The following is a 71,719-nucleotide window of genomic DNA, read 5'->3' on the forward strand; positions in this document are numbered from 1 at the left end:
CCAACAAATAGTTTGACTCAACCATTACAAGGCCAGTGCATTTTGTCTTTCTTCATATACACACACATATCGCTTTCGATTAGGTTCTAGTATTATGATCAGTAGCACCAATCAACCAGCGGGCTCGTACTAGCACTTAAGCTATTATAAGTTTATACATAACGTGCTACTCTTGCATTGGTAGTAAGCCATTAGTCGTCTTCGTCTTGTGCTTATTCATTTCTCTTGGTTGCTCTAGTGATAGCACAACAAGAGAAATAAATGACGGACTTAGAAATTGCATATCATTGTTGGCTGAGAGATTGTTGACCAAATCGATCGTTCCGCGCGCTAGTATATAAGACAGCTAGTGAACACTTACAACGTTCATCACACATCAGCTGGCCATCCAAGCAATGTCGGCCTCATTATTCTTGCTTCCCGCTCTGCTACTGGCGGCAGCAGCAGCCACCAGCAAGACGGTTGTGGAGAGCCTCGCCGTGGCTCCTGGCTGCCAGGCGAGCTGCGGCGGCGTGGACATCCCCTACCCTTTCGGCATCGGCAGCGGCTGCTTCCGCAAGGGCTTCGAGATCGACTGCATCAACAACGGCCCAGTGCTAGCCGGCACCACCCTTCAGGTGGTGTACCTTTCAGTGGATCCCGCGGAGTCGCTGGTGATGCTCCCCGTCGCGTGGCAGTGCTACAACGCCTCCAGCCCAGGCGAAGCCGAGGACTACAGCAATGGCGAGACTGCAGGTATGAAGAAGGACGGCGTGTACCGCATCTCCAGCACGCACAACATGCTCGTCGTCCTCGGCTGTAACACCTTCGGGTTCACAGCGAGCGCGGGGAACTTCAAAGGGTGCATGTCCTACTGCAACAGCTCGGGGAGCGCCGAGGACGGGATGTGTGCCGGCGTCGGGTGCTGCCATGTCGACATCCCGCCGGGGCTCACCGACAGCTACTTCAGGTTCTGGGCGTACGACCACTCGGCCATGATGGACTACAGCCCCTGCGACTACGTATTCCTCGTCGACAGGACCAACTACACCTTCAGGCGCTCTGACCTGCTCATGGACAGGAACCGGACCTCGCCGGTGCGGCTAGACTGGGCCATCCGCAACAATGATGCTATGTCAGGCGCCGTATTGTCGTGCTCCGACGCGGCCAAGAGCACCACCGATCCGGAGTACGCCTGCATCAGCGATCACAGTGAGTGCGTTGACTCCATCAATGGGCCTGGGTACAGCTGCAGCTGCTCCGATGGCTACGAGGGTAACCCCTACCTTGTCAACGGGTGCACCAGGTTTTGGCCCAGCTCCACTATGCCGCCGAGTACAGTACGGCGACGATGGACGACGAAGACGATCTGACGAGACGCATGCACATACAACTGTACTTGCGCCGCCGAGGAACACGTACGAGAGAAACCAAGATAGCCAATCGATTAATCCAGCTAGCACTCAATGTACCCAACGCAAAAGGCAAAACAGATTGATTGCCCGAGGCTCTTGTCGAGACTTGCTTTTTTTTTTTTTAAACAGAGACTTGGTTTGTTTATTCCTCGTGGACATGGTGCTCTACAAGTTCTGGTTATTACCTTCCATCATAAGGCTCAAGGCTGTTGGCAAGGGATCTTAAATCTCAATCTAATGAATATCTCTTTATTGGCAAAATGGTTTTGGAACCTTTTTAATGAGGATGGAGTTTGGCAGCGAATTTTTAGGTTGAAATACCTGTCTTCAAAAACATTTGGGCATGTGGAATCCAAACCTAGATACTCCCATTTCTGGCAAGGGTTGGTGGAGGCAAAAAAAATGTTTTGGCCGTTCTGCAGAATCATGGTAGGAAATGAGATGAATACGAGATTCTGGGAGGATCATTGGATTAATGATCAACCTCTATCTCTTGTTTTCCCTAAAGTTTTCTCTATCTCTCTAAATCATGAGATTACTGTGAGCAAAGCTTTTGCCATGGGGATCAGGAATCTCAAGTTTAGGCGAGTGATCGTTGGTAAAAAAAAAGATCAATGGATCCAAATGTGTGATGTTTGCGATATTGTGACATTTTCAAATGACCCGGATAAACTTTGGTGGAAGTTATCTAAATCTGGGGCGTTCACTGTTAAATCGCTTTACATGGCACTTCAGAATTATGGTGTAGTCCCATACAATTTCATTTGGAAGATTAAAATCCCTGCACGAGTTAAAACGTTCCTTTGGGTAATGCTTAAAGGTAGCATTTTGACTAGGGACGTTTTATTGCTGGGGGGGGGTCTATTCTATGGAGGCAATGAATCAATAGACCACCTTTTCATTGCTTGCCCTTTAGCCTGTTATATTTGTAATGTGGTAAGTATAGCTTTCGGCTTTAACCGACCCTTTTCAAGTGTGCTAATGTGTGGCTCAAAAGTTTGAAAGGTTGGAATAGAAAACTGATGACTGTGGTGATTGCAGCTGTTATCTGGGGGATCTGGAAGTCAAGGAACCTAGCATGCTTTCGGAAGAAATGGCATGTTGAACGAATCTATGTGACCTTTAAATTTTTTACTGCATTAATTTTTGGAGCTCTTTGCAGGTGAAGGAACACGCAAATGATCAACTACGGTGGTTCGCAAAGCTGGTGGAGCGGGTCGCAGTTGAAGTGTTCGGCACGAGGGGGAGCTGGACGACATGTATTCCAAGAATATCGATGTAGCGAGAAGTTTTGTTAATGGAAGCTTTGATAGTGAAGTGGTGAAAGTCAGTTTGCTCTAGGAGCGAGAGAAGGATTGTGGAAATCTGAACTACACCTGAAGCAGCCGTGGAAAAATGAGTGTAGCTCTCACTTCGAGGAAAGAGGCGTCTTCATGTAGCTGTAGGCTTACCTTTTTCCGTTTCTACCCGTTCATCTTTTATGTAGTAGTATTAAAAAAAACCATGGTGGTATACTATACTGTGTTGCTGGGGTTTGTAGCAAAACATCTATGGTTTCTATTAATGAAAATCAGGGAAAATCCTGTTAATCAAAAAAATAAGGCTTAAGTCTTATTTTTCTTAGAAAAGTCAAAGCAAGTAAAGTTTGATCAAAACTTCAGAATAATCTATCAATAAATATGATATTTTATAGATAGCATATGAAAATATATTTTATTATCTATCTAATAATATTAATTTTGTATTTTCATGTTAATGATTTTTTAAAAAAATTAGTCAAACTTAATATAGTTTGACTTTCTAGTAGGCCTTAAGCCTTGGGATGGAGGTAGTACATCACTACACGAAACATGAAAGATGTTGATGGATTTTTATCGGGACCGTCAGCGTAGGGCACGAGCCAGACAACCCATCAGAAGGGCGTCAAACCAGGTAAGCTGTCGGCGTAGGAACATGCTAGGCCACAATTGGCGTAGGAATTGCTGGTGTAGGGCACAACCTACCATCGGCATAGATAAGCCTAGTCTAGGACACGTGGCCCATAAAAGCTTCACTATTGTTAGGTTGGTCATAGTGGGGAGTAACTTAGACTAGTAACATATGTCATGTTACTAGTCTAGGTTATTACCTTCATAGTTGGTAGTAACTTATATGTGGTGTCATGTATTGTATCATTTATTATGTTGTAGACTCATTTTGCCTTGGGGTGTGTGATGTTATGATAACATAGCTAGTTACCACCTCACTCTCTTTATTCATTTAGACTAGTCATAGTGGGGAGTAACACCATGTTACTACTCTATGTTACTACTCCCTCCTTCACAGTTTATTAGGCGCGCGCGTACCCCTAGGTCATCAATTTAACCTATATAATTTAAATTATATAATACAAAAATTATATCATTAGAAAATAGAACATCTAAACTTTCTAATGATATAATTTTTATAACATATAACTAATGCTAACTTGATCAAATTTGCAACCTAGGGGTACGCGCGTGCCTTATAAACTGTAAGAGAGGGAGTACCTTCATAGTGGGTAGTTATATATATGTGGTATCATTCATGTTATATTTATTAGATTGTAGACTCATCTTGTCTTGAGAAGTGTGATGTTATGGTAACATAGCTAGTTACCATCCCACTCTCTTTCTTCATTTATTGTCATGCCATATCACCAAAATGTTTTGGGTGTGTGATGTTACTACCTATGTTACTCTCACTATGAACAGTCTTATTGGCATGTCATATCACCAAAATGTCTTGAGATGTATGATGTTACTAGTTATGTTACTCCCACTATGAGCAGTCTTAGAAAAAAAAAGAGCTTAGCACGACATCTATTAAACCGCAATACGACCCGTACGTCGTACGTCTGCCCTCTCGATCCCATGACATGAAAGAAAGAGAGCTCATCAGTGGGCACAAGAAGGCGTGAGCTGGTCCGCTAACAAAAGCCTGGTGGTTCAAATCCAATTAAACCATCTTCGTACGTATGGCCGTTTCTGATCTTATTTTTAGGCATTGGCTTCGGTCTGCACATTCTTTAAAATGTTATCTCACTACTAAAAAAAGGGGCTTTAGTCCCGGTTCGCAAGGGCCATTAATCCTGGTTGCGCAACCGGGACTAATTATGCGCGACTAAAGCCCCCCCCTCTAGTCCCGGTTGCTTACGAACCGGGACTAAAGGCCCCGCCACGTGGGCGGCTGGCATGCGCCGGGACGAAGGACCTTTAGTCCCGGTTTGTAACACGAACCGAGACTAAAGGCTATTTTGAGTTAATTTTTTTAATTCATTTGGGTTTCTAATTATTTTTCACTCCCTCTATTTTTTCTATTTTTTCGGAATTTCTACTATTTCAATTATTTGCATAGTTTAGTCTCTATCTCTAACTACACTTATCTCTAGTCAAATTACATACTCGTGGTCAAACTTCCCGCTCGGTCACCCATCCTCCCACTACTCTAGCACTAGCACGCTTAATTTCTGAGTTCCATCCCGTTCCGCATCCAAGTGCTTCGCGCGCATGCATGTGATAGTAGTATCATATCAATCCTATTAACATGTTGATCGATATCACATTTCTTTATTGTTTGAATTTCAAATAATTCTTTTAATAAACAAAAGTAATGATGTAATAATAATCTTGAATAAATAAATAAACATTAACTTTTTAATTTGTATTATTTTTAATTTTATTAATTAACTAAATATTTTTTTGCCAAATCTAAAACCTAAATTTGAAAATCTAAAAATTGGGTAAAAATGATAGTAATCTTTATGCAGGATGCAATTATTAATTTTAGGTTTTAAAAAAATAAAAAATATATAAAATCCGTAATTTATAGCAAAAACTAAAATCTTCCTGCTTACACAGAGATGCATTTCTTATTTGCGATGAAGAAGTACACATCTATTCTATTCCTTTTGACAGCGGTACACCTCAATTAGGGACTAGAGATAGAAATTCCAAAACACTGAATTTGACTTTACATTTTGCAGACACTACTGAATTTGAGCTGAGGCACTGGACTGACCTTGAGAGTTTTTTTTGACCTTGAGAGTTGAGGCAGTGGCACGATCCAGCGGGCGAGGGGGGCGGTGGCTGCCTACTCCGAACCCGCCTGAGGAGAGCGGCGGCGTTGCAGCGGACTAGCCACGGAGGAGAACGTCTTAGGGTTCCCGCAGATGCCGACGGGGCGGCGGCCATGATCCCGTAGATGAGGAGGTGGCGGCGAACGATCCCTCGGCCCCGCTCTGGCTTGCCTGCTCCCGACCCCGTACATGAGGACGACAGCTCCGGCTTCCGAGGAAGAGACGGATACCCCGTGCAAGGCGAGGCAAACGTGACGGCGGATGACTACTTCGGCGGGCAGGCCAAGGCGGCCGACTTCGACTCTCAAGCTCGGCCCGCGAGATCCCGTTTCCGATCATGGACGGCATGGTCGGCAGGGGAGACGAAGATCCGTTTTACAGTACTTTTGAGAGTTCAGGAGATCCCGTTTTTGATTGGCGCAAGTTCTCGTTCTTGATTGCTAGGGCCAGGTTAGATCGACCGCTGGATGTACGTTTTCTAATTGTGAATCATTATACCAATTTGATAAAAGCTATCATTGTTTTAATCAACCGTCACGAAAAATCGGATTAGATGGAACCCGCACGGAACCTAAGTTCCGTGTTAATCACCGTAAAAGAGCTCAAATTTTAATCCATAGCTTTGCAAAGCTATTTGCAAAAATGACTGTGAACCAGCTAAGGGCAAGGATGGGAGAGCTCCTTAGTATGAACCGGCCGGTCCGCATTCATCAAAGGCTGCAACCTGCATTATAACTTCACTAGGACAAAACCCGTGCGTTGCTACGGCGTCACATTAAATAAAATGAAAGATCTTTTATATATTTATAAATTAATAGAAAATATGCTCGCGCGTTGCAACGGGAGAGAAACATATGTGTTGCAACGGTTGACGGCGTTTGTCGTGTGGAGGTTATAATGCCACCATGATGGCGAGCTCTTACTCCGTGTGGCTAACTCCATCTACTTCCCGTTGATCAAGTGAATGTAGCGCTTTCTACCTTGTCAACCCTCGCCTCATTCTCCTTGGCAAGCGTGGCTGGCCTCTCAAGCAACCAATGTTTGACAATGTCCAAAACCCAAAAAATATATTCTATTCATCCCAGCGAGAACCAACCAACTCATGGAACCAAAACTGAAGGAGACGACAACAATACGATTACCTTACCTGCTGAAGCTCGGCCAGACGTAGTGCACCTTAGGCCATGGCGCTCGCTCTCCTTCCCGGCCTCCGGTCCCCTCCCCTCGCTAGTGCATCTTCGGCCATGGCGCTTGCTCTCCTCCCCGGCCTCCCGTCCCCTACCCTCGCCAGTGCATCTTTGTCCATGGCGCTCGCTCTCCTCCCTGGACGGCCATGGCGCTCGCTCTCCTCCCTCCCTCCCCTCGCCAATGTCCAAAGTCACAAGTCACACACGATACCGCACGCGGAAGCTCACGGCTGGCTTCTACTTATAGAAGAGCTACCCAAGTTCGAATTTTCACGAGGAAAAGTTAGGAGAGCGGCAAGGAAAAGAGATTTCGGTTTCCCTCCTATATTCCTCTTTGTTGACTGCTTAATCAAAAGATGATGGACGGACGAGATAGTTGGTGCCCCAGATTGCTGACTTGGCTGGGTTGCCTTCTCGTCAAACGAAAACACAGCGAAATCCAGAATCTTGTAATTAATAGGCAACAATCAATCTAATTAACTGTAGACGGAAGGCTGTGTTCGTGTTACTACTAGTATGCCAGATACCTAGACGACCCCCTCAAATCCCTCCCACAGTTAACGCCTCACGAAAATCCCTCCCACAATTAATGCCTCACTAATGCATTGTTGGAAACTTGGAATACGAGTTGTGCCCTTGTGCATGTATTACTTCATTACTAGAATAATAATATTTGATATGCATGCCCTTACAAAGTTACAAGATGCATAGCTAGAATACGAGCTAAGCTCAACTTGGGTAGGAACAAGAACTGGATACATTTCTTTGTTCTCCAGTGAGTCCGGTAAGAATTTCAACTACCTAGATTAAGAAGTGTATTCCCGCAAGAGTTTCCAAGTCCGGCACCACCGCTGTGCGTGTTCAAGGCGTCTGGTACACATAAACTCGGGGTGCATGTTCGAGACGTACGCTACCTATAAACTAGATGGGGCATTTGTAGCCTTGTCAAGAAATCCAGATAAAATTCGGTTTCAAAATCGAAACAAAATGAAGCAGTCATGTAATATACACTTCATACACCAGTTGGGCTAGAATGCGGCACCACAGCAATTCAAATCAGCTAGTAAATCATAAACTACGCAGAAGCTAATTATTTCATTCTAGTTTTCGGCTTGACCTTTATTAAAATACATCAGATGCATGATCAACCATGCAAGTCAAGACATACACAATTAAGTGCGATGCAACTCCCAGCAGACCATTACTACTGCACCCCTATTACAGTTAACTCTCGCCATCTGGAACATTACTTACAACAATATGATACAAATTCAGATTGTTATTACTACTGAACATTGCAGGAAAATCCCAATCCCAAACAGTCCTACTGCATACATATTAGGCCACCGCAGCCAACATGGCAGGAGCCACACCGCCAGAGCCAGGCGACAGCGAGGGAGTGCATGACATTTGTTGTCTCTGCCTGTAGCTGCACCGACACAAACAAACATCAGCGAGCAAATTGAGATAGAAAATGCATGTTCGAGGCGTATGCTAAAAAATAAAGCAACACACGCAGCTCGCCATAGATCTCCTCTGCATGGTTTACTTTGTCTAAGCATCAGCAAAAGCAACCAGCAAACGGCTGCTTCCTTCCTTTGATACGAGAGCCTAACCCACATGCAAACCACAATACTGATGCAGATGAAGCAGAACAGAATAACGAACGTGCTATACAAACCCAAAAATGACAGGAAGGAGATGGCACGGAATGGAAGAAAGCATTGCTACATCTGCAATCTGAAGTTACCTAGCTGAGGGGGAGACCTGGTTCATCCCAGCACTTCCCCTGACCTGACCTTAGCAGTCAGACCGACATCATGAGGTCCAGACAAAATGCTAAATGTATTCCCAGGTTAAGACAAAATAAAATGGTAGCTCCCAGCCTGGACCTCAATTCATTCCAATTATGAAGCCAGGGTGTTTAGTTTGGGTAAACTCTATTATGATGATATATCATATAACATATTAGCAAAACAAGAGAGACCATATGCCCTTTTCATCACCCTGCCTATATTTTGCAAATAAAGGCAACTACTATTCGATATCACCACAGCGGTGTTGTATAAAGCTCCATAACCAAATCTTAGAAATCATAATGCCACCAACACTAAATCTTAACCGGCAGGTCATCATCGAGCCATGGTATCACAGAGCATGCACAGATGGGAAGGGGGAGCCAAAAAGTCACCTAAAATGCCATACAAGGGGATCAAGTGTATTACACAAGGAACTCTGCCATGCAGAGACTTGAACTTCCATCTAGGACGTAGCATAATAATACCCAGGCTGGCTGCCAAGTCTAAAAATGGAGGAAAAAAAACATCAGAAGATTAAATTAATAAGAGAATATCACTATTACAACCAAATGATGCAGAACTAACAAGACGACTGTAACTAAACACTTTATTTCGCAGCGACGGTTTGTTGTCTGCATCTTCACTCCATTGAAACAATACAACCATTGGGAGACATGGCACAACAGCAGTCTGGCAAATTCTAATTACTGTATATAGGCAACTCTTAGAAACTATAATACAAATAGATGAGATGTCAAGTTAAGATGCAAAGATCCAGGTCCTCTTAAAGCAACTCTAGCTGACCCCAAAAACTCAAGTTCACAACAGAAAATAATTTCTTATCAGCATACTAAATGGCAAGAATGGCTTGGACATCTTGCCCTGGCGGCAATGGACACCGCTCTATACAATGTGATGTCACCCTGTCTTTGAGGTTACAACATTGCATTAGTTCCGTACATTCAGCTAATGGAAGGGCCTCTTACATATACAACAATAGTAGAGACAAATGATGCACAAAATGTATGCCAATTACTAATATATGATAAGCTGGCGCATTTAACAGGACAAATAGCACATCATTGTTACCAGAGACAAATTCATGAAACTAAGACTCACTTGCACATCAACTAGATCAATATGGTTTCTACCAAATGTACACATGACGGAAAGACCAGCGGGTGTTAAATTCAAACAAAGGCAGGACACAGTAGAAAGAAAATTCCAACCTGAGAGTCTCAGTACAAGCAAGAGAGTTCACAAACTTGAGTGTTGTTGTTGACACTCAGCATGAGCACAGATAAAGGCCCGTGCTGAACTCATCCTCCTTGTTTACCTATTGTCACAAACGATAAACCAAGAACAAGAGGAGAAACGTGTTAGTTACCACTGTTAAGCATGCATGCATAAAACTAGCTGAGACAACAAGGCCTAAAAGCCAAACAAAAAGACAGGAATTCTTTGCTGGTTCTAGATTGTTCTATCTAATTATCTACGCCAACCATAACACAGTTCCAGCAAGATCATAACAAAAGAAATTCGATCTAAGACAACAAATATACTTATAGCCAGCTAAACACATGAGTAAGGGTAACAAGTACACACGAATTCCATGCCCCAGGACTATCCATTGTTATTGCACCTAAGTCTAAAATAACATATTTCTGACCAGCAACAACCAGTCCTAGACATTTGATAGGAGGACACTTCTAAAATAACTGGCACAGCCCATGATTGATATATACACAGGTACTGACCACACAATCAATTGAGCATAAAAAAGACAAACCCATTAGGCTATCAGTATCGAGGCAATCTACAGGTACAACATGGCCAATATCATCCACGCAAAGTGAGCATACACAAGCACCTTCGATTAACCACAATTACAAGAGTTCAACCATCACAGAGCAAACCAAGAGATATGGAGAGACCTGGATGGACAACCTGGTCACACCATGCATGGAGAAGCCCAAGTCAAATGCCCTGAGTGGGTGTCTTGCTTGTTGCCGATGAAAAGCTACTGCTTGAGGGTATGTCGTGCCGCTGCTGCACGACATATATATGGCTCGCCTCCTGCATTCGGTTGAACAGAAAGACGAATCAGTTGAACAGAACCATGCATGAATTGATATGGTACTTGTGTGTTGGGCAACAACTAGCAGTTTGTCAAGTGACCAAACAACTTTCAGTGGCTAGTAACACTTCAAACTTTATAAATAAAAGATATAATTCATAAGATATATTATATACACATTTTACAGTCAAAACGCAAGGATAAAAGTTATATTAACAATGTTCATATTTAAGGTATACTAAATTACTTGGCAGAAAATTATCCAACACTTGAAATTACATGACGGTGTTATACATGAATATGTGGAACATGTTCAAAATTGAAGAAGCTCCATAACAAAGGGCAAGGCATATATCCATGACAGGCATGGACAAAAAAATACTATGTAGTTATAAACTACAGGACATATAACTACAAAATTAGAGCCACAAAAGCAAACCAGAAATGGCCTAATGGGATATCATTGAATTCATGCCACACGGAAAGCAATATTCAGTTGTTATCATCTTATTCTTAAGCCAAAATCTAGTAAGGAAATAGTCGACCTCATAAACTATAGATTGCTTAGCATTTCTGCCGTTATTTAAAGCGAGCACCAGCACAGAACCCTCAATATAAAGGGAAAATAGTATATGAAATTATAAGTTTATCTGATCTTCGTACAAATTTCACAAGCTTGTAAACAAATCAAATGACATTGAGAACTCTGATCCCATAGGAAGAGATGGCTGGAATATTTTATCTCTCCGTTAATCTGAAAAGATTCATTATAAGGTTGTTGTTGTTCAGTAAGATGTTGTATGCTTCGCAGTAGTAGGACTTAAATCTTACTACGGGCTGAAATGTGCAGATTAAAAGCAGTGAGCAACTGATTCTAAGAAATAGTTCAAGTGTTATCAGAACTGGTCAATGAACTACCTTTCTGTGCCACACATGGCCTCGACCATTTCATGCATAGTTTCACTGGAGGTGGAAATGTCTTTGGATCTTGACCCAAAATACAAGCAAAATCCTGATGGAAAAGGAGCCAGTCATCTCTTAGAAGAAGCATGATCTTAGGCAGACGACAACCAGAAGTAGCTGAAGGCATTAGTCTTCAGCAGCAGGGTTGTGGGCACCGTGAAGAAGACGGTGTTGACAAAGGATGGCCTCCAGAACATCAACATGAGCTATGCAAATTTCAGTTAACACACATCCAAGGCAAGCAGGTTAGGGAGGAGGGAAAAGGGGAAAAAGGTGCTTACTTTACCGTCCATTCTGTCACCATAGCTGCTGTTCCGAGGGTCTAGCCAAAAACATTCACCACACTTGCCTGATGGGCAATACCTACCTCCCTTCCCACTGGGTGCATCACCTCATGACACCAACTGCCTAGTGCAGCTACCCCGAGTCGACCAAGCCCCAAAGCCCCAGGTCAACCCAGCTCGGCTCTGAACGAGGACAGGTACTCATGCGCGCCCACCCCACCAGGTTCTTCTTGTCCTGGATCGCTCTACGCTCAGTGACCATATCCAGTAGCAGCATGCCGTAGTTGTATATGTCGCTCTTCTCCACTCCACCGGGATCTTCTTGTCATGGATCACTCTTTGCTCGGTGACCAGATCCAGTAGTAGCATGCCATAGCTGGATATGTCACTCTTCTCTGTCCACTCCTAGGTTACCAACAGGATCCATGAACCCTGCAGTTCATCCATTATATGAGAGGTGAACACAAATGGTATGTAATAATTGACTGAATATTAACTTAGCCTTCTAAGTAGTTTGGTTATTATCCGATTCATATCGTGACACTCACCTGGAGTTCCTTGTATGTCCGTGTTCACGACTTTAAACTTGATAGCACCAGTTCTGGGTGCATGTGCAAGGCCAAAATCAACAACCTATATAGAAGGCAGAAGAAAGTTTTTCAGCATGATACAAGTTATCAGATATATCAGAAGATCAATCCGGACGGAACAATGACGACCGTAATCCAAGACAAGGGTTCACAACAGCAGAACAGCTCAAAACAAATGCTATAACTAGTGCCCAGTTCATTGGGTTTTTAGATGCTCAGATTTGCAGCAGTTCGCTGCAGACAAGTTTGTAATCAGTGACCTTACCACAGACAAAAAACATATAAATTTCAGATATTCTTAGATAAGTGCTTAGGATCAGAAAGCTACAAAAGGATAGGGTACCTGCTTTTAAGTAAGTAAGAAATAATGGATGAAAATACTCATGTTTTTAAACCTTAACCTAGTTTCAAAAGTCATACATCATTTCATTTTTTCAAGTGTTTTGCTGAAAGTAAATAACTCTGTCCACTTTTGTCAGTATAAAACATCCCAGGATTGTCTAGAGGAAACTTAACTTCACCAAGCTACAAAATGACATCTATCACACAAATGGCTTGCATCACACGATAGTTCAGTAGAAAGCATATGTATTTCACATGTGTCAACATTTCTTCCTAACTAGAGTGAGATGGACTGAAAATTTTAGAGAATATGGATGGACATATTCATCATCATTCAGGATCGCACCATACTAGACCATATATTGTTACTTAATCTAGTAATGATGTGGTTTTAATCAAGTGAAGTAGTAGACAACTAAATATTAGAAATGTAATTCATCAAAAATGATTCCTCTACAAAATTCTGAAGCCACAAAGTAGAAGGAAACGCAATAGATGCTTGGGTTGGATTCAAAGTAGGACCTTGATGACGGCGGGACTGGCCGGAGCAGAAGAAGGTGCTCGAACCTTGTGGGTGTAGTGCTCCGAGATGTTGTCCACGGACGGACAAGTCCTACTTCGGCTTCTAAAAAAAAGAAGCGGTTTTTGAGTCTAGGTTGCTCCGAGACCAACGAGGCTTCAGGGCGTATCATGGACCTAAAAACACACAAAAGAAAGCAGATGAGGCTGCTTCTGCTCCCCATGACTTGGCATCCACGACACAAAAGAAAAGATAAAATAAAAGAAGGAAAGAAAAGACAACACGAAACACCGATCGGGTAAAATAAATAGCATCCACAGATTGAAGAGGCTATGTGACTAACAGCCAGTTTGATCAAATATACACTGTAGATGTAGCTAAGGATACAGTTGTCTTAGATGAAACTACATTAATGATACTTTAAAAAATTTAACTAGGAAAAAATGAATATAAGATATGGGACTCCATTTAGAATTCTGACAGAACTAGCAAAGTAGAATGCAAACATTTCAGTATGAATTCTCAAGTGTGAGAAGAATACTCACCATTCACCAAGCTGTTTTGAGATCCTGTAACCTCTGAAATTCCTCTTATCCACAAATTGATAGGCCAACTGCATATCAGAGATAACAATTATTATTAAAGAAAAATGAAGAGTTTGAGCGATGAAAATCATCTAAACGTTCCATAACCTGGCACACCAAAATTTAGGAAAAATAAGTCATTAAAGATGATCAGTTACAGATGACAAACCACACATCCAAATATCCACTTGCAAATAAATGTTATATATTGAACTGATGGGTCAATACACCAAGCCTTTTTATTTTCAGAAAAGAAGCAGCAGGTGCAAATGTTCTACTTGTAACAGATGCAAAGCATTTGAACTCAAAATGGAATCCAACTGGCCAACTGCGAGAGCAGTGAGAAATCCTACCAAAATTTTACTTGTTTGTAACACTTAAAATGTAACCAATGCTACTGCCATTGTGTACAAATGTAACCAAATCTCGAGGGAAATAACCTCACCTACCAAAAGGAGGAAAAAACATAGTTAGTGATCAACTAATTATGTTGCTGCGTTACATGTAGTTGCAAAAACAAGATAAATGTGTACCCAAGACTGCCTTCTCCAGCTCCCGTCTTTGAACTTGCAATCAGGTCACTGCCATTAAGAGCAGGAACCAATACATCCCTCTGGAGGAGACAAGACAAATCAGCAAGCGACCAAGCAAATAAAAACCTTTTAAAACAAAACAAACACAGTGGAGTAAGAATTTAGACTTTTTATAATTTGCAGAAGTGTGAGATTGCATCAGGCAGGCTAATTGCTCAAAAGTAAAGAAGCAACTGCACATGTTCTACTACTTGCTACAAGCTAAATAAAACGTAGAAGTCAATTGAATTTGAACTTGAGTTATTAACGCTCTAACAGAACCATTCTCCCAACAGGCCAGTTATCAAGTTCTTTGAGTTATTAAAGGCTAAAATAATGTTCCTGCATTGTTACGCGTGCATATTTTTTTCTTGGAACCCCCAACAATCAAAGCAATCAGAGAATATTCGATCTTTGTCCCATAACAAGCCACCCAAAATAGGATTGCAAGAAATGTGCATGTACGACGGTCACCTGCGTGTCTGTATGGTGTTGCAGACATGGAGGGAGCCGTCCCTGACGAGGTAGCTATGGTCAGTTCATAGACTGCTGCGAGTGGACGACATCGGAGAGCAGTAGTTCTAACCGCTCGGAGTGCTGCCACGCCCCCGCTGGATTTCGTGGCCACCGGCGAGAGGAACATGGCGGTGGTGAAGGATGCGGACACCAGAAGCCTGCGCCTGCCGGTGGGTTCTCCCCTAGGTGACTTGTGTCGCCGGCGTCGCATCCTAATGTCTGACACCCCACGTTGGCCAGGGAAATCATGCAGGGACATAGCTGAGGCGGTGACGACCGAATCGGGAGGCTTGGTGAGTATTCTTCTGAAATTCTTCTGTATCCCAAAATCACATGGCAACTGCATATAGAGAAAAAAGTCATTAGAGATGATCAGTTACAGATGACAAAGCACATCCAAATATCCAATTGCAAATAAGAGTCATATTGAACTTCTGTGTCAATAAGGCAAGCCTTTTTTTATTTTCAGAAAAGAAGCAGCAAGTGTAAACTTTCTACGTGTAACAGATGCAGAGCATTTGAACTCAAAATGCAATCCAACTAGCCAACAACGAGAGTAGTATGAAATCATGTTAAATGTAACTTGTTTGTAACACTTAAAATGTAACCAATGCTACTGGCATTGTGTTCAAATGCTCCTTAGTCTTTTTACTAATTATTCGAATTCAGAAAACTGCAATAGTAAGTTGTACGCAAAAATCCCTGTCTATCCATGGTAGAAAGCAAAAGGCACTCAGTATAGCTAAAATATTAGCCAATTCAGATAAATTCATCATTTACTTTAGAATTTGACGTTACAATATAACATAAGCACCTGCTGCACCACAACAGAAGTAAATGTAGTGTAGTACAGTCAAAATGCTGACGCCTAAACTTTGGAATATCTATTCATAAGATAAACTGGGTAGAGTGTGGAATCTTCACGTACAAATTTTCAGGACTCCAGGCTTTTGTAGATGATGAGTGTGTCTCCTGCCTCGAGACTATGGGACTTCACAAATTCTCCTGAGATTAAGACAATGCAATTTATCAAGCACCAGTACGAACATACAAAAAAGAATTAAGTGCTCACTTCGATGTTAAAACACACCAGTACTTTCAATGATATACATTCTGCTCTTGTTGTTAGGCCAGAACCTGGTAAGTATATTGTATCAGTATGGTACAGTTGAACTAATGAACAAGGGGCAGATATAAACGCTCCAACACTATGAAGCTATCGCGGAAAAAATATATAAACCTGAACTAGTGATCACCTGTACTTAAAGTTCCATGTAGCGGGAAGCTTGAAGTCATCCATCTTTAGTATCAGGCCATCCCGTTCAAGCAAAGCTGGAAGGTTAGCCTCCGCATCCCTCTGCAAAATTTAGAATAGTGAAATACAAGGCATAATCACATGTAACAGATAACTTTCGTTTTGATTAATCGATAGAGTAATGCTGGGATCTACCTTTGGCAGCACAATTCTTCCGATATTTCCAACATCAGTGTTTGTCAAATCCTTGCGCAAGACAATGTGGTATTCTCTACAATTGAACCTCTATAAACAATTTTGCGAAAAATATTCGGAGTTAGTCCAGTGGGAAGACACTGCAAACTGCAGCAGCTGATGATTATCTGGTTGAGCTTTGAACTTAGGCAAATTAGTTTGACATAAGAAAGCATGTGTTTTCTTCATTTTAATGGTTAAAATTAAGACATGCTTTACTACTCATCAAAAATACCATCAGGTCTGAATTGTCTGCACAACAAAAATCTGAAAGTAGCTGGTAGTACCTACTAACAGATTCAGAGCAAACAAATTGTGAGACAATATACTTTTTTGTTGTTTCGGTGACCGCAACAAACGAACCAGCCTATCAAGGGCAACCAACTGCTCTGAAATCGGATGAAATCGCATTATATGAACTACATCAGGATCAAACAAACACAGTTTTTATAAAGAATCACATACATACACTCGGCCACCCGCACTTTTACAGACCAGAGCAAACTATACCAGGTGAAGAATTTTCCTTCTTTTTGTTTAGTCAAGAAAAACAGTGTTCAAAGATTAATTATGCCTGGGAAGTCAAGTAAAGACAAAACATATTTTGGTAGAACCAGAGAAAATTCTTACCAAGAATTCTCCACAACACAAAAAGAATAGTAAGAAGTGAAGCAGAGGCTCGCCATTGTTTAAAAAAATATAGAGCAAAACATGTACCCAAATAAAGGGACTTAACCCTCTACCCAAAACAACATGAACGAAGGTACAATTATAAGACGATCACATCACAATGAAATATGAAGGGGCGCAGGTGACAACACAAAGGTCACTAGTTGTCTACACGGCTTCTGCAAATTAGAGAAAACATGTGTATAATTTGAACATTGTGCAAGCATGTACATACATCCAGTCTGGCCTCAAGACACCGAATTTCCCTAGAAAGATTTCTTACGGAAATCCTAATCTCTCCTAGCATATTCCTTGCATTTGGCAAGAACACGCATGAGATCACCATCTGCAGCAACTATGCATAGGAAACCAGTAGGATTCAAGAGACTGGGATTACCTCATCGCCATAGTTGATGACAAGCAGCAGGACGCGAGGACGACATTGCTCTCTCTGGCCACACCAGCAGCGCCCCTCATCCGCTGCCAAGAGAGATCACCACCGGTCTATTTCGGCGCGAGAGACAAGTGGAAGCCTGGCTCCAGGGGTGCATCCACCGGCGATGTCGATGCCGAGCCATAAACCGCAGCCACGGGTATCTGCAATAAGAAATTAAGGAAACCTTATAGAAAACAGAAATGTCTAGTAAGTAGTTCCTTAAAGTAAGAATGATAGTTTCTTTACCACCTACGAATGATAATCAAAGAACTATGAAAGAAAAAGAAAAACGAGTTTTATACATGAAAAAGCCAACAAGTTTCTAATCAAGTGAAAACAGATTTCCCCGCTTCCCCACATGGCATGCTTCTCTCTACCGCCAAGCCATTCATCCATGAACAGGAAATAAAAGTAACAAAAATCAATAAAGGATGTATGTGATGACCAGGACAAGCTTAAAAATCTGGAGGCCAACCTTCCTCGGGAACCAGAGCAGCTTCACACCACTAGACGCTATGTTCTAATAGCATCAATTAAAAGGCAGCAGCAAAAGCTTTCTTTTATTCTTCAGGAGGGAGTAAAGCGGCATGGGCAACCCACCCACCACCCAGTGTCTTTATTTCCTTGAGAAAATTGGTGGGCTAACAATCAGAGTAATGTCCCGCATACATTGGGACCGAACCGTAACGCTAGAACACCGTGGCAGAGAGGGATTCATGTGTGGTTTTTCCCCACTGATGTTACACATTCATTCAACATGATAGATACGAAAAGTATTTTGGAATGATAATATTGCGCCAGCTCTGACACTTGCTCCATCAACAACCGATGATCAGGATCGCCGACAAACCAATTCCAATTTTTTTTGAGGGAAAACCAATTCCAAACTTGAAGCAAGCAGTGGTAGAAGATTGGCACCTTATGAGACAGACAGGGGCACTGTGCCATAAGGTCAGTCCCACTCCATGTACTGGAAATTCAGGCTTCGATGACAAGTCAACACTTGTATGCTGGCCCTACAAACCTCTCGCTGCCAACGCTGCTCCAGGAATCCGTTTCGCTCCCCGTGCACCTCCTTGCACATGAGTTTGCAGGCAAGGATCAACAAACCAGTGGTCGATTCTGAATCAAATTCTGAAGTTTGCGGTAAGAAAATGTTCAGTACTAGAACCATTTGATTACCTGCAGATGGTGAGGCTAGTTGCTATGTATAGCTGGATGGCGGAGAGGTAGGACGTGGCCGAGGAGGCGGACGAGCATGGCGAGGCCGTAGGCGCTGCTCTCAGCAAAGTTCAGCCAAACACCAAATAGTCCACCGCGGCTTTGCTCTTATCTTTGTCAGGCCCGTCCAAGCGTTCCTGGTAACCAAAAGCAAAGATTGAAAATTTCAGAGTAGAGCAGAGCCATTGAATTTTCTGGAAAAAACAGAGAACTCGCTGCCCATGGTTAAAACGTTGGGGTAACACAAGTAACCCATTCAAGCAGGAACAAAATGAGGACAGGGATCTACTACTAGTGTACGTAAGCAAAACAGAGTGCATACAATTTCACTTCAAAAAGGCTATTGCTTCTTCAAACACGGATCTGAACATGTTATTTTACATAAGGCCTTGCCCTTGCATAACCAGCATCCATAAACTACTCTGGGCGGCATGCACGTGCAGGTATGATAACTTGATGAAGATACAAGATTACCAATTCGAAACTAGAGTTGTCAGGTACATATAAAGATTCAGTAGAATATACTATCATTTCTGGGGAGCAGCATTTGCACACTTGGCTAATTAATATGAGCAGTCTACTACTGAGAATAGCCGTGTCCTGCAGAAAAATGCATGATCAAACCCGCTGTCTTCTAATCATATCCCAAGTCCAAGCAAACAATTATGCAGGGTCTGTCCCTAAATCAATTGTTGAGGGAGCATAAAAGTTGAGATCAATAGCTAGCCGGTGTGGGGTGAGGGATATCTGAACATAGATCCACGGAAAGAATACTTGTAACCCACCCACAAATTAAGAGAATTTCACTCAACGTGATTTATAGAGCAACGGGATATGGAAGGATGCTCACCTGGACTGGAGGCTGCAGCGGGACGGAGAGGTGGATGGCGTCTGGAGCAGCAGGTCCAGGGATGTTGCCGGCGCGCGTGTGGGGAGAAGGTCGCCGGCTGCAGCATCCTGGTCAGGCCACCACCAGGCCATCCTCCATCGATCCCCCTGCCGGCGTCCGGCGCGCGGCGGCGAGAGCCACGGTCTGGCCGCCCTTGTTGTCGCCGCTGCTCGGGCGGCCACCACCAGGAGCCACGCGGATCCTCTTCCGTTGTGTATTCATCCAGGAGGCGGGTCGGCGCTGCGGTGAGGAATTAGAGGAGCGGTGGATGATGTCCGGCGAGGGAGGGAGGGGGAGGCGGCGGAGGGACTGTGCCGGCGGCAAGATCGATCAGGGAGAGGAGAGCAGTGGGGAATCGTTTGGAGTCTGCTGGCTGCCTCTCGAGGTTTGTTGGCTTCAACAACGCAATTGGTGTGCAATTAGTGTGAGTCTGCTGGCGCCTCGGGAGCTGAGATGAGGCTCTCTCTGGCCGTTGGATTCAGCCCAGATGGACGACTCCAATCAAGTTTAACAGGACGATCCACAGGGATGCGATTAGTGTGATCTAATTGGTTCGAGGTGTTCGGGGCGGCTCGCCTCCGAGACGGCCATGTCTCATAAGGAGTTTTCTCGGATATGTCTTACGAACGAGAATTTTGTGGAGGTGTGACGAGTCGGTGGATGACACACGGGTTCTAGTAAAGGCCTAGACACCTCGAGTGAAGAGATGGTGGGTTTGCGGTGGCAGAGGACCTACATCGAAGTTGAGACCACGACACATGCATTGGCGTGATGTCCATGTCGCCCACGGGTAGGCTATATATGCGGAGTCGAACGCGCAAACCGAGACAGTGCCAAGAAAATTAACATCGATATGAAATGAAAGACCCTAGCTCTAGCTAGCCAGTTGCATGCATGCTTCGTTGAGACACCTCATGACGGCAAGGGTGTGAAGGACGCCAAATGAATCGACCGAGTATACATACACCAAACACATAATAACACCGAGTTTTTTAGATCAACCCCATGAGAAATAATTAATGATGACAAAAGAGAGTTTATTGGCGCATGACGGCAGCACAAATAGTACGCGCGCACACGGAATGGATCGAGCTGGCGCTCCAGCTCCGTGTATCGAGAAATGACGGCGCCCACCACCGTCAGAGATGCGGCGCGCCACCGGCGGCTTTCTGGTCTTCGTCATCTTCATCGGGGTTCAGGGGTTCGTGGTCCTGGGGACCTGCGTGTAATCTCAATCTTGTACTGGATCTTTCTGTAAGATCGAAGCTATAATATCATCTCCTTTTTTACCTCAAAAAAAAAGATGCTTAATTAATTTGATGCATCAACTTGCTACGGAATCGAAACGTGATTGTTCACTAATTCATCGCCTCGTTTCCTACTCCGTACGAAAAGAAAACGGAACGCGCCACTATGTACATTTTGAACTTGTGTCTAAATAATTCTTGAGATAAGGATGTACTAGATTGTTGAAGCAAACAAATTGGAGTAGTACTTGTGCATGCGCGTAATTAAGAGTGGTTAATCAGTAGGTGCAAATTAATTAAAAGTGGTTAGTCAGTTGTGGTACGGTGTAGAGCAACCGAATGATTGTTCGCATGCATCAGAATCGAAGCGCCTGCACACGTCCTTCATGCCATTCTCAATAGTTTCATTTTATATGTATGTACTCTTTCATCTATAATCACTTAAAAAGGTGACCCCATTCTATATAGTTCCATTTGACATCTCCCCCCTCCCCTCCCTTGTTTTTGTCTCGACGTCGAGGTCGATCCTCTTTCTGTGGTGTGTGTCGATGATCCCTCCATGACAACCGGCTTTTGGAAATAATAGATGTGTTAGGGAAAGAAGGAGCTCACCCGGGCATAACATGGTTTGGTATATATGTCGCCTGCCCTGGCATGATGTGGGGGGTGTCGCTACTGGCAGCATCTCGGGTAAGTGGTTTGGGAAGTCGCAGGCATGTGATCCCCATGAACGACGGACGCAAAAGGTCTTGCGCCGCTGCGAGCTTCAGCCAACCCCGTTCTTGCCCAACACCGATGTCGTCGCCGAGCTACACCATCGCGTTGTCATGCTTGCTCCCACAAGAGAAGGGGATTGGGATGAGGGGTACCAGGGCGGCGTCCCTACGAACGTTGGGGAGCCATCCGGTCTGTGTCGCAGCAGGCTGCATCGGGAGTTGGGTAGCCAAAATCGGGTGCCCGGGCTAAGGTGGGTCGGATGGGATGCAGATCGATGGCTCTACACCATTTTTTCGGTGGAGAAGGAGGGGGTGGTGTCGGTGAGGGGTTGAACAACTCGAGTCCTCGCCGGATCTGTCCGGAATCAGGCAGCGACTGTGGCGGCGCTAGGAAGAGATTTGTTGTGCTGGTGCGAGTGAGGAGTGAGGACGCGGGCGAGGATAGAGTCGAACTCGTGCGTGCGTTTTGTGTGGTCCCCGTTTTTGCTAGCATTGTCCATTTGATGGGGCGTTGGATCATGTTGGGATGTGTCTTGCACCAGCATGATGTCAGGGACGTCACTGCTAGCAGTATCCCAATGAGCTGGTCGAGGAAGTCACCGAAAATGAGCTCCCCCCTCCCCATGAATGGCGGCAGTAGAAGGCCGGGGAGGTGACCAGTTGCTCGTCCTTCCCCTTCGCATGTCTTGCACCATAGCAAGCTTCTGTCAGCCCCGTTCCTCCTGTCGGTCATGGTTGTCGGCATCGAGCTCCACTGTCACGCTGCCATGCTTGTTTTCTCCGGACAAGAGGATTCTGACGAGGGGTAGCAGGGCGACGTCCCTACCATCGTTGGGAGCCCAACTGGTGCGCTTGGCAGCGGGCTCTATCGGGAGTTGGGTAGCCGAAATCGAGCGCCCGGGCTAGGGTTCGTCGGGCGGGCTACAGATCGACAGTTCTACGCCTTGTAGTCGATGGTGTCGGTAAGGAGGCTCAGCAGCGTGAGGCCTCGTCGAAGCTGGCCGAAATCAGACAACGACATTGGGGCGGTAGGAAGGGATTGGGGGTGCTGGTACACGTGAGGAGTGAGAACGTGGGGCGGGCAGAGTCGAACTCGTGCGTTTTGTGTTTTCCCGTAGCGTTGTTCCTTTGATTGGACGTTGGATTATTATGTCAATTTAGCCATGTCGTAGCAGAAGAATAGAAGCGTTCCATTTGAAAGTAAAAAAGAAAAAGGAAGTTAACCGTTCAGATCGGGCGGGATTAATATGCACGAATAGGATTAATTGGATGGATCGATCAGTTGTGGTGGTGGAGCACGTATACACAAGGCACGCACGCACGGTCGAACCAGAAGTGCCAAGCAAATTCCGAATGATTCATCGGAGAAGAAACAGAGAAAAACCCTTGTTTTGGTGGAGCCTCGCACCGTACTTTACGTGCCAAATATTGTTGGGTGGCATTGCACCAATCCGCGTGCATGCCAAGTGCCAAGTGCGCGCAGGGCGAATTAATGGAGAAAGAGTCGAGCGAGTCGTTTTGTTTTCCTATCTTTCATTTTCTTTTCCTTTTTCTATTGGAGATAAAAGAAACCGGCATGCATGCAAGTAGCAGCAAGCTGTGCTCGAATCAATCGATGGCGTCGCTTCGGACGCTGCCACCTCGGCCGTGCTCGTGGTTGGACGTTTATTATTGCTTTGGGCAGAGAAAACGGGAGCCAGTTTTAGCGAGCGACCGAGCGAATTAATTGGTTGGCTTAATTTCCTGCGCGAGATAAAAAGAGAAAGAGAGAGGAGAAACATGTGCGCGAGATTGACTTCTCCGCTGCCTCAGCAATTTCATGTCGATCCATCGACACGTGGCACAGGTTCTCCATCCTCATTCGGGTATAGCAGCAGTGGTCGAGGGTTTCTTCTCCCTTGCGCCGTCGCAAGCCTCTCAACCACGCGCGATCCTACGAATCCCGGCGACTCCCTCCACTATCCGAGGCAAGTTTTGCTCGATTCACGCCGCCGGAACGGCCAATTCCGGAGAGCCTCGGTCGATTCGTCGCTGATTTCGCCGGAATTGTGCCTGCTTTCGTGCAATTCGTGACGCCACTTTCTGGGATTGGCCAGATGGGAGAAGGAGATTCTTTTTTTTTGCGAAACACAGTACAATCAAAGACGCTCATACATACGCGTACACACTCACCCCTATGAACGCACACACGCACACCCTACCCCTATGAGCACCTCCAAGAGACTGCGATGAAGAACTGATTCGGCGGGTCTTGAGATTGACGAAGTCACCACAGCGCCATTGCCGACGGAACGTCGCCTCCCACTAAAGAATATTCCGCTTTATGAGACACCAAAGTGTCAAATCCGATTTGAACTCGGTGGTCAAAAGCATCGCCTTCCTAACCATCCAACCACAGGTTGGTTCTCTGGGAGAAGGAGATTCGGACGGACGAATTGTTAATAACAAAGCTATAAACACTTCCAGCTAGGAGCACTAGGCAATGGTTCCATCTTTCGATGTGAATCAACAACAAGGCACCACAAACAGAATCTTAGGAGGCAAACAACAAAAGCTGCGTGTGTTGCTCTCGACCACAAAACACCATGCATATATTGTTTCTCAAAGTTTTGACGAGCAATAACAGCTTGAAACTTCCAGCTATCTTACAACTGATATCATCTGCTCCTCCTCAATGCATGGTCACGATATCACTGTGCAGAATATTATAGACCAAAGCAAGAAAGCATCAGCAACAGAAAAACACACTTGTCAAACGCTTCTTATTTTCTCCATTTCCAGGTGTTTTTTGACATGGGAGATCAGCGGGTTATTTAAAGAAACTAAAGTACAAGATAAGCCAACTTATCAGTTAATATAGGCTAATTAGCAAACGTGTTTGAAAAATTGACATGACCATTAGTGTTTTCGGACTTTCACATCACAGAGAGCATACTTGACTAAGCAGAATAATAAACCATAGCACCAGATCAACTACACCAACTGCACATTACGGTACCAGCAAAGTACCACCGGGCATCAACTTGATGACCAACCATTCAAGATAGAAGCGGAAACTCACCCAAGCACATGGAGTCGAAGAAGGACAGTGCTGTCATTCAGTGCTCTTTCTTCTCAAAGAAGAAGAACAAACATAATGGTCAGCAAAAGCAAAACACTACTAAAAAAAATCATGTCAATCAACTGCAAGAGAGTGCTACCAGATAACAATAACAAGAGCAACAAAGTTTTTTCAACTAACAAATCAGCTACTGTCCAAAGTAAAATGCTTTCACATGTGATGGTCAAGCTTTGATGCTTAATTGATCAAGCCAATGGTCAAATCATTCAGGAAACGGAGATCAACTACATGAATAATCTCTGCTTCCAAACAAAAATATGATGAGATTTGCTACCTTTCCAAATTAGCAAACGGACCAGGCTAGTCAGCAAACAGCAAACAGATGGACGGGAGAGCTACCCAAATCGATCGTAACAAACAGTAACGTTCAGAAACAATTCTGGCCAGACCGATGCGTGTCCAACCCTTGAGATACGGAATTTTAATCCAACAGAAAGCTAGAATCAGATGGATTATTAAATCTAGAATAAGAATCGTGAACCAATTCATGGTTTATAAAGATGGATTTTTTGACACTAACTAGTGCAGAGTGTCATGTCTCGGTCTACGGGTTCGGGGAGACGGAGGTGTGTGACCGGTCGTCGATGGCGTGGGAGGAGCCCGCGAGGCGATGAAGGAGCCGGGGCGGTGCCACGGAGGAGCGCGCCACCGGATCACGCGCGACCCGCGCCATGTACCTGCTGATGTAGGGCGACCCGCGCCATGTACCTGCTGCCTCTGGTACGTGAGCGACGCGGTCGGGGAAGGTCGACGGAGCGCCGCGCGTGGTGCTGAGGATGCAGGCGCGCGCGCGCCGGCGAGCAAGCCCGCGGCGCCGAGATTGTTGGTGGGATTGTGGGGCGGCGGCGTCGATGTTACGCGGGAGGGGTGGAGGTGGGCGGCGTAGGGGAGGAGGAGGAGGAGGAGACTCGGACATCAGCCCTTGGTCTCCTCAAAAGGCGACTCCTTTATTGTTTGGGCTGAGCTGTGGTGCGAGCGAATTAATTGGTTGGCCCGATCGAGCTGGGAGAAGGAGACTCGGACATCAGCCGGTATTTTCACCCTGTGTGTGCTGCTGCTGCTGCAGGATGATTTCGATGAGTGTGGCGCGAGGTTCAAGAAGCCGGCGCATCTCAAGCAGCATGAAATGTATTCCATTCCATACATGAAAAATCTGATGTGTCAGTACAATTAATAATGACAAAATTCATAGTAATATCATGTGCACCATGTATGCTATTATGTGCACCATGTATGGTATTATGTGGATTATATGATATTTATGTGAATTATGGCGAATTTGGTCGATTTTGGATGAATTGGACCTGCTGAATTGAATTGCAATTGAATTGGAACAGGATTATGTGAATTGCATTGCAATTGAATTGGAACAGAAAAAAAAAAAAATGGCAGGCATATGCCGAGGGGGTTGCCGTCGGCATAGACCCTGGCGTAGGGCCATATGGTCAGGTCTATGCCGAGGGGGTTGCCCTCGGCGTAGACCGACGCTCCGAGGTGGCGCCGCGTGTCCATGCATGGATCATGCATACGCCGAGGGGGTTGCCCTCGGCATAGCCTCTGGCTACGGTGCGCCTCCGTGCGCCACGCCGCCTCTCCCGTCTCTCTACGCCGAGGGGTTGGGCCGTCGGCGTCTCCGGCCGCTCCGTTAATGTCGACGGCGCGCCGCCACGCTACGCCGACGGCGTCAACGCCGAGGGTCTTCTCCACCGTCGGCATAGAGCGAGGACGCCGACGGCTACTGCTACGCCGAGGGCAAGCCAGCCGTCGGCGTAGAGCTCCATTCCTGTAGTGCTATCATTTACTCCGCACTATGACTAGCCTCATTGCTGCCGGCCCTACTGTTGTTGGGTCTTTTGAGGAAAAGGGTGTGAATACTAATCGATTGGGTTTGGACTCAGTGTTGTGAAGACCAATGGGCTCGTGTCATGTATGTTACTAACCTAGTAGTTCGTCTGTTTTCATCTTGACCGAGCCGGCACAGCTAGATGAATATGTATTCGTTATTATTAATCCATATGACTTGTGTAGGTCTTAGAAATTACGTTTTTAAGTTTTAAATGACCAACAAATAGTTTGACCCAGCAACCACTACTAGGGCAATGCATTTTTGTCTTTCTTCGTATACACACATATCGCTTTCGATTAGGCTCTAGTATTATCAGTAGCACCAATCAACCAGCGGGCTCGTACTAACAGTTATGCTATTATAAGTTTATACATAACGTGCTACTCTTGCATTGGTAGTAAGGCACTAGTCGTCTTCGTCTTGTGCTTATTCATCTCTCTTGGTTGCTCTAGTGATAGCGCAACAAGAGAAATAAATGACGGACTTAGAAATTGCATATCATTGTTGGCTGAGAGATTGTTGACCAAATTGATCGTTCCACGCGCTAGTATATAAGACAGCTAGTGATCACTTAGAACGTTCATCAGACATCAGCTGGCCATTTTCAAGCAATGTCGACCTCATTATTCGTGCTTCCCGTTCTGCTATTGGCGGCGACAGCAACCACCACCAAGAGGGTGGAGAGCCTCGCCATGGCTCCTAGCTGCCAGACGAGCTGCGGCGGCGTGGACATCCCCTACCCTTTCGGCATCGGCAGCGGCTGCTTCCGCAAGGGCTTCGAGATCGACTGCATCAACAACGGCCCAGTGCTAGCCGGCACCACCCTTCAGGTGGTGTACCTTTCAGTGGATCCCGCGGAGTCGCTGGTGATGCTCCCCGTCGCGTGGCAGTGCTACAACGCCTCCAGCCCAGGCGAAGCCGAGGACTACAGCAATGGCGAGACTGCAGGTATGAAGAAGGACGGCGTGTACCGCATCTCCAGCACGCACAACATGCTCGTCGTCCTCGGCTGTAAGAGCATGTCTAACAGGCCCCGTATTTCGCTGCCCCGTATAAGTCTCTTATTTCGCCCCGTATCGAAAAACTGCTCCATTTCGAGCCATGCCGTCTAGCAGACCCCGTATTTCGCCCCGTATTTTCAAAAATTAAAACCCCGGGAAGTTCATCTTCATTGATCATACTAGGGATCATACATACATTTTGATCATACTACGGATCATACTACATCTAACTAAGCATCAACCTACCTCTAGTCGTCCAGGATGACGTAGGGGATGAAGGCGATCCTCGCCGCCTCCTCCCGCGCCTCCCGCGCCTCCCGCGCCTGCCGCGCCTGCCGCGCCTCGAACTCCCGGACGGCGGCGATGGCCGCCGCCTCCTCCTCTCGCCTCCGCCGCCGCTTTCTGCGGCATCCGCCTCGGACAAGGCGATCGCACGGCGGTAGGCCGCCTCCTCTTCCTCCTCTTCCGCCGCCGCTTCCTCCTCGCCGCCTCCGCTTCCTCCGCCGCCGCTGCTGCCGCCGATGGTCGCCCTCCATGCCGCCAACGCCGCGCGTCGCGCACGCCATCGCGCGCGCCATTTCTCGAACGCTTCGCCGCTCATCGGCTTGAGCGGCGGGTCCTGCTTGTACCACCGCCCACCCGCGGCGAACTCCCGGAGCGGGTCCGGCACGTACAGCGCGCCGGCGTACTTGCAGGCCGCGCGACGGCTCCCGGCGGCGGAAAGCTTGCACTTCAGCCGCCACGCTTCCTCTACGGTGTCCGGCGAGCGGGATCGCTTCGATCCGCTCGCCGGCGAGGCCCTACTGCGGCGGCGGGAGTCCATCCTAGCTTTGGGGTGGAATGCGTGGCGGGGGAGCGGCTAATTGCTCGCCGGAGCAGGAGGAGGAGGCGGCGGCGCGCGGCGGAGCTAGGGTTGCGAGTGAGGGGTTAACCCCTCACTCGCACCTGCGCCCACTATATGTACGGGGCGACGGGGCCGATTTCCTGGGCCCCGTATTCCGCCGAAACGGGGCGGCCCGAATACGGGGCCTGCTAGACGGCCCAAACCGCGCCTGCCCCGTATGTCGCCGGAATTTTACGGGGTGGGCGGGTTATACGGGGCCTGTTAGACATGCTCTAACACCTTCGGGTTCACGGCGAGCGCGGGGAACTTCAAGGGGTGCATGTCCTACTGCAACAGCTCGGGGAGCGCCGAGGACGGGATGTGCGCCGGCGTGGGGTGCTGCCACGTCGACATCCCGCCGGGGCTCACCGAGAGCTACTTCAAGTTCTGGGCGTACGACCACTCGGCCATGATGGACTACAGCCCCTGCGACTACGCATTCCTCGTCGACAGGATGACCAACTACACCTTCACGCGCTCCGACCTGCTCATGGACAGGAACCGGACCTCGCCGGTGCGGCTAGACTGGGCCATCCGCAACAATGATGCTATGTCAGGCGCCGTATTGTCGTGCTCCGACGCGGCCAAGAGCACCACCGATCCGGAGTACGCCTGCATCAGCCATCACAGTGAGTGCGTTGACTCCATCAATGGGCCTGGGTACAGCTGCAGCTGCTCCGATGGCTACGAGGGTAACCCCTACCTTGTCAACGGGTGCACCAGGTTTTGGCCCAGCTCCCCTATGCCGCCGAGTACAGTACGGCGACGATGGACGACCAAGACGATCTGACGAGACGTACGAGGTCCGGGGGAAAAAACAACCGCGCGCGCCACCCGCTTCCACTCTGTGGGCGTCTTTCGTTGCTACGGGCGTAGACGTACTACTGGTTTGACGTACTACCCGCTTCCGCATGAATACGGGTGGACCTGCTTCTGGCTGCTCTTTCAGATTTGTGAGCATAGGTGTCGCGCGCGGCAGGCGTTCCTGCAGCTATTCTTTTATTTTTATTTTTTAAATACGAACCTGCAGCTACTAATTAAAGCCAAACGCATGCAAAGACGTTTCTTCGGTCCAAAACAACATCTAAAGGTATAAACGATGCCCCCCATAGGGAGTCTCACAAGGATTTGAGATTCTGGACCATTGGATCACCCCATCAGTGTATCTTGTCCGTTTATTCTGGGCAGAAACCGAGTGTTCGGATTGGCCCTCCTGCTAGCTAACCCCATGCAACATCGGTGTGTTACCCACCAGCGTGCATCGTGGTCCCGGGCTTCTGTCCCGGCCCACACGTCGGTCACTGCGGGTCGACTTCGTTCGGTAGGCCTTGCTGTCGGGGCGTGGAAAAGATCTCCACCCGCAGGGCTAAATTGGGTATTTCCGCGCACGATGATCGGATGAGACAAAACCGCAGCCCGTGCTCGACAACCCTAGCCATTCATGCGCTCTCCCCCCAATCCCCTCTCGTTTGGCCGCCGCCTCCCCATCTCCGGCTCCGCGCCGTCGGCGGCGTCCTCTCCGGCGAGCCGTCGTCGCCCGCGTCCTCTCGCTCTGGGTCATCAAGACCAAGGGCGAGCGGTGAGCCAGGCAAGAAAAGGCGGCTCTGCCTCGCATGGCCGAGCTCCCGTCGTCTTCATCGGCTCCGGCAAGGCAGGGCCATGGGGGTCGGCCGCGGTCTTCCTCGGCGGCGCGCTGGCCATACCTCGCCGCCTCTCGCCTAGCGACCGACCCCCAATCCGCTCGCGAGCTTCCTCGTCCCCAATCCCTCGACGATTTCTCTTCCGCCCCTCTTTCCTGCTCGTTTCTGCTTCTCGTCCACCTCCACTCGCCTCTGCTCTTGGGATGCGGCTGCCTCTCCCTCGTATGGTGGTTCTCCGTATGTCGCCATAGGTGGCCTTGGGCGCGAGCGCCACCTCCCTTCGTCGCCATGACTGGCCCGGAGTAGCGCCGTCCTTGGGCGCGAGCAGTGCTTCCCATCGTCGCCATGGTTGGCCCGGAGAGCGCCGGTCTTGGGCGCGAGCGCCGCATGCGGCACGAGCAGGGCGCCAGCCTTGGGTTGGACAAAAGATTCGTGAAGGCGTCCGCCGGTCATGCTGGTGGCGTAGAAGAGAAAGGGACGGGCCGCTGCCACCACGGAGACGAAATTCATCCTCATCGGCCTGTGCCAAATAAGGTGCTCCTGGCTTCTCCTAATCCTCTTCCCCCTTATGCTAACATTTTTCTCTCCCCGTCCAATCCTTAGTGTTTGAGTCAGCCTCCATGCCGGCCGCCGTTCATTCTTTGCCCCTCCACCAGGACCCATCTTTGTCTCGTATGGGGATAGAAGGACGGTATCAACAGAGCTGCTCAGGCTGCTGGCAAACCTTAGGGTAAGGCCTCCTTTAACCCCTCTCATCTTTGTATGTGCAGCTGCTATTTATTTTGTGCCTGCAAGGTGTTTGATGAAAAGATAGTGGAACGATTAATCCATGTAATATTCATTCTACTCTCCTATTTATTTTGTGCCTGCAAGGTGTTTGATGAAAAGCTAGGAGAACAATTAATCCATGTAATATTCATTCTACTGAATAGATTTTCTTTTCCTGAAATTTAGCAACAGTGGCTTGCATGGTAAGCTATATCACCTCTCTCTTCTATGACTTGCCTGTAATATATTGCCTCTCAGTTTTGTCAATTGGTTGTGCAGGTTAGTATTGCTAAATAGATGAGTGATTCATTGGAAAATATATTCATGTTGTATTATTTGAAACTCAAGCATCAGATAATTATTCTCAGATTTAGATATCTTGCTACAGTCAATTTTGTACAGATTCAACCTTTGTATACAAATAGCTTAGGTACAGACTCTAACGTTCTCTCATTAGTTCATATATGACGTTCGGGGTTAATTTTGGCTATGAATTTGTTGTGCTTTTGATATATGCAGATTGCAGTCACAATGACAAGCTAGCCGGCTATACCAACAAAGCCAAAGCAAAACAAAAATTAAGGAAACCTTGTGGTAAATTTCTTCTTGCAGTTATCACTTTTCTTCAGTTATTTTGCTTCAGGTGCTTTTGTTTAGTTTACCCTCTCAATGGACATTGAAGTTTTGCACAAGTATGCTTAACTGTATTGTTTAGAAAACTATCAGCCTTGGGATGTGTATGCAGCACTATGTTTCTTTTCTGCTTCAGATTTCCATATGGGTCTGATGTGTCGATAGCTTATGCAGGGTATACGCACATTGATACTCTTGCAGGGTTGTTTCCTGCTGAAACATGAGATTGTCCATATAATGTTAGTACCCATGGGTTGTAGTTTTTAATGATTAGTATGGGCATGGGTTATTACAATTAGTGATTTATTCTAAGAAAGGAGAAACTAAACTGTGAAAGAATTTTTCTATCTAATAATACTGGTTTTTGATATTGTATGTTTGATAAAGTCTGCTGAACAACCGATAAACATAGCAGTTTCCTTTTAACTCATAAAAGTGGCCATATAACTGACACTATTAACAGATTTCAGGTTTTAGCTAGAAGTATGGTGTGCTAACAATGCTTATTGTGCACGGTCCTTATGCAAACAGATATGCATAGATCCGAGTTTCAGGGGATCTAGGTTCTCTCTGGTGGATAGGGGTTTTATATATGTGATCATATCCGCGGAGATGGTGAAATGGGTTGGCAGTGTTATGAAGCTGGGAAGCTGTTGAAGAAGACCAACACTTTCACTGACTTAGTTGCTTGTGCTGAGCAGTAAAGAAACGTTTTGTATCAGCGGGAGAAGTGCATGTGGCATGTTGATGGGTATTATCCTAAATATGAGGCCTGACTTATTCAAGCCAACTGTTGCTGAGGTGCCTTTAGTTGATGTTCTCACAACTATGCTTGATCCAGCTATCCCGTTGACTGCAGCTGAATGGGAGGTATGCATTTATTTTCTTTCCATGCTTCACTATCATATTGTCACTATCTACACTAGCTTCAGTTAGACTTGAATTGGCTTGGATCCAGGCCAGGATGAATTTGGGTGGGTCCTAAGAGTAGGAAATGATTGTCTTTCTATAAGATCTCACCAAATTTCTTTTTACGTGATTTGAACATCTATAGTTTTATGTCAAATTTGTCCTTATGACAAAAAATAGGAACTCAAGGATTGCATGTAAGGATATTAGTACATTACTCTTCGTGTCCATTGCAATGCGCATACTTCATGCCCGTTGAAATGCATATATTTGTGCCCATTGCAATGCACATGCAGTTTAATTTCTTCTCTCACCGAATCATCTGTTTGTCTTTCGGCCTGTAGGTGGTGTGCCTGCCATTGGGGGCAGTAGGTGGGTTATCCAAGGAAATAAGAATACTATTATTACCTAAAGTCATGTTCTCGATATTTACGTATTCCTACACAAACTTACTAAATTAGTATTTAAAAGGCTGAGTTTCTCGCTGTGCTGCCACACCGGAGGGTGTTCCTGTCCCCGCTTGGCACTTCTGAACATGACATGTAGGAATGGCTTCTGTTATACCTGTCCCGATGTTTCACTGCCATTATCACTTCTGTAGTGAAATGTTTTCTAATGGAAAAATATAGGAATCAATACTGATAATTAAATTGTAGATATGATGCAATGATTTTTCACCATCCAGGTTTAGACTGTTGAACCTGTCGTTTAGTCACTAACGTGAATGATTTTTACTGTCTTCCTATTTTGCAATCTCAGAGTGAGCAACTCTTGTGGAGTGAGAGGAAATGACAAGCCGTTTGTGCAAAATAGGAGTTAATCGAAGAGCTGGAGTCTAGAGGGAAAAAAGTTCAGATTTTGCGACAGTATTTCAGAGAAGCTGGTGTCGGTTATCTTAGATAGTCCCAACAAGGTTTCTCTAAAAGGATATTCACAAGAAGAGTGGACCATAGATGAGAGTGATGAACCATAGATGATGGAAATACTTAAATATAGATGGAGATAATGCTGAACTAAAAGGTATTAACAGACTTTCTATGTTTCCTGCATGATGCAGCGCCATCCTTGAAACCAGCTTGATATTTATTTCGATTGCTATAGCGCCTACGGGTTTGTTGGACAATCGTCATCGGCCATGGTGGAGGGCTGGAGGAGGGAGGTGGAGCAGGAACGTCGGTCGCACTCCATCCTACACGCCGATGCCCCCTCCTGGTTGCATCCTCAAGCGCTCTGGTTTCTTAGAGTAAAGCACTGTGATTTTTAATTGCTAATTGATTGTTTTCCTGAACACATGTGGGCAGGTCTCGGAAAAAGAGGCCAAGTCATGACAGGCAGCAGCGAGCAGGGCGTTCAACGCAGTTGTTGGGACAGGCTGCCGGAGTGGTGTTCTTGACCTCATGTGCAGCTGGGAAAAGATGTCCGCTTTGTTGTACTGCAAGCTGCTGATGGCAGGGTGAGCTTTCTCTCTCCCTCTCTCTCTATTGCCATATGCTATAGTTCTGTAGTCACATCCTTGTTCTTGCTTGATTGAAATATTGGTCGTCACAAATTTGCAATGTTTCCCTGCACATTTGCACACCACTGCAACATTGTAGCCTCAGTATATGTGATGACCTTGCCCGACTATCACCGTCCTGCACAGCGGCCGCCCGGCTCCGCCTCCTCCAGAACTAGAGGCGCAAGAATATGTTGATCTTAGGTGTGCCGCTGCAGAAGGTGTTTCCTTTTATTGTGTGCTATGTTTTTTATACTCTGAAACTTTTTAGTTCGTCTAAATAAATTATAAGCCATGGGTTCAGTTCTCCATGCCATCGATGATATGAGTGATTTGTTCCTTGATCAAGTTTCAGGTTGGGGTTTCCACAAATATGATCCTTCGTAGCATGTTACTTGTTATAGTTCTGCATGGGAGTTGTTTGTTGAGCCTACATCAAGGATTGTGATGTTGTTTTGGCACCTGCACAAACTCATATATCTCTCGGCCAAATACACACAAACAAAGATTTTATAAAATCTTTCTGTCTTTTTTGATTAATAGCGAGTTTTAGCTAGCTTCTCGCGAGGATTTCTGCTAGGTCATGAAGCACAAAAAAGGCCTGAGTAAAAATAACATGTGCCGTTTGCGGCCGGTCAAGAGCTTGGCCAGTATGGGCAGCAATAAAAATTTCGAGCAATTAATCGTGAGGTGACCAACTTGGATTATTTTTTTATATCTGTTGCACATGTAATTGTTTTCTCCTATTATGTGCTAGCCTGGAATTAAATGTTTTGTTTATACTACCTAGCTGCCAGAAATCACAACTTTGTTCATGTGTTTTGCCACCTCTTTAATAAAAGGGACATGCTTTCTGTTACTTTGTATGCACGTAGTATTTACGCACTTGAGCTACAGTTTTAGATTGTCTATACTTAATCCATGTTGAGGTAAGAAAGTTTATCCAGTGCTTCTTAAACTAAATGATTCATGGTTGTTTGAATCTTCTTTCGAATTGAAATTACCAGGCTTTGGTGTACAGGATCATTGAGAAGGTTTAGAGTATCCTTGATGCTCTATTTGGGTAGGGAAGACCAAAAAGGTAATCTGTTCTCCCTCATGATTATGTGGATTTACTGGTTTACTGAACTGAAGCTTGCTTTCCATATACTTCTGTACTCATCTCCGTTTCAAGATTTTGCCTGATGTGTTGAGCTCTAAAATTGCAGTGTTGCCTACCAATGGAAGATTGTGTGTGCTCAAAACTTGCTCCGTGCAATTTGTATGGCGGCATAAAATTTTGGCTGTACATGCATCCAAAGATCTGTCTTAAGATTTCTGTTGTACTCGCCGCCAGGACCGTTGCCAGCACTCAGCAAGGTACCTTCCCAAATTCCGATCCATGATCTCATCATGGTGTCTTGCTACGTGCAGCCATGTGTGCTGGCTTGAGAAGTATTTTTTTGTTCCTTGCTTTAAACTCCAATGCCATTGTTGTTCGCAGGGTGTATTGTAGGGAGAGAATTCCTTATTTGGCCCTGGCTGAAGTTTGCCTTCCTTTCTTGGCCCTGGAAATTTTGTTCTTCCTTTCTTGACACATAAAGTTTGATTGGTTCCTTATTTGGCCCTACCGTCAATTCCGTTAGCTACTTCCGTCAAACTTTTTTTTTCTAGACTTATATACCCCTAGCTGCATCGGTAGATCACTCACTGGAAAGAAAAGAGAAACGGATCGTGCAAAAGTATTCGTCACAGCGGAGGGGAGTTGGCGACAAGGGACTGCTAGTGATCTATGCGACTACACGAGCGACTTCGGGAAAAAATACCCAGGGTAACGACGGGATGACGAGCGAGCGTTGTCCTCGATCGAGCGATTCAGCAAACGATGGGCTTCCATGTTGAGTGTTTTGGGCCAAGACGTGTGGACATACACGTGACTGGAACCTGATTAGCTAGGGTCAAGATCATTTTTCGCTGGGGTCATTTTATTGGACCGGGTTATGTACAAGAGTTACCCTGTGCCTCTACCCTTGGTTCCAGCTATCTATGTGCTTCTCCATCGACATTGTGATGAGCATATGTGATGATATATTTGGTTCTAACGTTCCACATACTATATCACAGCTTTTTCGGTGTCATTTTGTCATATATTGCAGCAGGGGTAAAATTGTCATCTTAGACAACTACTTAACACCGTTAGTGCTCAAATTGTACTAGAGGGTCATAAAAGGAACCAACCAAACTTTGTGTGTCAAGAAAGGAAGAAATTTTTTGCCAGGGCCAAGAAAGGAAGGCAAGTTTCAGCTAGGGCCAAATAAGGAATTCTCTCTATTAGGTGCGTACTCAAGGTTTGGGTGACTCGATTCTGTAGTACGTAGTTGTAAAAGTGGTCCGGCTCTTTCGTGTATATCATATTGACAGGTTTTAACGCACATATGACTAAGAAAATCCACCTAAGTTTTTTTCTCATGCCATGTTCTAGCATACACAATATTTTGCATGGTAGAAAGATTGCGGACATAATTGATAGAACCTTCTGGGATTTTTAGCTTATTTTTGTATATAACGTCCCTTTAGTAATTTCTTGTTTCTGAGTTCACTAGCATGTTTATAATTCTTCAATCCTTTATTTCTTTCTTTGTAGATCTCGGCTTTGTACATCCTTCTGATTGAATGATTCCCAGTGATTGATCATGCTCAGAGTCCAGAATCCAAACATGCTGAGTTAGTCCAGAAAAATAGGCAAGCCACCAATCTGAACTAAATTTTGACTAGGATCATTCTTATGCTGCTATTTAATTTATCTTTGTACAAAACACATCCATGTGTTAAGTCAATGTGCGCATGATTCTTAGACCGTTAATAGCGCGTAAACATTTGGATCGCGGGTTACATTGCTACATGCTGGCCAATTATTTGTAACTTTTCTTATGTACTTTGTTGAATAAATTGGAAAGAGAAGTATTTTGTTAGTAAACCTGATGATATTTAAATAATGTGTACATATTGGTCAATTATGTTAGAACATGGAGCAAGTATTATCAAGTTGTGCAAAGTTGTTCAGCAAAAGACTGAAGATAATGTACATAAATAGTGGTTGTGTTTCATTCTTATCAGCTAGCATATCATACCCATAGGCAGCTACGTGGATGTTTTTGCTATTCATTTGTTACTTTTGTTGCTTTTGACAGAACCATAGTCTTATTTATTGTAGAGTGAATTCTACTTTTTACCCTGTAGTTGTGCATGTGTGACACATATTTACCCTATTTAGTGAAACTTTTACCAAAATATCCAATTTAGGAGACTTTGCACACGGTTTAACTCCAGTTTAGCATTTTGCATGTAATTTTTAGATATGATAGGCATGATACGCCAATGTGGCGCGACAAAATGTGTAAATATAGAAGGGCATCATCGACGATTATGCCGATGACTTATTTCATCCACATGGTCCACTCCTCGCCGTTGTTTTAATATTTTCGGATCCTGATGATCACCTGGCAACTTTCCTAATGTACACATTAGAAAACGGGGGTTCAATGCTTTTAAAAAGGATAATCTACATGAATTTTTACTCGGTGGGTAACAAGTGGAATTCAGTCTTTATTGTAACATATCTTTTCTATTTCTATTTTCTGATTGTATATAAACGTTTGCTACCCCATTTGTAATTTTATGTGTTTTGTCCCAATTTCATCTTATGAACTTCGTTTTGAACCTAAGAAAAAATATTATCATGTTCTACCTGATTTTTATCGTTTTTATACAAAATATAAATTCGGGTGAAATTCACGGGATCGTGCGCCAAGGCGCACATCTAAATGTACTCTGTTATCTGTTACGTACCCCTTTTATTCACAAAAGATATTACGACCTTTTTTATTGATCACCTCATCTCTTCTATTTGGGAAGAAAATATTACTACATTCTCTTTTTAATCACTTCATGATCACTATATGGGCTTACTCCACTATTCGTCTCATCTTCTTCTATTGATCGTATCATATCTTATATTGTTGATCGTAAAGTAACTATATACACCAAGAAGTAAACACCACTAGCGCGTAAATTATGTTGTATCACGTTGTTTTTTCTTCCGTTTGATGTATGAAACACTAAACATATTTATACCATAATTGCAAACTTAGACTACTAATATGTAATATGTTTCCCTTCGTTTTTCAAGGCTGTCTCTTTGTTGGCTCCATATCACCCGGGTTCCTTATCGAATCCTATTGTATCTCTTTGGTGACTTCTACCAATCTTGATCTTTTGCTTGCACTTCTACCTTTGGGTCATTTGCTTGCACTTCTATTGATTTTGGTCTTTTCACCCTTCTAGATTCATAGGATCTTCAATTCGTCGATCTTTTTGCGGGACTTCTACCGAAAGATCTTTTCCTTGCAACTTCTATCGAGGAGTAAGTGTCATGGTGGTTGATATAAGGGTTTTATGGACTATTTAACAATACAAAAGAAGGGGCCTCCTCGGCAAGCCGCAACTTAAAATTTGAGCATCTGCTTAATTAGTTGCTACATTATTGGTGTTCACCATAAAATTCTATCATCATGGTTTAAAGTACATTACTACGATTAACATGAGTTAGTCCTCTACTAATTGTTTATATATCGATACCTAACATAGTGTTTTATCATCGGTTTACCTATACAAAAGACAACAAACAAGCTGCATCCCAAAATCTAAGAATTTTGGTAGGAAAACGTGGCTGTTCTCTTAGCCTGCTATATAACATTATCTGTGATAATGTTTATCGCTGCTAAACATGTTATGATTTAATTCGAATTCTACGGGGTCGTGCGCCAAGGCGCACATCTAAATCTAGTTAAACACTACTCCAGCTACGGTAGCGGCGCCTAATAATTAATTAATTACCGGCTAGCTAGCTGACGAGACGTGAACAAAACGCACCAGCTCTATATAGGAGTACGCATCATGCGGGCCATTCATTAGCTGCATCAATTAATTTCCTGCACTCGTCCGGAAAACTCTAGAAAAAGGCCGACCTTCGCGAAGGGAAGGCAACTCATTCCGCACGCGACAATTGGCGCGCTGTGGTGCCAGAAAATCTCTGGGAAGTGGTCTCCCTGCTCGCCACGTGTCGCAAAGGGAAGCAAGGTGGGGATGGGGGAGGAGAGAGAAGACTGAGTTGAGTCAGTTTTTCCCTTTTTCTTCTAGATTCGTTTTTTTCAAAATGAAATATCTTGAGAACCTTAAGTCCAAATTGCGAACCGTTTTCACTTTTGAGATCCTCGCGTCGAGATCTTCGAAACTAGATCCCATGTTGATAGGTTTGGAGATACTTTTTTTTCGTACTTCCAATAATAGTATGATTGTACCTGTGGTGTGTACCTAACTGTACCTGTGTTTCAACTGAAAAGTACTTCTATTTTTAGTGTGTTTGGTGCAGTTTTCCCTTACTCGCTAACTGTACTCGCCCGTGTGCGGGACTGTACCTGTACTTACGCGCGACTGTACCTGCTCGTGTGTGCACTTTACGTCTGTACATGTACTTGCTCGTGTTCACGACTGTACCTGCTCGTATGCGCGTTTGTACCTGCTCGTCTGCGTGACTGTATTTATACTCGCTCGTGTGTTCAACTGTACTCGTGTGTTGTGCGTGGCTGTACCTGCTCGTGTGCACGACTGTACTTGTACTCGCCTATGTGTTCAACTGTACTCGTGTGTTATGCGCCACTGTACTCGCTCATCTGCGCGACTGTACTCGCTCGTGTGTGTTGTGCTATCCTTTTCAGGCTAGTTTCATCGACGTTGCTCGGTCGGAGACGCCGTACGCGAGCGGACGCGGAGGCGCACGTACGCGCGGCTGTACTTACGTGCGTCGGGAGGAGTCCACGGAACCTGCTCTCGCGGAAGCATCCAGGTGCTGCCACGCGTCGAGCGGTCAGCACACCCCGCGTTCCGAACAGGCCTTCCCAAAGGTCTCCCTTTTTTTAGCGGCACCCCACTCGTCCACTCAAGATTCAACGAGTCATGCCTGGGCTCGTACTACGTGCACCGGTGCACCTGCACACCTTACGCAAAAATAACCTTTTTTAGGAATAAAAACACAAAAATAACTCTTCGGCCAAACTATTTCACGATTTTAACCTTTTTGTGTGACGCTCTTCGCAAGGGTGCCACATTCGCAAGAGCATCACACATGCTATCACACGTGGCGGCTCGAGCCTGCCAGCTAGCAATGTGTGGCACCGCTCCCACGGACGCCACATAGACAGGTGTGGCGTCCTTCGCACGGACGCCACACAAAAGGGTTAGAGGTGTTAAATAGGAGGATTATTTCGTGTATTTTTTTCCAAAAAAATTATTTTTGTGTAAATCGCCTACTCCTCCAGCTAAATACTACTAGTACAACTCCTTCAAAACAAAACTACTAGTACACCTCCCACGTTTCACGGCCAGGCTAGCCACTTTTTAAATTTTTCGGGTTTCAAATTCACGAATTCATTACTCCTCCTCCGTACTTCATTAATTAACTGCCAACGAGTTGGCTGCACTCCATATGCCTCCCTATTTTCATTCTCCTTTCAAGCGCGCTGCTTCATTTCCTTCATTTGCCCATTGCGTATGCAACTCTGCATCAAAGTGAGTTACTTCAGATTAAGAACAGAGATTTACTCAGAGCTAGTGATTTCATGACCATGCAAAAAGGGGACAAAAAAAAAATCCGATAACGGACAAGCACGAACACTCCGTATATCCGTTAACTTAATCACGAATAAAACTGAATCATGCTACATCATTTGCGTCCGAGAAAACAATAAGGCGGTGATGTTGCGTATGCATCACTTCAAGCACGATACAAATCTGAATAATGAGCCGGCCGGAGATCTATCTCAATCTTTATAATACAACATCATGATATCCATAACCAATACTAGCAAACGTACATGGAAAATTCCGTATGAAATGACTATGGGTCTGTTTGGTTCCCAGCCACATTTTACCAAGCCAAAGTTTAGCAACTTGGCATGTGTTTGGTTCTTGCCACACTTTAGAGCTGCCACACTTCACTATTCATATGGCCCACTTGTTATAGAGTGAATTTTTTGCCTACTTTTGCCACACTTTGTGGCTTCCAAAATCCTAGCCACACTTTTGTGGCTGCCACACTTGCCAAAGTTAGGCTTGGCAAAGTGTGGCTAGGAACCAAACAGGCCCTATATATACGCCAAAGTGGATTTATACAACGGAACAATTCCATGTCCTAGGATTTCATATATATGCCAAAGTGGATTTCATATACAGTCCAAACCTAGGCAAGCAAATTAGCACTGACAGAAACACAATCCAGTTCATGCAGTAAATATACAACCTACAGAAGAAATTCATGATTTAACAGCAACTAGTACAAGTTGCAAAAAGATTGGTTTTTTTTTTACACCAGGGCATAATTCTGGTTAGGTCAATGCGCTGGGAGAGAAGCCGCTGTCTCACCCACTGCCGAAGTCGGTGCCAGATATCGCGCCCTCCAGCGCCAGGAACCTAGCGGCGGTGATGGACACGAATTTCCTACTCCTCTACCTCTCCTTCGAACGAGGAAGTAGCGCGTCACAGACGAGGGCTGTTCGGGGCTCACGTCGGCAGGCGGAGCCGCACGCATTAATGCACACATGTGCCAGCGAGAAAATTGGCCGTGTTGCCATGCTTTGTGGGGGCCCGCCTCTCTCGTGGACAACACTGGGGCACCGGCGGTTGATCTGCTGCCTTGATGGGTTGAAGCTCCGTCACAACGTATACCTCTGGTATCATTTGTTCGTGAGATCGCCAAAAAACTAGAGCTCCAAGGCGACGATCAACCTTGTTGTGAGATGGCACTAGACGAGCAACATGATTATGGTCATGTGCCATATATATATCCTCCACCCAGCCATGAGGGGTCTGATTTTTCGGCCCCGACCACAATGCCTCGAGAAGTAGAGATTGACAAAGAAGCATGATCAAAGAACGATAAACTCTAACACTATGGGAGATTTCCAAAGCCTCCAGGACCGCTGATAATCCACAAGTATAGGGGATCGCAGCAGTCTTCGCGGATAGTAAAACCTAAATTTATTGATTCGACACAAGGGGAGGTAAAGAATACTTATAAGCCTTAACAACTGAGTTATTAATTCAGCTGCACCTGGAAAAGCACTAGTAACAGGGGTGATGTGAAAGCAGCAGTAATATGAGAGCAATAGTAACAGTAACACAGCAGCAATGGCACAGGAGCAATGGCACCAGAAAATAATTGATACTACTCCCAATGACATATAGAACGAGTATATAATGATGAGAGATGGACCGGGGTTCCCAGCGATCTACACTAGTGGTAACTCTCCAATAAGTGACAAGTGTTGGGTGAACAAATTACAGTTGGGCAATTGATAGGATTCAAAGCATTAAGACAGAACATCAAGATTATTAATTATGTAGGCATGTTTTCCATATATAGTCATACGTGCTCGCAATGAGAAACTTGTACAACATCTTTTGTCCTACCAGCCGGTGGCAGCCGGGCCTCAAGGGAATCTACTGGATATTAAGGTACTCCTTTTAATAGAGTACCGGAGCAAAGCATTAACACTCCGTGAAAACATGTGATCCTCACATCACCGCCATCCCCTCCGGTTGTCCCGATTTCTGTCACTTCGGGGCCTTTGGTTCCGGACAGTGACATGTGCATAGAACTTGCAGATACAATCTAAGCAATAAGTATAGAGCTTAAATCTAAGATCATGCCACTCGGGCCCTAGTGACAAGCATTAAGAATAACAAGATTGCAGCAACAATAACTTCACAAACTTTATAGATAGACTAATCATAATGTATCATCCATCGGATCCCAACAAACACAACATCGATTACATCAGATGAATCTCAATCATGTAAGGCAGCTCATGAGATCATTGTATTGAAGTACATGGAGGAGAGAATACCAACTAGCTACTGCTAGAACCCGTAGTCCATGGGGGAACTACTCACGGAGCATGATGGAGGCGGTGGCGTTGATGGAGATGGCTTCCGGGGGCACTTCCCCGTCCCGGCAGGGTGCCGGAACAGAGACTTCTGTCCCCCCGAATTGGAGTTTCGCGATGGCGGCGGCGCCCCTGGAGTCTTTCTGGAGTTTCGTTAATTGGTATCGCGTTTTTAGGGCGAAAGGACTTATATAGGCGAAGAGACGGAGTCGGAGGGTGCCTGGGCCCCCCTCACAGTAGGCCGGCGCGGCCAGGCCTGGGGCCGCGCCGCCATGTTGTGGTGGCCCCCTGGCCCCTCTCCGACTCTCCTTCGGTGTTCTGGATGCTTCCGTGAAAAATAAGATGTTTGGCGTTGATTTCGTCCAATTTCGAGAATATTGCCCGAACAGCCTTTCTGGAACCAAAAACAGCAGAAAACAGGAACTGGCACTGTGGCATCTTGTTAATAGGTTAGTTCCGAAAAATGCATGAAATCATCATAAAGTGCAAGCAAAACATGTAAGTATTGTCATAAAACAAGCATGGAACGTCAGAAATTATGGATACGTTGGAGACGTATCAGCATCCCCAAGCTTAGTTCCTACTCGTCCTCGAGTAGGTAAACGATAAAAAGAATAATTTCTGTAGTGACATGCTACTTACATAACCTTGATCATACTATTGTAAAGCATATGAGATGAATGCAGTGACTCAAGGCAATGATCTATAGTTGCTAACAAATAGATAACATATAGCAAAAAAATTCATGGATAGTACTTTCAAGACAAGTATCAAAAGCCTTGCATAAGAGTTAACTCATAAAGCAATAGATTCAAAGTAAAGGCATCGAAGCAACACAAAAGAAGATATAAGTTTCAGCGGTTGCTTTCAACTTTCAACATGCATATCTCATGGATAATTGTCAACATAGAGTAATATGATGAATGCAAATAAGCAAGTATGTAAGAATCAATGCACAGTTGACACAAGTGTTTGCTTCTAAGATGGAAGGAAGTAGGTAAACTGACTCAACACAAAGTAAAAGAAAGGCCCTTCGCAGAGGGAAGCATTGATTGCTATATTTGTGCTAGAGCTTTGGTTTTGAAATCATAAAGAGAGCATAAAAAGAAAAATTTTGAGAGGTGTTTGTTGTTGTCAACGAATGGTAGTGGGCACTCTAACCCCCTTGCCAGATAAACCTTTAAAGAGCGGCTCCCATTTTATTTTATTTTTGGGTGGCACTCGGGTGCCTGCTAACAATCTCATACCATGAAGGAGTGCTTTTTTTTATTTTAGTTTTATTATGATGACACTCCTCCCCACCTTTGCTTTATCAAGCCATGGCTAACCGAATCCTCGGGTGCCTTCCAACATTTCACATACCATGGAGGAGTGTCTATTTTTTGTTAATTAATTTGGGACTGGGAATCCCATTGCCAGCTCTTTTTGCAAAATTATTGGATAAGCGGATGAAGCCACTAGTCCATTGATGAAAGTTGCCCAACAAGATTGAAAGATAAACACCACATACTTCCTCATGAGCTATAAAACATTGACACAAATCAGAGGTGATAAATTTTGAATTGTTTAAAGGTAGCACTCAAGCAATTTACTTTGGAATGGCGGAGAAATACCATGTAGTAGGTAGGTATGGTGGACACAAATGGCATAGTGGTTGGCTCAAGGTTTTGGATGTACGAGAAGTATTCCCTCTCGATACAAGGCTTAGGCTAGCAAGACTATTTGAAGCAAGCACAAGTATGAACCGGTACAGCAAATCTTACATAAGAACATATTGCAAGCATTATAATACTCTACACTGTCTTCCTTGTTGTTCGACCCTTACTAGAAATTATCTAGACCTTTAGAGAGACCAATCATGCAAACCAAATTTTAGCAAGCTCTATGTATTTCTTCACTAATAGGTGGAAAGTATATGATGCAAGAGCTTAATCATGAGCACAACAATTGCCAAGTATCACATTATTCAAGACATCATACCAATTACTACATGTAGCATTTTCCGTTTCCAACCATATAACAATTAACGAAGCAGTTTCAACCTTCGCCATGAAAATTAAAAGCTAAGAACACATGTGTTCATATGAACCAGCGGAGCGTGTCTCTCTCCCAAACAAGGATTGCTAGGATCCGAATTTATTCAAACACAAACAAAAATAAAACATACAGACGCTCCAAGTAAAGCACATATGACGTGACCGAATAAAAATATAGTTTCAATAGAAGAAACCTGATAAGTTGATGAAGAAGGGGATGCCCAAGGCATCCCCAAGCTTAGACGCTTGAGTCTTCTTGAAATATGCAGGGATGAACCACGGGGGCATTCCCAAGCTTAGACTTTTCACTCTTCTTGATCATATATCATCCTTCTCTCTTGACCCTTGAAAACTTCCTTCACACCAAACTTCTCATAAACTTCATTAGAGGGGTTAGTACTCAAAAAAATTTGAATCCACCTTGGTCCTGTAGTGACACATTGCAAGAACTCAATAAAACATTAGCTACAGCTCTCCACGTCTAGAAAGCCTTGCTTAAAGTCCACAAGAGACAATGCAAAAAACAGAGACAGAATCTGCCAAAACAGTACAGCCAGTAAAGACGAATTTTAAAGAGGTACTTCCGTTGCTCAAATCAGAAAACTCAAAAATAATGAAAGTTGCACACATATCTGAGGAACAGGCACGTAAATTGGCAGATTTTTTTGAGTTACCTACAGAGAAAACAGCCTAGATTCGTGACAGATAGAAATCTGTTTCTGCGCAGAAATCCAAATCTAGTATCAACCTTCGATTAGAGGCTTCACTTGGCACAAAATTGCAATAAAATAAAGATAAGGAGAGGTTGCTACAGTAGTAACAACTTCCAAAACACAACAAAACAGTAGCAAAATAAACACATGGGTTATCTCCCAAGAAGTTCTTTCTTTATAGCCATTAAGATGGGCTCAGCAGTTTTAATGATGCACTCGCAAGAAATAAGAGTCGAAGCAAAAGAGAGCATCAAAAGGCAAATCCATAACACATTTAAGTCTAACCCACTTCCTATGCATAGGAATCTTGTACACAAATAAATTCATGAAGAACAAAGTGACAAGCATAAGAAGATAAAACAAGAGTAACTTCAAAATTTTAAGCACATAGAGAGGTGTTTTAGTACCATGCAAATTTCTACAACCATATTTTCCTCTCTCATAATAATTTTTAGTAGCTTCATGAATAAACTCAACAATATAACTATCACATAAAGCATGTTTCTCATGATCCATAAACATATAATTTTTATCAAGTTCAGAAATAGTGGGATTAAAACTTTCAAATCCACTTTTATCAATAATATAACAAGGTGATTGATCAATCTCAAGAGCTATGGGACTCATACATAAAGTCAAGAACTCTCCAATCCCATTTTCATTAGTAGTACAATTAATATTATCAAGTAACATAGGACCATCATCTAGAGCTTTATCATAAACATTTGCTATGCAAAACTCTTTAGTACCATGCATTTCGACATCAGGCACAAACAAAGCATTATCATAAGATTTATCAAAGTAGCATGGATTATCATAAATAACAGTAGCATAATTATTCTCACAAGTTTTACTCATAGGTACTATTTCAAGAGAATCCACAGGAACATAACATTCAACCTCTTTCGGTAAGCATGGAGGACAATCAAATAATGTAAGAGATAAAGAGTTACTCTCATTAGAAGGTTGGCATGGGTAGCTAATCCATTCTTCCCCCTTTTGTTCGCCGCTCTCCTCTTCTTTTTCATCCAATGAGCTTTCAGGTTCATCAATTTCCTCCTCTTTTTCATCCAATGAGCTTTCAGGTTCATCAGTTTCTTCTTCCACAGGTTCCTGCAAATTGTGAGTGCATTCCTGTGCATTAATGAATCTCTCTTTATAATCAATGATATAAGGATTATCACTATAGCTTTCTATGCAAAAATTAAGGATAGAAGAGACATAATCTTTAAGGTCCTTACAAACAACACAAGTTTCATAATTTTTAGCCATGAAGGATTCTATCTCAGAGGCTCCCATAAATATGACAAATTGTTCTACCTCTTCGAACCCAAGGTGAATATAGTTATTCCAATTATAGTTCTTAATTAAAACTTCTTCACTAAAGCCACATTGAAATTTAAGATGTTTAGTATCCTCTTTAGAGCAACAATTTATATCATGGCGTTTAAGCAAGATTTTAGCAATTGTATTCAATTTTTCTATCACAGCACTCATTACTTTACCCGTTCTTGATTCTCTATAATTATTATATAATTCTATAAGCTCCAACATGGTCATGCGTTCCTCCATAACAACAGTTTTTAATTTTTGGATTTTTCAATTTTTTATGAATTTTTGGGTATATAAGAAAATAAAACAAGACAAAAAGAAACTAGACAAAAGTAAACTAAGCAATATAATACTAGACAAAAATAAACTAAGCACAAAGAAACTAGACGAAAGTAAACTAAGAAAAACAAAATAAAATAAAACAGAGAGAGAGGTAGAGTGTACTCCCCAGGTGAACTTATAAGTAGAGCTATGCCTCCCCGGCAACGGCGCCAGAAAACAGTCTTGATAACCCACAAGTATAGGGGATCGCAGCAGTCTTCGCGGGTAGTAAAACCTAAATTTATTGATTCGACACAAGGGGAGGTAAAGAATACTTATAAGCCTTAACAACTGAGTTGTCAATTCAGCTGCACCTGGAAAAGCACTAGTAACAGGGGTGATGTGAAAGCAGCAGTAATATGAGAGCAATAGTAACAGTAACACAGCAGCAATGGCACATGAGCAATGGCACCAGAAAATAGTTGGTACTACTCCCAATGACATATAGAACGAGTATATAATGATGAGAGATGGACCGGGGTTCCCAGCGATCTACACTAGTGGCAACTCTCCAATAAGTGACAAGTGTTGGGTGAACAAATTACAGTTGGGCAATTGATAGGATTCAAAGCATTAAGACAGAACATCAAGATTATTAATTATGTAGGCATGTTTTCCATATATAGTCATACGTGCTCGCAATGAGAAACTTGTACAACATCTTTTGTCCTACTAGCCGGTGGCAGCCGGGCCTCAAGGGAATCTACTGGATATTAAGGTACTCCTTTTAATAGAGTACCGGAGCAAAGCATTAACACTCCGTGAAAACATGTGATCCTCACATCACCGCCATCCCCTCCGGTTGTCCCGATTTCTATCACTTCGGGGCCTTTGGTTCCGGACAGTGACATGTGCATAGAACTTGCAGATACAATCTAAGCAATAAGTATAGAGCTTAAATCTAAGATCATGCCACTCGGGCCCTAGTGACAAGCATTAAGAATAACAAGATTGCAGCAACAATAACTTCACAAACTTTATAGATAGACTAATCATAATGTATCATCCATCGGATCCGAACAAACACAACACCGATTACATCAGATGAATCTCAATCATGTAAGACAGCTCATGAGATCATTGTATTGAAGTACATGGAGGAGAGAATACCAACTAGCTACTGCTAGAACCCGTAGTCCATGGGGGAACTACTCACGGAGCATGATGGAGGCGGTGGCGTTGATGGAGATGGCTTCCGGGGGCACTTCCCCGTCCCGGCAGGGTGCCAGAACAGAGACTTCTGTCCCCCCGAATTGGATTTTCGCGATGGCGGCGGCGCCCCTGGAGTCTTTCTGAATTTTCGTCAATTGGTATCACGTTTTTAGGTCGAAATGACTTATATAGGCGAAGAGACGGAGTCGGAGGGTGCCTGGGCCCCCCTCACAGTAGGCCGGCGCGGCCAGGCCTGGGGCCACGCCGCCATGTTGTGTGGTGGCCCCCTGGCCCCTCTCCGACTCTCCTTCGGTGTTCTGGATGCTTCCGGGAAAAATAAGATGTTTGGCGTTGATTTCGTCCAATTCCGAGAATATTGCCCGAACAGCCTTTCTGGAACCAAAAACAGCAGAAAACAGGAACTGACACTGTGGCATCTTGTTAATAGGTTAGTTCCGGAAAATGCATGAAATCATCATAAAGTGCAAGCAAAACATGTAAGTATTGTCATAAAACAAGCATGGAACGTCAGAAATTATGGATACGTTGGAGACGTATCAACCGCCTCAACTGGAGCTCGTATTCACAAGTTATAGCTCACCACACAAAAAATAATGGGGAATCTCTAAACACGTAGCAATCCTAGCACATCTCCACTGCAACCGGATGCTACACGAAATTATAGGTAATAGTTGTCATTCAAGGAGGTAGGTTTTGGATTTTTTTGGCGTGATTTCATGTGCGCCACCCGCTCTTGTACCACATCTGATCCCCCGCCACTACAACCATGCCCCCTCCCCCCTCCAAGCACACACGCACGCACACACGCACGCACACGCACACACACACGTACACACACACGCGCGCACGCATGCACGCACGCGCGCATGCACCGCTTCGGGATTAGTATATAGTTACATCGTTTGTGAGAAGCTCAAGTAAAATCTGGTGGATCCTCCAACCAAGTGGTATGGGGTCCCTCCGCCTTACAAGCAAAAGTATGAGTTACTATATTACTAGCTCTATCACACCAAGCAAACAGGACATGGGCAAAACTTCTAGCCAAGAAAGTGCACTCCTCATAGATCGCAGCTACTGCTCCAATAGAGTTACCTCCTTCAAGCATGGTCGAAATAACGTCCATACAATCACTGCTAACAATAATCTTCGAGCACCCAATCTGCCCAGCCAAACGAAGACCGTCTTGAAGAGCCAAAGTTTCCGTAGTCGCGGCATCAGAGACTGAAGGAATTCCGCAACTACTACCAGCAACAAATCCTCCATGATCATCGCAGATGACCGTACTGTAGCACCTTTAAAGGTCTTAGCATAAAAGGATGCATCCACATTTAATTTGCAGTACTCTTTTTTGGGTTTCTCCCAGCCCTCAATGCGAGTAAGTGCATTCTTCTTAGAAACTCTATAGTAGTTTATAGTAATTGCCTAGATAGCTTGAGCAAATTTTGCTGGTGAGGAGACTAGTTCCTGATGGGAGATATCTACGCTGCCACCATATGCACCAACATGCAGTGATCACAAGCTCCTTTAACCCTACATTGGAAATATAAGGGGCCGGTCAACCAGAAAGCAAAAGGATGGCCTCCAAGACACCCGATCCCATCCTATCAACTGTGCTCATTTCATTAACCAGATTAGACAGGTCCAAGGCAGCACACTTGTAGCTAGCCTCTACTTGCGCGTCTCACTTCAACATCACACACGACCAGGCCAAGGCAGCACACTTGTAGCTAGCCTCTACTTGGACTTATTCCTATCTAATCCAGACTATTAAGCTTATCTACACACAGCCGCAGCATTGTGCGTGAAGACTGACAGAGCTTCCGGCCGGTGACTTGGTTACACGAAAATAAATAGGATGAAACTTTAAACTTGATAATAGGTGCAGCTCCCTCTTCGTCTTCTACCTCTCTCTACTCTCTCACGTATCAAGGAAGAACACATAAGTTTTGCCGTGAGACTCCCTTTACAACAACAAGTGCTACATTTTCCACTCTTTCTTGTAGAATAGTTGTAATGCACAAAATATTCATAGGTGTATATGGATACATATATATAGCATTTAACTCATCTCATTACATGGGGTTAAATAGCCTGACCATCAGTCCATCACAGCTTATACGCACCCACTGACCCACTACCTAGCACGCACTTGGTAAGCCAAACGGCCACATCCTGAACGCAGCTACATGCAAGGACTATGCAGGACATGCACCTTCTCTTTTGACTAACCTAGTCAAAACTAGAGCTAGTCTTCCGGCTGGTACACTTGAGCATATACTATTCCTCGTAGCTACCATTTGCACGTACTTATCTCTAACTGTTGAGTAACATATTGTACTAGGTATATGTCCCCGTGTTTTGTCAGGGTTGTACCTGTAATTGTACATGTGTCCGTCTATATATACATGAGCAGCCGGCCCTATTGGTGCTGTGCAATCTCCAATACTTCTCTACATGGTATCAGAGGCCCTCCGGCCCTGACCTAGCCGCCGCCGGCCCCTCCCCTCCCTAGCCCTAGCCGCCGCCCCTCCTTGGGCGCCGCCGCCTCCTCCCCAACCCTAGCCCTAGCCGCCGCCCTCCCCACCCCGGCCGCCGCCGGCCTCCCTCCCACCACCACCACCATCGCTTCCGCCCTGGCCTTCTCCTCCTCCGGCCCCTTCGATCCCTTCTCCTCCCGCTCCAGTAGCAGCAACCCCTTCGCCGGCCCCTCCGTCGCCGTCATCCGCGACATCCCCATCGCCGAGCGCGTGCCGGTGACGCTCTCCACCACCGCTGCCAACTTCTTCCCGTGGAAAACGTACTTCGGGCTGCTCTTCCGCGAGTATGATCTCCTCGATCACGTCGACGGCACCATCGTCCTCCTCGCCATGCCGCACGACCCCGAGTGGCTCGCGATCGACGCCACCATCATCCGCTGGTTCTACCAGACCGTCTCCAACGACATCATCTTGACGGCCTCCACCGCTGGTCTTCTTCGACAGCTCACCGACAGTCTTCGCGCTGAGTTCGCGTTGAAGGATCTCGGACCGCTCCACTACTTCCTCGGCATCAAGGTTGTCCGGCGTGCGGACGCGTCCTTCCTTCATCAGCGGAAGTATGCCCACGAGCTCCTCGAGCGTGCAGGGATGCTTAACTGCAACCCTGCACCGACTCATGTCGACACGAAGGCCAAGCTCTCAGCCAGTGATGGCTCGCTGGCTTCCGACGCGCCACTCTACCGCTCCATCGTCGGTGCCCTCCAGTACTTGACGTTGACACGTCCGGAGCTCCAGTACGCTGTGCAGCAGGTGTGCTTGCATATGCATGCCCCTCGGGATGCTCATTGGGTCGCGGTGAAGCGGATTCTCCGCTACGTTTGTGGTACCATGGGCTATGGCTTGTCGCTGCATGCTTCGCCCTCGACGTCGACCGATCTCGTTGCCTACTCGGACGCGGACTGGGCGGCCTGTAACATCCCAAATTTTAAAACAAAGATAAAATGAATTTCCTTTTTCCAAAAATGAGAACCAACAAAAACTTTTCTTACATAGGGTACTATGCATAGTGCTCATACCTAACGCTTGTGTATCTCCATGATTGTTTGTTTGTTACCTTGAACATATTTCCAAAAACCTAAAACCCTAACCATCTCAAAACAAAGTGGATCAATTTTGAGAAACCAAAATAAAATAAAAAGACACATGTGGGCAATTAGCCCTAATATGTAAATCTTGACCCCTACCATTCTTACTTTGCTAAATGGTGATGAACCATGGTAAACCCCACTAAACCCTAAACCTCATCCCTCTTGTCACATCCATTTACAAGCCAAATAAAAAGAAAGGATGTTAAATAAGAAAAAGGCCTAGGGAAGCCTATGGCTATTTTTGCAAATGCTAAACTTTTCCTTGTCTACCTTGTGTAGATGATTTGAAATACCTCAACCAACTTAACCTAGTACTTAACCACCAATCCAAGTGAGAAACAAAAATAAACTAAACATATGCATAGAGGCATATGTGGCACTTAGCCATAATAGCAATTCTTGACCTATGCACCCACACTTTTCCCAAATGGTTTGAACCCTTTACCCAACCCAATCTAACCTTAAATAAACCTCACACATGCCTAAGTGAAGCAAAGAAAAAGAAAAGATTAAAAAGTTAGAAAATCACAAACCCTCACATATGGCTTATGCCATTTTTTACAAATCATTGACCTAGACCATTTTGGCCTTCACCATTAGTTGTTTTATGTTATTAAACACTTATTACAACTTTTGGAATCAAAGAAACACAAATCAAATCAAATTCAAACTCAAATTTTGATCACATATGATCATGGTCAAATCTTCCATTTATATTCTGGTCACTACTTTGAGCCCCTAGATTTCAAGTTTTTCAAATCAAACTTTCCCAGTTCTTTGCACCACATCCAAGTACACATCAAGGTGAACAACTTTGGTAAAGGCCAGCATCTCAAATTCATCTTGGATCAAAGTCTATGCTCATGCAAAGTTGAGACTTTTTAACTTTGTCAACAATCTCACACTTTGAGATTTTGCTTTCCTTTTATTTTCAAATTCCACCACCACCCTTGTGTGTTGTGAATCATCAGAAGAAAGTCCAATCCACTCCTCTTCCAATTTTCAAATTTCTTTTCACCAATCAAATTTGACAAAAACTTGAGATTTCCAAATATGATCAAATCCCAACACTATTTGAAATAGTGTTTGCCTAACCCTATCTCTCACACTTGAACCCTACCTTGCTCCCTGGTCCCCTCTCTCTCTAACACCAGCACAAAAACCCTTGATGGAGGCCACACATAGCCATGTCAAGGCCATGCCGGCCATGTCACACTTGGACATGCCCACCCTAGATCCTTCCCTATCTAGCCCGACCAACCTTGTCTCTCTGCTCCCCCTGGCCCTCCTCAACGCGCCTATGCCCGCCATGGCCGGAGAGGAAGCTTGCACGCGTCGGGCAACGCGCGCCCAGAGCTGCCCAGGGCCACGCCGAGGACGTCGTGGGCGCGCTCACAGGCATGCACTGGCCACGCGCCGCTCCAACGCACGACGCCACCTCTGGCCCCCTTCTCAGCACCGTTAGCTTCGCCGCCGCACCCTCAGTCCGCCAGACACGCGCCCGTGTCCTTGCAAGCGCCGTCGCCGACGACCAGCTCGCCGTTCTCCCGCGCCCGTGCCGCACGGCATTGACGTCGCACGCACGAACCTGGCCGTCCCCCACCTAGCCAGCAAGCGCGCTAGCTTCGCCTGGACGCCACCTACGCAGCCCTGCCGTCGCCTACCCCTATCACTCGCCGGAATTGCCGCGCCATTGTCGGGTTTGCCACAGACCTCCGGCCACCTCGAGCGCCTATAAAAGGAGCGCTCCTCCTCATCTGAGCAAGCCACTCGGCTCCCCTCCCTCCTATGAGCCTCCTCGCACTCTCTCCACTCAACATTGTTAAGCGCCGCCGTCCAATTTCAACCTCGCCGCCCGTGCTCCGCCGTAGAAGTCGCCGGAGCTAGACGCCACCCCAGGACCTGCGACTTGTTCGAGGAGCTCCGCCGTCATCGACAATGCCACCCTGCATCAACGCCGCCGCTCGCCGGAGCCCCAGCTCGCCGGAGCCCCAGCTCGCCGCCGACCCCCTACCTCCGCCGTGCTAGTGCCTCCCTCGCATCGACGACGACGACTCTCCGCCGTCCGATCTGCTTCTGATCCAACGCCTCTCAGCCTCCCGTACCGATTCGGTGAGTTTCAGTCACTGACGTCTGGGTCCCACCATCAGACGGCCTGCTAAGCGCTGCAGTGAAGCTGGGCCGTCCCGTTTAGATTTTTCCGCGCGAGCCCACCAATTTGAAATTGCTTTAAAACAAATCTGTTAAAATACAAACTGGTGTGCTTTTCAAATTCAAATAGTTTCAAATCCACTGCACCAAATTCAATGAATTTTACATTGTTGGAAATCTTATGAAATGCTTGATCCAACCACACTGGTCTCACTTTGAAATCTTTTGTAGAATTAATGTGACAAAAATAACAAATCAGAGACTTTTGAACATTCAAATAAATCTTAAAAATCAACCAAAAGTGCTATTAAGTTGATTTCAACTCTCATAGCTCACATTTCACTTACACTAATTGTTTCTGCAATAATATGATGTGGTTACTTTGGGTGATCATGTACCAAATTAAATAAAGGACTATATGGCTATTTTAGTTGAGTGATATTGTCCAAAACTATTTTGCAAATCATATGAAGTGTTTTACTTCATTTAAATCTTGTCCCAAATACTTTCATATGAAGTTATGACCCTGGTCTAAATACTCTCACATGAAATACTTGGTGATTTTAAATCACAATTAGAATTGTTAAATTGTATGAGGTATTCCACCTCATTTAAATCATTTCCCAAATGATGATGAAAGGTTGACTTAGGTCAACTTGATTTCATGTATGATTGTTTGAGGAAGTTAAATCTTAAGAAGATTCAATGAGAGGAAATTATTTTCCTCAAGGGCTAAATGGAAACTATCATTTACATATATAATGAGAGGAAATTATTTCTCTAACACTAAGTAAGAAAACCCTAGAATAATTTTTGATAGCAATTCTAAGTGATGATGCTAGCTCATTTGGAGTGAGCCATTAAGGCTAATTAAGGCTACTTAAGTATCGTGTGGTGATTGTATCCTTGTATTCGTGTATAGACGCTGGTACCGGAGAATACCAGGAAGAGGAAGGATTCTACCCAGAAGAAGAAGAGAACTTTGATCACCTCAACCACCAAGGCAAGCTAAAACCAATGCAAGATCTATTGTTGCAAGCTAATATTCTTGCAAAGTGCAAAGCCCTTTGGGACAAGGCACCATTAGTCTTACCTTACTTACAACAATCCTATCCCAAATTTTTCCCTTACAAGTTTTTACTTGTTTTATGAATGAGTTACTTTTATAGTTAACTTTGGTCTAAGATAAGAAGGTTACTAGAGTAGTAAAGTTAGGCTCAAAGATGGCCAAGCAAGATAGCACCCCTCATGATTAGTGCTAGTGCTAATAGTAAAACTTGACTACTCTAGATGGGAATATGTGACTTGAAATGAATTTGAAACCTTGGAATGACAGTCATTCCATTGAATGATTTTTGAAGGTGAATATGACTTGGAGAAGATGGTGATTTTTGATTCAAAACTAATAATGGTTTGGATGCGATACCTTTCCAATTTTTGAGTACCCCCACAATACCTGATTATGGGTAGGGCTTAACTAGAAATTTATACATCTTAGTATGGGTTCCCTCTGAACACACATCATAGGGATTATGCCGAGGCTGCCTCCGTTGTTGGGAAATGATGTGAATTGAGGTGAATTATACGGCCAAGCCCTGTGCAGTTCCCAGGTTGACAGTTGGTCTTCACTGGGAGGCCAAGCTCATGGGGAGAGGTGCCTATACTAGGGTTTGTAAGTGAAAGGTTATGATTGATGATCCGCGTACTGTGTTAGGATGATTCGGGGTTATCCCGACGGATGAAATCAAATGTTGTGGCACAAGTGTGCAACCTCTGCAGAGTGTAAACCTATTCGAATAGCCGTGTCCACGGTTACGGACGGTTGGAAAGGCCATACAGTTTCCGGTGTCAGATTCTTGAAAATGTTAGTGAAGTGAATGGTGACTTGTTTTTGAATCACAACTGAGTTGTGGGAATGACACTAATGTTCCCACTTGAGTTAGTTAGCACATGAAGAGTCTTTTATCAAATACTTGCGAACTAAAATTGGCTTTATGAAAAATAGACTAGAGCTTAGCAACCCCTTACTAGAATTAATAGTACTTACACTAGTATTAGTTTGCGAGTACTTTAAAGTACTCACGACTGTGTCCCTGGCTATTCAAATGGCCAGACTATGAAGAAGAGCAGCAGTACCAGGAGGACGGACAGCAAGACGCCTACGACAACTAGGGAATCTTCTGACGTCAGACGTTGGCCTGTGGATTAGATAGTCCACTTCCGTTACGCTTCCGCCATGTAATATGTTCGTTGATCAGTAGATCAACTATTTGTGTAATATTGGATCATGTGATCACTATTTGTAAGACGACTATGGTATGTAATGAATGATGACTTATGATATTCAACTGTTATGTCTCGCAACAACACTATTCCTGCGATTGTGATGTATGGCATAACAGGCATCTGGACTTAAAAATCCGGGTGTTGACAAGTTGGTATCAGAGCGATTGTTTGACCTTAGGAGACCCTAGTTAGAATGGATGTCTGAAAAACTTAGTTTCAAAACCAATGAAGTGAATATTTATGAAAACCTATTCTCACTCTTATCCTTGAGATCTTTTTCAAAATGAGAAATTCATGCTCTACTTTTTCCTTATAGAACTACATAAAACTTTACACACTTGACCACTTCTTTAACTTACTCATCCTCCTTGCTCACAGATGGAGTACACCTGCAAGTCCTATCAGCTTGGCCACGGAGGAAACCTGATGTTCGAGAAGGATTTGAAGCAGCTAGTTGAATATCTAGGACGCCCGTATCCCGAGTTCGTCGGAATACCCCTCAATAATCACTCCGGAGGACCACCTCGGTGGGAAGTTACTGCAGATCTGCGAAGAAAGCCTGGAGCCCCAATATGGGAAACCTTTTGGCTTTCTGTAACGGGAAACACTTGGAAGGAAGGACTAGTCAGAGCTATGCAAGAAGCCATTGCCCGTCTGTGTGGACAAAATGAGAACAAGATCAAGAACACTCGCTTTGTTTACTACCCAAGACATGACCCCATGGGAAGACCGATGACCATGCCCCCGCACACGGAGATGAACCACTATGTAGCACATCTAGACTTCATGCAGTACAAGACCCGCAAGGACTTGGACAATGCCCTCGCCTTTCGCCAAGCACATTACCCCTGAAGACGAAGAATCCACCCTGAAGAGTAGTATCACTCCAGCACTTGAGTAGGTGTGAGTTGTATCAGGATCCCCTTGTATCGTAGAGCGAATGAATGGTTCTTCAAACCAACGGTGTGTTAGATTTGTAATGTGTGATGTTTGGTAGGAATGAAAAAGTTTTGTTGGTTTTTACCCCCTCAACACTACTCAAGTTTTCAAGTTTTGAACTTTTGAAACTTCTTGAACTTTAAACCAAACAAACCATAGAAATTTCCCTCTTATCTTAGCATCTACCTCAATGTTCAGATGGCCCCACCAACCCGCAGCGCCAACCAAGACGCCATGATGCAGATGCTACAGATGATGATGGCATATCGCGAAGCCGAGAGAACTGAACGACAAGCCAACGAGAACCGCAAACACCGGATGATGAACCAGAGTGGGTCCAGCAATGCCCAGAAGTACCGCAACAACTCAACTGGAGGGTTCACCCCAAGAAACAACATGCCACCTGCTCAGAATTTGTCGTCGTGGCGAACGAGCAGATGCCATGGGATGGCTTATGTTGGGGCCGAATGGGCGCTAGAGGATTCGGGGGAGGGTTTGCGACTAGATGGTATGAACTTCCGGATGCTTTCCTCAAGAACCCAGCCAAAGGCCGGTATGCAAGAAGAGAGACAAGAGGAAGAACTCTTTACTAGATCGCTAGCTTCATTGATCTCAACATGGTTACAGGTTCTTGGATACAAGGTCTATCGTCTAATCTCCTGTGCCAACACGCGCCTGTAAGAGGCTGTGCCCCCTCTCCTTATATAGGGGAGAGGGTGGCTTACAGAGCAAGAAACCCTAATGGCATCTTTGACTGGACAAACTACTTTACAAAGCTACTTTAATCATAGATAACGCCGGGTCTTCTTTAATCAGGGACGCTGACGTCCTCCGGCTTCTTTCTGCGTCACCCCTCTCTTTGGCGCCAGGGCTCCGATTAAAGTTACTTTGCTTAGCTCATCCTTGTCTTCTAGCTCTGAAGAGAATCTTTGACCAGTCTTACCGATAGGCTCTTCTTTCCGGTATCTCTGTTATCCGGTTCCGGTGTACCCCTCTTGGGGATACCGGCTTAGCTTCACTTAACCAAATTCTCATCTTTGTGCTCCGGTAAGAATATTAAATCGGTATCTTGATGGCTCAAACCACCCGGTTTGGCATGCCTTTGGCATACCGGGGGTTATCCCCCCAACATTAGTCCCCGAAGCTGGTATAGTCTGTCGGATTCTATCCTACAGACCATGCCAGGTTCTCATGCTTTTAGGATACCGGTTTAATCATTCCGGCGCTTAGCTTGAATCCGGCATCTTTGCCCGGGCTTTTCTTTTCTCTCCTTGCAAGGTATCCTCCGGCATCTTTGCCCGGATTTTTCTTTTCCCTCTTTACAAGGTATCGTCCGGCATCTTTTTTCTCCGGTATCTTCCGCATTTACTCTTTCCTCGGCGAAGTCGAGAATATCTCGGGCCCCGTGCCTCGCTGACATGCGATCGTTAATCCGGCGTGCCGCTGTCGCTTGTCACTTCGCTTCGACTCCCGCGCGCACATTAAATGCTCCTCAGCGGATCCCACTCACCGCTTCGGATCTGTGTGTGCCTCCGTGTGTCTTTTTATTTTTTCGCGTGTACCTCCTTGCCACGTGGCGGCCCGTGGTGCGAACCGTCGCGGCCCACGGTGCGAACCGCCGCGGCCCAGCGGTTTTCGGCCCACTTTCTCCCTTCTTTATAAGGAGAACCGCCCCTTCTTCTTCCTCTTCTTGCATTCTCCACCCTTCGCGCACTGTGTTCTTCGCTCGCTGTGCCTCCGCCGTTCTCCGTTCGCCTCCGCTCGCTCGAGCTCTGTCGCCCGGCGAACTCACACCGCTTCTCCGCCGGACCTCGCCGTGCGGAAATCCTTCGCAGCGCCTTCGTTGCGACTGCTGCATTCAAGCTTCTTCGCGCCCTTCTCCGCTCCGCCGTCGACGGTGCTCGTTGGCGACTGTAGGCCCGCTCCTTCACCGGTGGACGTCTTCCCCAACGACCGCGTCGCCTCAGGTTAGTACCAATCTCAGTCTGCTCGCCCTTTGCTCATTTTCCAGATCTTGGGTCGACTGTGTTCTTATTTCCTCTTTTTCTTTGATTTTCCTCTTACTCGTAGATCTTCGCGCGGGGGCCAACTGTGGGATTTCTGTTTTTCTACCTTTGAACCAATGTCTAGCGAGGAATCTTCCTATGCTTCCTCCTCTCTCCCTTCTTCCGGTAGCCGGCGTAGGCAATCTTCCGATAGATCCGCCGATTCCGCTTCGATGGATACCAATTCCGGTAGCCACGGAGAATCCGGTAGCTCTAGCCAAGCTTCCGGTGTAAACCCTTCACCTGTCACTCGTGGAGCCTGGATGGGCTCCAACGTTACCGAATACGAGATCGATTGGCTTTACCGGTCGCGGACGATTCCGGAAGGGGTAACCTGCCGGCTTCCTGGCGACGAGATCGAACCGGTGCTCCAACCCGGTGAACACGTTGTTTTCCTTGCTCATTTTGAGCGCGGCTTCGGCCTTTCCGCCGCTCGTTTTTCCGGAAGTTCTTAGACTTCTATGAACTCCAACCTCATCACCTCCCTGGCAACGCCATTTTTTATCTTTCCTGCTTTTCCACCTTCATGGAGGCCTACATTGGCATTCGTCCCACTCGTGAGACGTTTGCCCGCTTCTTTGCTCTGCGGATCAATTCCGTTCAGGGCAAGGACATTCCTAAGCCCAAACCCCCCGTACAGTGCGGGTCTTGTATTATCGGCTCCCGTCAAGGGAGCTCCTTCTTCAAATTCTCCGGCCTCGAGTCCTGCCGCGAATGGCAAGGGACCTTCTTCTACGTGAAGAACAACGGCCCCGCGAACCTCATCGATCTGCCGCCCTTCAACGCGGCGCCGCCCAGCAGAGCCAACTGGAGCTACAACCCGAAAACGGATCACATCGAAACCAACCGGGTGGTACGCTTCATGGCGAACCTCATGAAGGAGACCAACATCTGCTCGGATGATATCATCCGCACTTTTATCTCGCGCCGGGTGCTTCCTCTTAAGCGCCGGAAGCATAGGATGAGCGAGATGTATGGTCCTGGCGATCCCACCAAGATCACCGGCCTTCCCCTCTCCAAGAAGGACGTCGTCCGCAAGGCTAGGCAGATCTACCAGACTGCCATGCCGGTTGACTGGGAATGGGGCCTCCTTCCTCTCAGCACTACTAACCCTCCGACCCAAGAAGTAAGAAATTACGCAACTCGGGTCGGTTTACCGGTAACTTTTACTGTGATTAACCTTCTTTTTACTTGTTTCAGGCCAAGGACCGCTTCCCCACCATCCTCGCAGAGCGACGCGGGATTTGCATGAAGCGTGCGCTTGATTCTTTCGATTCGGATCCGTACATCGGTTGGAAGGATCTGAAGATGGGCAAGACCCAAGCCTCGCGCCTCGGCAGATCCGTGCCGAAACCAACCGGTTCCTCCGATGACCTGACCTTGATCGAGGTACCTTTCTTTTCCGGTTTCTTTTACTTCTTTCATTATTGTTCTTTTGCGGATCTTTTCTCAGCTATCCTGGACTCGCAGATCCACGAGCACGTGCCGCCCTTGCAAGCCGAGGCCGGTCATGAGTTTGTGGACAAGCTCATGGCCCAGGGCCAGAAGAACAAGGCGCCGGCGTCTGAGGCCGGTTCCAGCCAGGCCCTGATACGTCTCCGACGTATCGATAATTTCTTATGTTCCATGCCACATTATTGATGTTATCTACATGTTTTATGCACACTTTATGTCATATTCGTGCATTTTCTGGAACTAACTTATTAACAAGATGCCGAAGTGCCGCTGTTGTTTTCTGCTGTTTTTGGTTTCAGAAATCCTAGTAAGGAAATATTCTCGGAATTGGACGAAATCAAAGCCCAGGGCCTATTTTTCCACGAAGCTTCCAGAAGTCCGAAGGAGAGACGAAGAGGGGCCACGAGGGGCCACACCCTAGGGCGGCGCGGCCCCTTGGCCGCGCGGCCCCGTGGTGTGGGCCCCCGTGCCGCCACTTGACCTGCCCTACCGCCTACACAAAGCCTCCGTGACGAAACGGCCAGTACCGAGAGCCACGATACGGAAAACCTTCCAGAGACGCCGCCAACGCCGATCCCATCTCGGGGGATCCAGGAGATCGCCTCCGGCACCCTGCCGGAGAGGGGAATCATCTCCCGGAGGACTCTACGCCGCCATGGTCGCCTCCGGTGTGATGTGTGAGTAGTCTACCCCTGGACTATGGGTCCATAGCAGTAGCTAGATGGTTGTCTTCTCCCCATTGTGCTATCATTGTTGGATCTTGTGAGCTGCCTAACATGATCAAGATCATCTATCTATAATTCTATATGTTGCGTTTGTTGGGATCCGATGAATAGAGAATACTTGTTATGTTGATTATCAAAGTTATATCTACGTGTTGTTTATGATCTTGCATGCTCTCCGTTACTAGTAGATGCTCTGGCCAAGTAGATGCTTGTAACTCCAAGAGGGAGTACTTATGCTCGATAGTGGGTTCATGCCTCGCATTGACACCGGGACAAAGGATGTAAAGTTCTAAGGTTGTGTTGTGCTGTTGCCACTAGGGATAAAACATTGATGCTATGTCTAAGGATGTAGTTGTTGATTACATTACGCACCATACTTAATGCAATTGTCTGTTGCTTTGCAACTTAATACCGGAGGGGGTTCGGATGATAACCTGAAGGTGGACTTTTTAGGCATAGATGCAGTTGGATGGCGGTCTATGTACTTTGTCGTAATGCCCAATTAAATCTCACTATACTCATCATGATATGTATGTGCATTGTCATGCTCTCTTTATTTGTCAATTGCCCAACTGTAATTTGTTCACCCAACATGCTGTTTGTCTTATGGGAGAGACACCTCTAGTGAACTGTGGACCCCGGTCCAATTCTCTTTACTGAAATACAATCTACTGCAATACTTGTTCTACTGTTTTCTGCAAACAATCATCTTCCACACAATACGGTTAATCCTTTGTTACAGCAAGCCGGTGAGATTGACAACCTCACTGTTTCGTTGGGGCAAAGTACTTTGGTTGTGTTGTGCAGGTTCCACGTTGGCGCCGGAATCCCTGGTGTTGCGCCGCACTACATCCCGCCGCCATCAACCTTCAACGTGCTTCTTGGCTCCTCCTGGTTCGATAAACCTTGGTTTCTTTCTGAGGGAAAACTTGCTGCTGTGCGCATCATACCTTCCTCTTGGGGTTCCCAACGAACGTGTGAGTTACACGCCATCAAGCTAGATTTCTGGCGCCGTTGCCGGGGAGATCAAGACACGCTGCAAGGGGAGTCTCCACTTCTCAATCTCTTTACTTTGTTTTTGTCTTGCTTAGTTTTATTTACTACTTTGTTTGCTGCACTAAATCAAAATACAAAAAAATTAGTTGCTAGTTTTACTTTATTTTGCTATCTTGTTTGCTATATCAAAAACACAAAAAAATTAGTTTACTTGCATTTACTTTATCTAGTTTGCTTTATTTATTGTCTTGCACTCTATATTAAAAATACAAAAAAATTAGTTACTTTTGTTACCATGTATAGCTCTGAACCTGTTACTTCTTCGCCTGAAGAATTAGTCTTCACTTTTAAACAAGGGGATGAGGAGAGTTTTAAGGATGCTTGGTCTAGAATCTTTACTTCTTATCGTAAAACTGAACCTCAAATGACTCTAAGTTTGCTCCTTAGTAATTTTTATTTTGGTCTTATGGTTCGTTATAGATATGCTTTGGATACTCTAGTGGGAGGAGATTTCCTTCATTGCAATGGGGATCAAGCTTTTAATGCCATAAAGAAGTTGGTTGCATCACATGATTCAGCTAATAACTTTGATTCAGCCCTCACTAGCATATATAGTAGATTAAACAATCTCGAGATAAGTACATCTCACTTGGATGATAACTATTGCCACGTTCGTAATGGTCTTGAACAAGTTTTAGTGAACTCTAAACTCTCATTGTGGGATCCTGCTATTAAAATTGTTATCGGTGATCGAACTCTCCATGCCTACTGTGATATTATGTATGAATTTTGCCTTATGCCTGAAAGTATTTATAAATCTTTGAAACTTTGGGGAGTTGAGGAAGGAGGAGAAGAAATAACTCTCATTGATAACTCCACTATAATTCCTAAAGGAATAGCCGCAGGTGTGCATACAACCATTCTTGGAAGAACAATATCCATTGATTATCTTGTTATTGAAACATGAAAACTCACACTCGGAAGATCCCTGCTGAAACTATTGGGAGCAGTCATTGATGTTGGAGAAGGCACTCTGAAATTCACCTCTATACCGGGGGGAAATCATATATTTCCTAAACCAAAGGGAAAGAAAAACAATAAGAAAGGTAAGGGTAAAGCCCAAGGTAAGGTTGACACGCCGTCTCTTGATAATACTTGATACACACTTTCTGCGCCTAGCTGAAAGGCGTTAAAGAAAAGCGCTTATGGGAGACAACCCATGTTTTTACCTACAGTACTTTGTTTTTATTTTGTGTCTTGGAAGTTGTTTACTACTGTAGCAACCTCTCCTTATCTTAGTTTTGTGTTTTGTTGTGCCAAGTTAAGCCGTTGATAGAAAAGTAAGTACTAGATTTGGATTACTGCACAGTTCCAGATTTCTTTGCTGTCACGAATCTGGGTCCACCTCCCTGTAGGTAGCTCAGAAAATTAAGCCAATTTACGTGCATGATCCTCAGATATGTACGCAACTTTCATTCAATTTGAGAATTTTCATTTGAGCAAGTCTGGTGCCATTTTAAAATTCGTCAATACGAACTGTTCTGTTTTGACAGATTCTGCCTTTTATTTCGCATTGCCTCTTTTGCTATGTTGGATGAATTTCTTTGATCCACTAATGTCCAGTAGCATTATGTAATGTCCAGAAGTGTTAAGAATGATTGTGTCACCTCTGAATATGTTAATTTATATTGTGCACTAACCCTCTAATGAGTTGTTTTGAGTTTGGTGTGGAGGAAGTTTTCAAGGATCAAGAGAGGAGTATGATGCAACATGATCAAGGAGAGTGAAAGCTCTAAGCTTGGGGATGCCCCGGTGGTTCACCCCTGCATATATTAAGAAGACTCAAGCATCTAAGCTTGGGGATGCCCAAGGCATCCCCTTCTTCATCGACAACATTATCAGGTTCCTCCCCTGAAACTACATTTTTATTCCATCACATCTTATGTGCTTTTTCTTGGAGCGTCGGTTTGTTTTTGTTTTTTGTTTTGTTTGAATAAAATGGATCCTAGCATTCACTTTATGGGAGAGAGACATGCTCCGCTGTAGCATATGGACAAGTATGTCCTTGGTTTCTACTCATAGTATTCATGGCGAAGTTTCTCCTTCGTTAAATTGTTATATGGTTGGAATTGGAAAATGATACATGTAGTAATTGCTATAAATGTCTTGGGTAATGTGATACTTGGCAATTGTTGTGCTCATGATTAAGCTCTTGCATCATATGCTTTGCACCCATTAATGAAGAAATACATAGAGCATGCTAAAATTTGGTTTGCATATTTGGTTTCTCTAAGGTCTAGATAATTCTAGTATTGAGTTTGAACAACGAGGAAGACGGTGTAGAGTCTTATAATGTTTACAATATGTTTTTTATGTGAGTTTTGCTGCACCGGTTCATCCTTGTGTTTGTTTCAAATAAGCCTTGCTAGCCTAAACCTTGTATCGAGAGGGAATACTTCTCATGCATCCAAAATACTTGAGCCAACCACTATGCCATTCGTGTCCACTATACCTACCTACTACATGGTATTTTCCGCCATTCCAAAGTAAATTGCTTGAGTGCTACCTTTAAAATTCCATCATTCACCTTTGCAATATATAGCTCATGGGACAAATAGCTTAAAAACTATTGTGGTATTGAATATGTAATTATGCACTTTATCTCTTATTAAGTTGTTTGTTGTGCGATAACCATGTTTACTGGGGACGCCATCAACTTTTCATTGTTGAATTTCATGTGAGTTGCTATGCATGTTCGTCTTGTCTGAAGTAAGGGCGATCTACACTGAGTTGAATGGTTTGAGCATGCATATTGTTAGAGAAGAACATTGGGCCGCTAACTAAAGCCATGATCCATGGTGGAAGTTTCAGTTTTGGACAAACATCCTCAAATCTCTAATGAGAAAAGAATTAATTGTTGTTGAATGCTTAAAGCATTAAAAGAGGAGTCCATTATCTGTTGTCTATGTTGTCCCGGTATGGATGTCTAAGTTGAGAATAATCAAAAGCGAGAAATCCAAATGCGAGCTTTCTCCTTAGACCTTTGTACAAAGTGCATAGAGGTACCCCTTTGTGATACTTGGTTAAAGCATATGTATTGCGGTGATAATCCAGGTAGTCCAAGCTAATTAGGACAAGGTGCGGGCACTATTAGTATACTATGCATGAGGCTTGCGACTTATAAGATATAATTTACATGATGCATATGCTTTATTACTACCGTTGACAAAATTGTTTCATGTTTTCAAAATCAAAGCTCTAGCACAAATATAGCAATCGATGCTTTTCCTCTATGAGGACCATTCTTTTACTTTCAATGTTGAGTCAGTTCACCTATTTCTCTCCACCTCAAGAAGCAAACACTTGTGTGAACTGTGCATTGATTCCTACATACTTGCTTATTGCACTTATTATATTACTCTATGTTGACAATATCCATGAGATATACATGTTACAAGTTGAAAGCAACCACTGAAACTTAATCTTCCTTTGTGTTGCTTCAATGCCTTTACTTTGAATTATTGCTTTATGAGTTAACTCTTATGCAAGACTTAATTGATGCTTGTCTTGAAGTGCTATTCATGAAAAGTCTTTGCTTTATGATTCACTTGTTTACTCATGTCATATACATTGTTTTGATCGCTGCATTCACTACATATGCTTTACAAATAGTATGATCAAGATTATGATGGCATGTCACCTGTAAATTATCTCGTGTTATCGTTTTACCCGCTCGGGACGAGCAGAACTAAGCTTGGGGATGCTGATACGTCTCCGACGTATCGATAATTTCTTATGTTCCATGCCACATTATTGATGTTATCTACATGTTTTATGCACACTTTATGTCATATTCGTGCATTTTCTGGAACTAACCTATTAACAAGATGCCGAAGTGCCAGTTGCTGTTTTCTGCTGTTTTTGGTTTCAGAAATCCTAGTAAGGAAATATTCTCGGAATTGGACGAAATCAAAGCCCAGGGGCCTATTTTTCCACGAAGCTTCCAGAAGTCCGAAGGAGAGACGAAGAGGGGCCACGAGGGGGCCACACCCTAGGGCGGCGCGGCCTGGGCCCTGGCCGCGTGGCCCGTGGGTGTGGGGCCCCGTGCCGCCTCTTGACCTGCCCTTCCGCCTACAAATAGCCTCCGTGACGAAACCCCCAGCACCGAGAGCCACGATACGGAAAACCTTCCGCAGACGCCGCCAACGCCGATCCCATCTCGGGGGATCCAGGAGATCGCTCCGGCACCCTCGCCGGAGAGGGGAATCATCTCCCCGAGGACTCTACGCCGCCATGGTCGCCTCCGGTGTGATGTGTGAGTAGTCTACCCCTGGACTATGGGTCCATAGCAGTAGCTAGATGGTTGTCTTCTCCCCATTGTGCTATCATTGTCTGGATCTTGTGAGCTGCCTAACATGATCAAGATCATCTATCCGTAATTCTATATGTTGCGTTTGTTGGGATCCGATGAATAGAGAATACTTGTTATGTTGATTATCAAAGTTATATCTACGTGTTGTTTATGATCTTGCATGCTCTCCGTTACTAGTAGATGCTCTGGCCAAGTAGATGCTTGTAACTCCAAGAGGGAGTACTTATGCTCGATAGTGGGTTCATGCCTCGCATTGACACCGGGGATGTGACAGAAAGTTCTAAGGTTGTGTTGTGCTGTTGCCACTAGGGATAAAACATTGATGCTATGTCTAAGGATGTAGTTGTTGATTACATTACGCACCATACTTAATGCAATTGTCTGTTGCTTTGCAACTTAATACTTGAGGGGGTTCGGATGATAACCTGAAGGTGGACTTTTTAGGCATAGATGCAGTTGGATGGCGGTCTATGTACTTTGTCGTAATGCCCAATTAAATCTCACTATACTCATCATGATATGTATGTGCATTGTCATGCTCTCTTTATTTGTCAATTGCCCAACTGTAATTTGTTCACCCAACATGCTGTTTGTCTTATGGGAGAGACACCTCTAGTGAACTGTGGACCCCGGTCCAATTCTCTTTACTGAAATACAATCTACTGCAATACTTGTTCTACTGTTTTCTACAAACAATCATCTTCCACACAATACGGTTAATCCTTTGTTACAGCAAGCCGGTGAGATTGACAACCTCACTGTTTCGTTGGGGCAAAGTACTTTGGTTGTGTTGTGCAGGTTCCACGTTGGCGCCGGAATCCCTGGTGTTGTGCCGCACTACATCCCGCCGCCATCAACCTTCAACGTGCTTCTTGGCTCCTCCTGGTTCGATAAACCTTGGTTTCTTTCTGAGGGAAAACTTGCTGCTGTGCGCATCATACCTTCCTCTTGGGGTTCCCAACGAACGTGTGAGTTACACGCCATCAGGCCCCTCCCTCTAAGCGCTTCCGGACGGAGCCTCTGGGGGAGAAGGAAGTGGGCATGCGGCGCTACAAGCGCAAGCAGATGCCGACCGCCACTGGGTAGGCTTCTTCCTTTTCTCTTTACTTGTATCTTCTTACCAAGTTCTTTTGCCGGTTACTTTTTCCAACTCTTTGCTTTTTCTCTTGTTTAGCCCTGCGCTGAAGCTTGGCTCAAGGCCAGCGGGCTCTGAGGGTTCCGCGAGGACCTCAACCCCTCCTCCTCACACAAGCCCGGCACCTTCTGGTGCCGGCAACATCTCTGCCTCCCCTCTGGGGGCCACTACAAGTTCGGGGCGTGCGGCCCCTACACCGCCAGAACACCGCACGGAGGAGGACTTTGTCTCCCCTCCAGAGACCCAAGATACCGGCGCCAGCAACATCGGCACCGAGGAAAAAGCTGCCGGGCGGGCGGAACCTTTGGTTCCTCCCGTCCTTGAAAATAAGACAACTTCCGCGCCGGGAACTTCTGCGCCGGAAGGTTCCAACCGGGGTGACGCGCCTAGCGCTCCCCCTTCTCCACGATCTGCTCCAACACCACCGCCGGATGCTCCTCGCATCAAGCCCTCCGGGGCTGCTCCAACTGCGCCGCCGCCCAAGATCTCCAAGCTTATCAAGGGAAAGGCGACGGCCTCCAACGCCCCCTCTGACGGTCAGCAGCCTCTGGTGCTGCACATCTCCAAGGCTGCTAGCGCTGCCAGCGAGAAGGCCACCGGCATGCTCGGCCGCATCACTGAGTTCCGGCGCAGGGGCCGGGAGCTGGGGCATCTGCTGCCCTATGCCCAGAAGTGGAACGCCGCGGATGTGACCTCGGCGACCCGTGGCGTGGGCAAGGACAGGCAGCCGGCGCCAGACCCCGCTGGGGACCGATCTTCCGAGGAGCATTTCATGCGGCTCCGCCGAGCCGTGAAGGAGCTCGACAATGCGTGGTTTGACTCCACGAACAATCTGAGGGTAAGTTTCCAGCAACTCTTTTCAACTTTTGCCGGTTTCCTTACTTCCGGATTTTTTCTATCTTTTCTTTAGTTTCATGCCGGTTTCTCTCTTGTCTATCTTCCCAGTCCCCGAGTTTTGTGTTGAGAGCGTAGCTCTTAGCACGAAACTTAACTTAAAAAACTTAGCGCGGAACCGGCATTGCCAGTCCCCGAGTTTCGGGTTAAGAACTTTGTTCTTAGCGCAAAACTTAGCTAAAAAACGTGCGAAACTAGCACTGCCAGTCCCCGAGTTTCGGGTTAAGAACTTTGTTCTTAGCGCAAAACTTAGCTAAAAAACGCGCGAAACTAGCACTGCCAGTCCCCGAGTTTCGGGTTAAGAACTTTGTTCTTAGCGCGAAACTTTAACTAATCTCTTTTTCTTGAACAGCTCATGGCTGACGCTCGGAAGGTCCTCTTTGAGGAGCTTCTATGGGAGCACCGGGATCTTGCTGAGGCACATGACAAGTGCCAAGGTAAGTTTTTGAACCACCGGCATCTTTTTACCGGCAATTTTTCCTTCTCCTAACACTTATGATTTTTGTTCAACAGTTATCCCGGAAGCTTCGATTGAGGCCCTCAAGGAGCAGCTCGCCGCCGCCCAACGTACGACTTTCCCGTTCTCCGGTTGGTCTGCTTTTCTATTCATCTTGACAATACAACTTTGTTAACATCTTCTTTTCCGGGTTTCAGGGGAGAAGGAGCAGCTTATCCGGCAGCACCAGGAGGAGCTGGGCGCGCAGAAGACCAGCTATCAAGAGCTCAAGGCTCAGCTCATCCAGCTGGGCCTTGACCATGCCAAGGCGCTAAAGGCTGCTGAAGCCGACGCAACGGCTAAGCTGCATGAAGCTCTTGAGGATGCCGGCAATTCCAATATGGTGTTGCAGGCCGGGCTGGAGGAGTCCGCCAAGGCTCTGAAAGGTGCTGAGGACAGGGCTGCACGGCTGGAGGCGGAGCGGAAGGAATATGACCGGCTAATCACGCAGACTGATGCGCATGCCTTCCGTAAGTTCCTTCTTTTTTCCCTTTTCCTATTTCTGCTTATAAGCTTTTTTCCTTCCGGTTGTCTTTCCTTCCGGTTGTCTTTCCTTCCGGTTGCATTTTCTTCCGGCTGCCTTTTCTTAGCCTCTTTCTTTCTTATCGCAGGCCTCTTCCCGGCCTCCCAGGCGTTCGCCATAAAGAAGGTTGAGGAGCACCGTGTTAGCCAGGCCCAGGAGAATCTTGGCGTGCCATGGACCCCCTACGACCATCTGGTTGCGCTGAACGCGCGGGTGTCTCACATGCGCGCCATTGACCGCAATCTCTCTGATATTCCTGATGTAGCTACCCAGCTCTTCAGGATTCTCTGGCCTGGCGAAGTGGTGCCGGATACCTTCACCTTGATCAGCGACCGTCTCAAGGGTGCCGGCAGGAGGATCCGCGAGTGGCAGTGCTCCGCTGCCCGTGCTGGGGCAGACTCTGCACTCCACGTCGCCTGCTCTTGGTATCCAGAGCTGAACCTGGATGCCCTCACTGGAGTGCGCGAAGGCGCGGAAACCGATCTGGACCCGATCCTCACCGCCAAGCGGCAAGATCGCGCGTACCACATCGCGGAGTACGCCGACATGCGCACCTTCATCCCTCCCCCTCCCGACGTCAAAGACTATCTCGACGAGGAGGAGGATGAAGCTGATGAGGAGCCTCTGGATGATGCCGGTGCTGGCGATGCTCCTCCGGAAGCCCCCGCTGCCTGATGACCTTCTACTGAATGTTTGCCTGTGCTATGTCTGTTGGTCCTGTTTGTCTCAAAACAATGCCCGTTAAATTCTACCCCGGTATGCCGGGGTTTATGATGTAAAACTCTAAATTTTCTTTTGGTTGCTGCATAACAGTTTATGCCGGTAAGATATACCGGTAGTTAATTATCTTATGTTTGCCTTAGCATATTTGCTCATGGTTTTGATTTTATCCTGCACTGCAAAGATTTCCAAATTGTTTCCGCATCCAATTCGATGCACACTTGGTTCTCTTGCCTTGGCTCTGCCTGCCTTCTCTGGGCGTTCTTTGGCGTATGAGCACAAGGTTCTTTCAGCAAACAAGCATTTTCTTGAACTTAGAAATAACTTCGAAATTTTGCAAAAAACCGGTTTAACCGGGGTTAGTTAGCCTTTTCCGGATTGCTTGTTCCCACTCTCTCTTTTCGCAGTTCGCGTGCTTAGTTGCTACCGGTTTATCTTGCTTGCCATGAAGCCGGTTTGCGGACAGCAGCAGAGTCGAAGACTCCGGTAGGTTTAGCACGCTACTAAACCGGAAAGAAAAAATGTTCACCAAGCAACCGGTGAACTGAAAAAATAAACACATTGCATGCAACTTTAGGGGTAGTCCCCGAGATCCATTCGAGATTCCGACATCTTTTTATTTATAGCATAAAAGGTACAAAAAAGGAACTTCTTACTCCACAACTTCAAGAGTAGAAAGGACGCAACAGAGCTACGTTCCATGGACGCTTGCTCTCCTCTCCGGATTTGTCCGCCTTTCCTTTTTTCCACTCCTGCGCATCGATCAAGTAATAGGAGTCATTGTGAAGAGCTTTGCTCACAATGAAGGGACCTTCCCATCGTAGTGAAAGCTTATGCCGGCCTTCAGTGCACTGCACTAGGCGTAGCACCAGATCTCCTTCCCGGAAAACTCTCGGGTTAACCTTCCTGCTATG

General features: G+C 45.4%; 3 protein-coding genes and 1 long non-coding RNA gene across 22 annotated transcripts; 3 read left to right on the plus strand and 1 right to left on the minus strand.

Moving 5' to 3' along the window:
* The first annotated feature begins 395 nt into the window (after positions 1-395).
* LOC127329011 (wall-associated receptor kinase 4-like) lies at positions 396-1,608 on the plus strand. Its single transcript, XM_051355560.2, has one exon. The coding sequence runs from the start codon at positions 396-398 to the stop codon at positions 1,350-1,352; it is 957 nt and encodes a 318-aa protein (XP_051211520.1). The 3' UTR covers positions 1,353-1,608.
* Positions 1,609-7,708: 6,100 nt separating this feature from the next.
* LOC127344040 (uncharacterized) lies at positions 7,709-20,023 on the minus strand. 13 transcript variants are annotated; one of them, XR_007877707.2, is made up of 21 exons: positions 19,590-20,022; positions 18,701-18,876; positions 18,437-18,593; positions 17,480-17,679; positions 16,375-16,464; positions 16,181-16,281; positions 16,015-16,061; positions 15,853-15,929; positions 14,995-15,264; positions 14,883-14,924; positions 14,370-14,449; positions 14,190-14,281; positions 13,798-13,865; positions 13,255-13,428; positions 12,349-12,433; positions 11,798-12,232; positions 11,472-11,722; positions 10,424-10,552; positions 9,706-9,812; positions 8,869-8,979; positions 7,709-8,106 (listed from the first exon to the last, which is right to left on the minus strand). XR_007877707.2 is itself a non-coding variant. In XM_071826439.1 (20 exons), the coding sequence occupies exons 9-13, from the start codon at positions 15,181-15,183 to the stop codon at positions 13,421-13,423; spliced, it is 387 nt and encodes a 128-aa protein (XP_071682540.1). In that variant the 5' UTR covers positions 15,184-15,264; positions 15,853-15,929; positions 16,021-16,061; positions 16,181-16,281; positions 16,375-16,464; positions 17,480-17,679; positions 18,437-18,593; positions 18,701-18,876; positions 19,590-20,023; the 3' UTR covers positions 7,709-8,106; positions 8,869-8,979; positions 9,706-9,812; positions 10,424-10,552; positions 11,472-11,722; positions 11,798-12,232; positions 12,349-12,433; positions 13,255-13,420. The 13 variants fall into 13 exon arrangements, 10 of the variants coding, with proteins under 10 accessions (XP_071682540.1, XP_071682539.1, XP_071682570.1 ...); XR_007877693.2 differs by having other exon boundaries at positions 14,883-15,264; XM_071826439.1 differs by lacking the exon at positions 14,190-14,281 and having other exon boundaries at positions 16,021-16,061; positions 19,590-20,023.
* An 8,696-nt stretch (positions 20,024-28,719) lies between these two features.
* On the plus strand, positions 28,720-29,232 carry LOC127329019 (wall-associated receptor kinase 2-like). Its single transcript, XM_051355567.2, has one exon. It carries the CDS (start codon positions 28,723-28,725, stop codon positions 29,230-29,232), a length of 510 nt encoding a protein of 169 aa, XP_051211527.2. The 5' UTR covers positions 28,720-28,722.
* A 1,562-nt stretch (positions 29,233-30,794) lies between these two features.
* On the plus strand, positions 30,795-35,341 carry LOC127344109 (uncharacterized). Of its 7 annotated transcripts, none has more exons than XR_011752336.1 (9): positions 31,038-31,053; positions 31,130-31,280; positions 31,370-31,444; positions 32,015-32,353; positions 33,152-33,412; positions 33,494-33,604; positions 33,694-33,845; positions 34,895-34,968; positions 35,096-35,340. It is a non-coding gene; the product is annotated as an uncharacterized lncRNA (long non-coding RNA). The 7 variants fall into 7 exon arrangements; XR_011752340.1 differs by adding an exon at positions 33,988-34,108 and having other exon boundaries at positions 31,041-31,280; positions 35,096-35,341; XR_007877759.2 differs by adding an exon at positions 33,988-34,091 and having other exon boundaries at positions 31,041-31,280; positions 35,096-35,341.
* The last annotated feature ends 36,378 nt before the right edge of the window (positions 35,342-71,719 follow it).

The sequence above is a fragment of the Lolium perenne genome, chromosome 1 (assembly GCF_019359855.2).
Source record: "Lolium perenne isolate Kyuss_39 chromosome 1, Kyuss_2.0, whole genome shotgun sequence".
NCBI classification, from domain to species: domain Eukaryota; kingdom Viridiplantae; phylum Streptophyta; class Magnoliopsida; order Poales; family Poaceae; genus Lolium; species Lolium perenne.

Coding starts and splice junctions, on each gene's coding strand:
- LOC127329011 (XM_051355560.2), top strand. CDS start 396: ATGTCGGCCTCATTATTCTTGCTTCCCGCTCTGCTACTGGCGGCAGCA.
- LOC127344040 (XM_071826450.1), bottom strand. CDS start 15,183: ATGTCCCTGCATGATTTCCCTGGCCAACGTGGGGTGTCAGACATTAGG. Junction 14,925..14,994: donor GCGTGGCAGCACTCCGAGCG/GTTAGAACTACT, acceptor CTACCTCGTCAG/GGACGGCTCCCTCCATGTCT. Junction 14,450..14,882: donor AACACCATACAGACACGCAG/GTGACCGTCGTA, acceptor TGTCTCCTCCAG/AGGGATGTATTGGTTCCTGC.
- LOC127329019 (XM_051355567.2), top strand. CDS start 28,723: ATGTCCTACTGCAACAGCTCGGGGAGCGCCGAGGACGGGATGTGCGCC.